The following is a 63,908-nucleotide window of genomic DNA, read 5'->3' as shown; positions in this document are numbered from 1 at the left end:
GTTCAAACACTACGCTTTCTTTTGTGTTGTACTCGTTTCCAGCACACTTTTATGTACAATCTCGAACACAATTATTCGTACAAAAAATCGCTTGAATATTCGAGCTCCATTTGTAAACACGGTTAACATAGTGTCGTGGCACTAGTTGTCTCTTTCGCTCTACCCATCATCATCAGCGTTGATTTATTTTGCTGTGCGCGCTTGGGTTCAATGTTTCAGGTGAATGTGTAGGTAGGTATATCTAATTTATTAGCAGGGTTACCATATTCACAGATTTTTTTTCACAATTTCTGATCTCAGATTTTTTTTACAGATGGGAGATTTTTGGCATTTTGATGAAAATTTTACAGAATTTTGGAAACATAGTGATTTTTCGGAAATTTATCACAGATTTTTTCCTGTTTCAATTATCACAGATGGTAAAAATATATTTTTGACCGAAACACACATTTCAATGTGGCATCCCTGTTTGTTAGCGGTTGCATGCGTAACCTGCATGATAGCAATCTGTGCTTTCGTTTTGCAAAGACGAAAACTTTCTTAGCAACAAATTTACGCGAATCGATGGAAAGCACAACGATATATGATTAAGACTGCATTCGCTACATTTGTAAGCGTACTTTAGAACAGTTACAATAACGGCAAAATATAACTAGAAAGCTTGGCCTATACATGAAATGTGTTCAGATTGTCTAAAATTGAATAGTTCTTCGCGGGTCCGGGTTTTTTACCACACACAATCGAAAAGTTTTACAATTTTCAAAAGCTGATCTTGTGCTATAAAGATTTAGATCCAGATATTAGTTCGGTCACGGTTTTCTGTCTTCTTTCTTCAGATCTTCTCAAATAAGTTTAATCGGATTCGATCACCTACTACAAATGAAATGATCTGATAACCAAGAAGGTTTGGTTCAAAATGTAACAAACCATTTTTAGTAAAACGACATTTCAAGATAATCATATTTAAAATTTCAAATTACCATTGCTCGTGGTAGACGAAGAGCGTTTGGAAGCGCTATAACTTTCAATCTATTTCTCGGATCTTTTTAAAAATTTGGCAAAACATTCTCAAGGAGTTGTACTTTCAGATAAAGTAATAAAAAATGCGATTTCATGGAAAATGAAAAAGTAGTTAACCCCTTAATAAAAATATGTTTAGTTGCTAAACTAGACAGTATCTTCTCACAAACTGAGTTTTATTGAATTCTGAGATGATTATGACTTTCTTTGATTTAGTTTTCGATAAAAATACACTAAAAAAAATCAGTTTGGACAAGGAAAAGTTTTTTTCAAATAATTGTGCCCCTACTTGAATTTTTGACGGTAGGTAGGGAATATAATTATCTATCTTGGAACAAAATTTCATCCAAATCAAAAATAAGTTTTTTTGTAAATCGAATTTAAATTTTTAAAATCGATTTTTTTCAGTGTAGGAGTCAATGAAGAATTTTTTCAATATTTTTATTAAAAATTTGACTAATTTAGTGAAAATAACTCCTACAATATTTTTTTGTAGGATTTGTTGTTTTTAGACTATAGCCATATGAAAAAAATGGTAAAAAAAGTTTTGCCGTTTTCAAATAACAGTCTAGATCATTTTTGGAAAAACAAAGTATGCAAAGTGACTTTTTGTGACAAAGTTCTTATGTACAGAAAGTTTCAATAAAATCTGAGAGGGTGCTGCCAACATTTGTTCGAGTTGGCGCGAAATTCGTCTATTATGACAAATGTCAAAGTGAACTTGGATTCCAAATTTCACATCATTTGAACAATTGTGGACCTCCGCCCACTTTGCTTAAAGTTTAGCACATTGGCACTATGGAACATATATTTAATGCCATAACATTTGAAGTAGCACTCGAAAAATTACGATTTATACTTTTTGGAAAAAATTCTTAGTATTTCAATTAAAGGATATCAAAGTTGGTATTGATCAAAGCTAGACGTGCTTTTCCATCTATCGTGTTTTTCCAGAAAAATAAAAAAATAATGCTGCAAAAAAATGACATTTAGCGGTGAAGTCAAGAAAAAATAATCGTAGTAGAGAAGTGAAACCGTCAGCCGTTGTCCTTGACTTGTTTGTAGTAGCAGGTTCTGTCTTCGCGGTAAATATCCACCAACAAACGAAGCCATCCTCTTGATTAACACATGGATATTACCGGTCGGAGAAATCGAACGAAAGCCACCGGGTGTTTCGCGAATATGTGAAGGGACATTTGGATTTGGTGAGATCGTTTTACAATATCATTGCTGCTCATATTTTGTATTTTGGTTGTACAAATACACGCCAGAATCTTCAACCCAAAACCAGATTCTTCCCTACTAACAAAATCTAACATCCATAATACCTATGGAAATTGCGTAGGTTCCCCGTAACTTCTTAAGTAGGTATTCAACTAAAATTTTCTTCCGTTCTAGCGATCGTAAGGACATGGCCAGGTGTGCAGTGAACTATGCTATAGTATAAAAGGATTTCACTGTATCAGCCACCGCTGATGAGTGCGGTCGTTTTTGCTATGCTGTGCCAATTCTTAGAATTTCAATTAAAGTATCCTTGTTCCCCAAAAATAGGTCACACTGAAGTTTTAGGGCATTTTTTGCAGTTTCTCTAATGTAAAAAAATCTCAGAAATCTAACGGTACCTTTGCGACCTTTGTAAGAATACAAGAAGCTGGGGTGCTAGGACATTTGGTCATTCATAGCAAATTCGGGGGCTCGAGATTTACAAAAAAAAAAGAATATTTGCTCTGCCCTATTGCACATTGGGTGTGGATGTGCTTCACTCAACCATCAGGTAATTAGCTCATTGTGCAATTTCTGCTTATTTGTGGCATCACTTATCATGACAGGAGTGATTGCCAATGTGCTGGTTGGTACTCTTGTCGATTAAATTTGTTGGACCAGCATCAGCCTTCAGATCTGGTTCAATCATTTGCGATTTTGCCAATGTTAAGAATGTCGAAGCAACTGAGTTGCGGCAATCGTGAAATCAAGTGATTCAAAGGAATGTACACGCTGACCATTGGTCATTCAATAATTTTGAAATGTGACATCAAACAACTGTTCGAAATGTACTTACAGGCATAATCAAAGTAAAATCATCAAAAGCACCCAGCACCAGCCTTATCCCGTGCCGCAGTCAACCCAGAGTACTAATAAATGAAAAACCGCGGAGGAATTCAATTAGGCAAAGTGTCTACTCGACCCGGACTCCTCCGGAGGTATAGCTGTTTAGCGGGACCTACCAATTTTCAATCATAGCTAGTAGCATCAACAGCGGACCATTGGCGTACGGTCGGACGTACGCGGACAATCGCTGCTTCGGGCTGATGTCGTCTGGGAGCTTACAGCTCAGTGTCTTTGGCCGCACTTCAGTGCTACCATCCCGCAGTTGCTTATCAGAGCGTGAAAACGTCGTTCGTTCTGCTAAAACAACTGATAACGAGCTTGGTGTTGACCAGGAAAGAGCAAAGATTCCCGCACCTAGCTGATAGGGCGTATATGTGCCACCTGCGCTAAGGTGGACAGTTGCCCTCGAGGTATCGCGCTGCTTAAACGTGGAAGAAGCGTCTTAAGAAACGTGCCCGGTTTGGCCGATAAAAGTGGTGATATTTTTTTCGGCATTTTTCTTCTCGAAAAGTGCCACAGTGAATAATTAATTGGGTCTGAAAGCAAGAAGAAAAATTGTTAATTACGGTCATCCGGTGTAATATAAAAACCGAAAATGTGACGGATCGGATGATATCAGTGTGCAGTTGAAAAAATATACAACGTGGGGAGGATTCACCTCCGACTGCGAAACAGAAGCCTAGCTCGTGGAGCAAACATATTAAAATTTATGAATAAACCGGCAAACTTATTCGTTGGTGAATAAATAAAACCAATCTTCTACTGAAACGCACCGGTATCGCACGGAAGCGATAGCACCTTCATTGATGGCGTGCTTCGCGAAATTTTTCTCCAGGAAACATGGTTCATTTAACCTGCCAGACGTTGGTGCGGCCGACGGTGGAATTGTGGTAAGTAGCGAATAATGAGTTTATGAGATTACTCCTTTTGTCAGTGCAAGTAGGGGTGATGATGGTCGTATGTGCTTGGAGGATTGTTGTGGAGGAGGATGTTGACTGAGTAAGTCAATTTGGCGATAACTGTGCATGACGAATCGTATTTTTCTTTAGAAGGGTAGCTATCGAAGTGCTGATTTGATGGAACGTTTTTGATTCACGTTCCGAATTCGATGGTTATAAAAGGTATCTTTGATGCTGTCACCAACATAGTTGCATTTAAAGACACTTTATACACAGAATAGCGAAGTGTCAAAAATTGCAGTCAAACGAGCATGGCGGTTTTGAGAGGGGAAGTATAGGAGGGAGCCCACACAAAGCTTATGGGATCTTCCGCGAAGCCAGTTTACATTCATGGTTGCTAGTATTGCAGTTTTTGTTTCCGCAAGTCTGTGTATAAAGTATCTGTAGTTGCATTGTTCTTGAAATATCACGTTGAAAACAAAATATTCTGTCAGGTTTTAACAGAATGTCAATAAATAAAATCTCATTTCAATTTAGTTTTAGATATACAGTTTGGAATTTTTCCTCTCATTTTTGTTGGCCGATTTAAGATATTATTGAATCTACTTTTTCACTTTTTCTTTTTCACAGCACTGCACTGTGATTTACAGGGGTGTTCTAATCAACTGAAACAAAAAAAAGGATGCATAGATTTCCCATACGAAACAATGCATGTTGTAGCTCATTCGAAAATCATTGCCGTAAGCTCAAAGGCGTACTAACTGTTTTTAAACCGGAATAACTTTCAAACCGCCTAAAATATTTGGTAAGCTTTAACCAAACGATGCTGTCCTATATAGGGCTGTGTTCTGATCTCTGATACACGACAATGTTAAAAAACAATAAATTCAAGTTAAAAAAAATTAGTAAATTAGACAACATGGTGAATTATTTTTCATTCCAATATTTTCTTGCAGTAAAATAGCTTTTCTTCGTCATATCACTCGTTCCATTGCGTGTGAGAACAATTTTGTCAACTTGTAGCCGATACGTTTCTGAACTTAGAACTTTAACGTGTTGGATAGTTGATAGTTGGCCGATGACGTACAGCATTTTGTAGTGACATAATATTCAATGCACAAATGAAAATAAATTGGTATACATATGCATTGTTTCATTCAGTTTGAATACGCGCTCGTCGAGTTTGAGGTCGTTGAACCATCGGTTGTAACTAAATATTTCAATATGAATTCAAAATGAACTGTGAATGTCATTCTAATTAAACACGATACCTGTCGATGTGGGGAAGTATATTTATATTCATTTCAAGCGAATTTTCACAAGTTTAACCCTCCGGCAGCCGCGCTAGTGTACTGAGTCCACGCCGCTCTGAAAAGCTAGCGAAATGGTCTTAGAGCATTAGCCGCTGCTCGTTTAGTGGGCCATATGCGCGACTTCCGGAGGGTTAAAATAAATATCAATAGCGATCTTTAATTTGGAAAAAAAAATGTGTCAGTTTTTCACATGTATTGATAGTGAGTGTTCTTACGACTACAATAATATTATTTTTAAACCTTAGTTATTCTTTTCTGACTTTTAAATGTAAAAAACACTAAATTAAATTCAGCCAACAAACTGACAGTTGTACTTAATGACGCATGTGCAAATACCTCGTTCGCCTTATTGTTAACCGGGACAGTACCCCACACAGCATGATCTGGTACTTTTGCAATCCGCTAGTAGCTTGCAATCCCAAGTTTTATCTGCAAACTATGGCAGATCTGATAAGACAACCTATAAAGTCGCGCAAGTCGCATAGGTTTGGATGTGTTATTGTCCCAAAAGACAACACATTAACCCTTTCATGCCCAACTTTTTTCCAGTGCATGTAGGGTTTCAAAACTATTTTTCCTTGAAAACGGTGGGGTCAGGAAACACGAAAAGCCTATTGTTTCTATGGCAGTGCTAGAAGCTATTCAATTTACCTTGCTCAATACATTTCTCCTACAATAATTACAATAGTCCAATTACGTGGAAAAAGTAGCCAACGACAGTCTAAATTGATAAGTTTTATCAGTTTTCAATAATATGGCACCACAACAAAGATATATGAAAAAAATCATTTTCCGTCGTCTACGTAAACTGTCCCTGGCAGCACTGCTCCATCGGAATCCAATCAGACTAATTTCAATAACTTCAATTCTAGAGCTGATACTTGTAACCGTTAATACTCAAATCAAAGGCAATAATCACATTAATGAGCCTTACTTGTTTTGAGATCAAATCTCGCCATAATCAAAAGTTGTCCACAAACAACATGGGCATGAATAGGTTAAAATATTTTTTCAATAGTTTCGGGCTTAGAAATAGAAAAACGACTGAGATATAAACTCGCAGTAGTACTCTGCATCAGAAAATGCCGTAACCCGCACTTCCTATTATAAATAATGGTTGGATCACACACTGCGAATTAAAATTGCACACGTTTTTTCAGCGAGGCTTAAATAAAAAGGGAACAAAGGTCAAACAAAAAATTTAACTTTGACAGAATGTTCATTTTTTATTCACAAGTGCTATATTTCATATTTTTGTTTGCACTGTGGCAGACAGAGAATGTAGATATATTTCTGTAATGCATCAATGCAGATTGGAATATTTTATTTACTAACAAAATTTCTACGATTTTATTAATAAAATAATAGGTACATTAAAACAGAAATCAGAGTTATAACCATCCTAGAAATATATTTTCACGAACACCCTGTAACTATTTGTACCATTTATACGCAATTCCCCTACAAACAAACTTATAATCTTTACAACTGACAGAATCTTATATCTGTTTAATTATCTCTAATTAATTTTTTAATCTGACGGGTTAGTATTCCAAATTTATGCCGTATTATTTTCTGATTCGCGGCTCAAGGTATATTTTGGAAAAGTAGATAAGCAGAGTAGATATATGTACCGGTGGTTTAGAAGTGTTGAAGCATGTGCCTACAATCGAAAAAAAAATATATTGATCACCGTTGCGTTCGCGATCAATTTCAAAATAATTTGTATTTAGATGATTTTGCGTGAGTTTATGTTTATGTTTATTACCTTCACCAACAAGCCCCTTGGCCCCTTGGTTGCTTAAACTAATTACGTTTTAAAATTGCCAATATTTTCGCTTTTATCGCATTCCGCGTCCGGTTGAAGTCAAAGGCCGTCGCTACACTGTGAAAAATTCGCTGGAGTCCGGTAATAGCGCTCCGGCAACCATAATTGGTTCTCCAGAACGGAGCTTGCAGAAGAGAGTTATTGCGTAGAGCTCGAACGCGGGTTTGAAGATCCAGACGTCCGAGAATTGTAGGGCAATCCACTCTGGCAGAGAGTAAGTACGAGACGAACAGGGCTCGAGCACAGTCCCTTCGAATGCTGAGTGTATCGAGGTGTATTAGCTGGCAACGGTTTCCATAGCTCGGCAGCTGAAGTCTGTTTCGCCATGGAAGATGCCGAAGGGCGAAGCGTATGAACTGGCGTTGGACAGCCTCGATTCTGTTAATCCCGTTCTGGTAGTACGGATTCCAAACAGCAGAGCAATACTTTAACGTTGAGCGGACCAACGCGCACTAAAGCGATTTAAGACAGTACACGTCCCTGAAGTTTTTCGCTATTCGGAAGATGAACCCAAGCTGTCGTGATGCCTTATCCACGATGTATGAAGTATGTGGTTTGAACGTTAGTGCCGAATCCATGATGACTCCGAGATCCTTGATGTGAGAGTGTCTTGGAATGCTTGAGCCGAAGAAATAATAGTTAAACTGAGTCGGATGGCGCTTCCGCGTGAACGAAACGATTGAGCATTTGTTCGGGTTTAAAAACATTCTGTTTAGTTCACACCACGTACTAAACCTGTCCAGTTCCTTCTGAAGAAACTCGGCATCGGTTTCATCCCGCATTTGGTCGGCGTTAAGTCAGACCGGATTAAGTCGCAAAACATCAAAAAATTAGATAATGATAGCACTGGATAAAGAATTTAGTCAGCTACATTCGCCTTTTGCCAGATTTGATTGACAATAAACAAGAATTATGGCAAAATAAATCTCCAATCATAATGTAAAGTATGCGGCGATTCAAACTTTAAACTCGTTTTTCTCGAAATCAATATTTTGTCACTTAGTCCGGTCTGACTTAAAACCAACCATTTGTCGAAAAATTTTCATGTCGTCGGCGAAAGAAAGGCAGGGTCCTTGTAATGTGTTATTGAAGTCATTAAAGTGGAGGAGGAATATTACTGGACCAAGATGCCTTCCTTGTGGGATACCGGATGTAGCGAAGAATGGTGCAGATAGACAGTCCTTAATGCTGATTTGGAGTTGCCTTCCATCGAGGTAGGAACGGAACCAGCACAGAAGTTGTCCATGAATGCCGAGTTTGTCCAGCTTCGCTACTGTGATATCATGGTTGATTTTGTCGAAGGCCGCAGATAGATCCATGTAAATAGCATCGGTTTGCAATCCGTCGGCGAATCCATTCATTACATATGTTGTGAACGAGAGCAGGTTTGTTGTCGCTCGTTTAGGCATAAAACCGTGTTGGTCGTCTATAATGTAGTGTTTGCAGTGAAAGAAAATAGGGACTAAAACAACCAGCTCGAATAGTTTCGATACGGCACTTAAACACGAGATTCCACGATAGTTATCAATGCTCGATTTGTTTCCTTTTTTATGAACTGGAAAGATGTGTGCTGCTTTCCAGCAGGAAGGGAATGTTCCAGTAGTGAGTGATTGATCGAAGGCTCGCCGAAGTGGTTCAAGAAGCCCGCTGATGACCCGGGGAACAAGATGCTTTCAGTTTGGCATTTGCTGCAAGAATGGCACCATTATCGACACAAATTCGGTTAATGATTCGTCCTAGAGAAGGAGTTAAATTGGCGGCGGCAGCGACTTGTTGTGATGGAAAGCGCTCGTTGAAAAAAAAAAACGCTTGAAAATTTGTCGGAGAACTGTTGGCAAATTTCCTTAGTGTCGGTGCCCAAAACTCCATTAAACGACATACAAGATGGCAAACCGGATTCTTTTCGCTGCTCGTTAACATACTTCCAGAACGACTTGGGCTTGGATTTCAGTTGACTATCGACGTTTCGCTGGTGTCTAAAAAAGGCGCGTCTGCTTTGCTGTTTGTATTCGTGGTTGAGTTGAAAGTAGTGATTTCGTAATGCAAGTGTCTTATGCTTCGAGAATTTTTTAAATGCAGCTCGTTTGGCAGATTTTAATTGTCTAAGGACGGTTGATTGCCAGGGAGTATGTTGATCGGTACTAATTGTTCGTTTTGGCACATGGCGGTCGATAAGGTAGTTAAGAATACTAGAAAACGTCATCGCTGCTTCGTTCGCGTCATCATTGTTAATATTTTCGTCCCAGTTTATATCCAACAGCGTGCTAACGATGCTGTCGTAGTCAGCGTTTTTAAAATCGTAGACGATAGAGCTTGAGACGTCTTCAAAGTTCACTCCTAGGTTACCAGCGAACACAAGATGTAGTGGGGGGTGATAACGCACCTGCTTGACTAAAGGAGTCGGTGCAGTGCAGCAGTACGGAACGTAGTCCCGGGCACTTACAAAGTAGAGATCCAATGTACGTCCATTCTCGTTGATGACATTATTAATTTGCCGAAGAGTTGCGCTGCTCAGTAGCGTCTGGCTCAAATGGCACGTTCCCCATGTTGATCGGAGATTTGTGCCTTTATGCGCTGCTGCGTTCGAGCAACCTGATAGCTTTGCTTCATTTTTTATGTCAACAACCTGTATCATAGCTCTACAAACCTTACTAGTGAATGACGAGCGAACAATTTGTGAAGGGATTTTTCCAATGATTACGCCGAGAGCCTCGTTCACGTGAAATTACTTCAAGTTTGGTTTCTTTGTCTTGTCATGGTTCAACACGCAGAAGACTTTCACCCTCTCTCTCTCTCTCTCTCTCTCTCTCTCTCTCTCTCTCTCTCTCTCTCTCTCTCTCTCTCTCAAAAAATCATTCGAACAAAAAATATAGCTGAAATTCCACAGAGAATCAATGGAGGATAAGGATTGGGAGTGACAAATCATTGCTTAATTTATAGCGCCTGGAAACCACAAATTGATCAATATCGACGTGGATCGGGCTCGAACGTAGGTCGTAGCAGGAAAGATAAGGAATGTTAGTCTTATGCTTGCTGTCAATACTGCGCACTTCATTAGTGTCACAGGAAGAGGAAACTTGTTAATAAATTTTGTTACGCAATTTGATTACGATGCCAGAACAATTTTCAGATTCTCTAGTGCTATTATTCTGACTACTAGGCAAAGATATACGCATCTTTATTACGAGTAAATAAGAAGAATGATAGGGAATGAATTTACTAATTGGATACAACATATTAACTGTAACGGTTGACACACGGTCTACATACTCAATTCATTTCAGCAATTTCCGAACAGCCGTGTAGTAAGCAAATTGAAAAGCTAATATCTCCGAAAGGTGATATTTGTTTACTGATTTTCAGCGAAGACTACATATTAAGAAACTGATATCTCTCACCTTCTCTTATCCAAACGAGAAGTGACATAGGTTACAGCACCTCTATTGTGTATAGGTAGGAAGCTTAATGTAAAAGTGTATATGTGTGTGTGCATCACTGTGGGAAGTATCACCTTTACCCGCAAGTGGCGTCGCTGTTACTGTCTCCAGATTCTGGACAGAGTTGCTACTTTTATTGATATTATTCGTTTTCAGGAAAATATTTTCCGAATATCAGCTATAAAACGTAATTTTTACTGTGAAACCAGCAAAACATTATTTGCTGAGATCTCAGCCGTTGAGTGCACGGCGAAAAATCTAAAATAACTGAATTTCAACAGAGAAAAATAAGTATGTGTAGGCTGGTTTATCAGCCGACAAATAACGGTGGTATCAATCTTCTATGTAGTAGACACTAGCCCCTCTAAAATATGTGTCCTATCGGTCATTTTGTAGAACTAGTCAAAATCAGTCCTGGCAAATTATAATCTGGGATGATCTTTAAACGATTGGGTCAATAATTCCGTATCATATCAGATAAGAAGTCCCAAGGCCATTTACAACCTACCAACGCCGTCAATAACCATGAGTTATCTTCGTTAGTAAAGAAATTACTCATGTCGTCAAGAAAACATTCTCTGCATTCTTTTAAAGATAATAATAATCAATCCATTTCCCAGAACACTTGAAAATATTTTGATTATGAAATATGATTCAACAATGTTGCTGTGTTAATGTGTGTATTTATTTAGTTTCGTAACTTTTTATTTCGTAGAATACAATGAAATTGTAATGTTTTCCAGTTTTGGAAGTATGTGGTACTTGAGGTTTGCTGTGAAATTTAGACTTTTCCCAAGTCAGATGCAAACAGAGTGATAACCTGTGCCGCAATTTGCTTTGATGTGCCATGGTGTTCAGCAAAACAAAAAACACGGGTTGTTATGATTATTCAACTGCACTTTGTTGGCTGTTTTTGAATTAACATAAGTGTGCCTCAATGTTCCACACATTGTGATAACGTGTGTAATGATTGTGTATTACTGTGGATCGTATTCTTATATCGTGTTCTCGTAGTTGATATAGTTGATAGCATGGCACATTGTTCTAAGCGATCCTTGGCTTTTCCTATAAAGTTTCAGGCGATGGATCATGAAATTTCTTCTTAAGCGGTAACATGTTTACTGGTTGCATTCCAATTTTCATGTGGCGTGAGATGCTATGTTTACTTATGACCTGTGGAAAAATTATCGAGCATTCGACGGTGTCAAGATATTCAAAAATTCAGCAGAAGCAACTAGGAAGAACTAAGAAAATCTTACTTCACCACAAAACGCCAAAAATCTTTGGATAAGATCTATTTACAGCCACGAAAAATGGTCATTTTCGGAAAAAATGCGACAGTAAAGCGGTCATTTGTGTTTATTAAGGTACATATCTAAACTTTACTTCTTGATTTAGAACACGAAAGGTGCGACGAAGGGCACCGACGCACCGCACGAGAGGCGCGACTCCTTACGGGTACTCCGAAATCATTCTCAGTGCGACTAGGATAGTATACCTGTTGATTAAAGAAAGTTAAGAAAAATTGATTTTTTGAAAGTAGTTTATAGAATGCGATCCCCTTAAATTCCTGATTTGGCGTACATTCAATATTGTATTTTGTATCGAGGGGATTTGAATTTTTGAAATTTTATATATCTATTGCAGATCTTTTTCTTGAGTGAGTATTTTTTGAATATTTTCATGACATTTTCATGCTAGATTTCCAAACAATTTTACTTTTTAAAGGAACCATGTAGGTGCCAATTTTTTTAAAATATTCATCTATAAGCAAGACTACCATAAAAAACAATTTAAAAGCAGGGATCTTTGAAAAAAAAATGTATAAAGTAATATTGGATGCGTTCTTACAGAGGAAAATCATAAAAATTTCAAAAATTAAGGCAGTTTTGTTTGATGTAAACTACGATTATTATTATAAATTATAAATCGATAAAAATATCAATAATAATTAAATTATCGTACCAGATAAGACATTCCCGATTACCTAACCTCTTTGTACACACGAGTTATCCGTTTACCAATATTAGTCATAGGGTCGACAAAACATTTTATAGATTCTTTTCAATAGATAATAGTCTAGACATATAAATGTACTCGCATGGGCAGTGCAAAGCGAAATAATAGACATTTGTTGTTTTTTTTTATCCTGCTTGTTTCGCAATCAAAATTGATTAACAATGTTTTGTGTAACTTACGCGCCCCTGTTATTGCCGTGGTGTTTTGCTTGTCGTCTCGATTGAATGTCACTGTATCCTTGTACGTTGGCAGCCCGGATCGTTTTGGTCTCTTTGTACTGTCACCCTTCTTCCGGTTACAGAAGAATTTAGATTTCGGTGTTCTCCTGCTCCTGAATTGCTAGCAGTCGTCAGTCGTTCCAGCTTAATTTGAACTTCTTTTCTTGTGGGACAACACGCAGGACTAGAAGTTTACTCAGAAACACGAATAATGTTTTCGTTTTTTGGAGCTAGTGCAAATCAAGCGCTAGCTTAGTTTTGTCACTAAGTTAGAGTCGGATTGTGATGATACAAAGTCGAAACGCAACATCCAAAACTAAATTAGCAACTTCACTAGAAGTCGGGTCAAAAATTTCGAATCGCTTATCAACGATGTTTTCGTCAACGTTACATACGCGCTTGTCTTGCCGAACTTAGTTAGCTTTACATCGTTTTGCATAGAACAAAATATCCGAAAAACTCCATCTATTCACGAGATACTGCTAGCAAAACTAGAAAAACTAGGCTATACCACGAGATTTTGCCACTGATTTCGATCTTATCTTATACACCGCGAGATTGTGCAAATTGGTGACAAAGTGTATGAATCCTTTTGTAATGATTCCGGAGTTCCTCAAGGTAGTATACCAGATCCGCGACTATTTTCATTGTTCGTGAATGATGCGGTCTTTTTCAAAGGAATATGTTTATTAGACTGGTTGAATTTTGACTTGTTTTCAAACCAACACCACCAATAAGGAATCAAATATCGCTGAAGAAGGATTAACAATAGCGACCCGTAAGCACAAACAACAAATAAGAACATCCTACCGTGAGAAACATGAATGCAGTACCGATGACGACATGGACATAAACGAAAACACGAGAGAAGACGGACCGAATGACCCTCAAAGTGCGGCAGACAACGCACCTAATATTTCACCACCAAGGAAGAGGATCTCAACACGCAGCAGTAAGATGCGTCAACAAGACCCGACGAACAGGCTCTAACGATATTTTTTTCTATTTTTACATATTGTAAAAACACGGAAGATCCACGGCTCAGTTGTGCTAACGCATTGAACCGTGTCAAATATATTCGAAATAAAAAAAATTGTGCCATTCCCATTTACACCTTAAATTATGATTCGATAGTCGAACTGAAAAGGAGCCAAAGGGACGCAAAACTGAGACTCTGCCAAGAGCGCTCGAAGATCACGCTACGCGCCCATCGTGCAGTTTTGCACGGCCAAATCAATCAACAAAAACGAATAACGAATCTCTTTCTTAAATACCAAATGTATCAATATATCAAACTTTTTTTCTTGCCCTGTATTCCGAACACACGGGACATAAATCAAATACAAAACGCATAACACAAAACAATGACTGACGTAAGCCGAGTGCGGCACTACGTTGTAATCCATCAAAGTAAACGGAAAAAAACACGCATAATCCGATAAAAACCGCATCGTCGAAGAGACAACTAGGAAGCACGCGCACTTTGAAATTTATTTATCCATCATTATCAATTGATAATCGCTCGTTTTGTTACGTCGACAAGCGCACGCTCTACTATGCGTATGTATCTCTTTACCGCCGCTAACTGGCTGTGGTTGTGATACACACCCGTACCGATAGGCTCACGTTGTTCTATTCTACACGGTTCGCAGAATGTGGGTGCCCAATTTTGGTGTCTTTTTTTGCCGGTTGGGGGCGCCACTGACTGCAGGTAGGCTGTGTGATTTTGTGTGTTCCACCCAGTGAGTGGTACATGCATACGGCAGTTCATTATCGAATGTTTTGGGTGTACCTATCAGCCTGGTCTTATCAGCGATGATGTGGTCTTTCAGATAGTGCCCCGTTGTTCGACGCTTATTAGCAGGGTTTGATTTGTTTACCTAACACTTTGGAGCCTTGGCCGATTGTGATTGAATTCCATTGGTGCGGTTTTGTAATGCTTTAGTACCTATCTGGGTCAGAATGGATATTGGAAGATGTGTTTGAATGACTGAATCTGACAGCAAATTTATAACGTTGCATGTTCGAGTATTTTTTAAATGATGCCAAGGTGAAGTCGCATTATAAGCAGTGACATTGTCTTATCATTTGTGTTTAGTGTGGGGGATTTAGTATAGAAAACTGTAATGTTGAGCTCATGGATGCAAAAGCAGAAGCAAAAGAGCTGTGAATATTCGAGTTTATTCTGAATTTGCCACATTTATTAATCATTTAAAAAATTTTTAAATTTCCCGACCAAGCTGTCGCAAAATTCACAAATCGATTTACTCAATTTATCTCCTTTGTTTACGAGAAAGATTCATCCGAAAATCTTTTAAATTGTGGTCGACCACTAAACTTTACACGTTTGACAGTCGTAGACTAAACATTTTCCGGTCAATTAAATTATTTCACCTGAAGATAAATTTTTTGAAGGGCGTAAAAGTTTTTACATTCAGCTTTTTCTAAAAAAAATCTGTTTTAATCCACCCCGTGGTGCAATTGTGTTGAAAATTTCTCACTTATAGGGGGATTAATATATGAACACACAATATCAAAAGAAAGAACATATAACATCCAATAAATTCTCCGAAGGTGCTATTGACTGAGCCCAAAACGGCTTAATAGTCAATTGCATGTTTTTGGTCTTATTTCTAGATATTGGAAAACGTTTATAATTCGACGTCCGTATTCAATGTTAAATATATCTTTTGATAACAGTTCGATTTCAACAAACTATAACTCGCTCGAAAGGTATTCTTATAAGGTGTCGGAAGCAGAGCTGCAATTTTTCAACAGGTTGATTTGAACATGAAGGAGGAACAAATCTCAAATCATGCCCTACTATGTTCAATTTGTATTTTTTTGTTTGCATCATTCATTCAAACAGGCGAGCTGCTCAATAATTCATTCTCAATTTCATTGACCCTGTGAATATCTCGCCACTGGGGTATTGACTAGGATTTTCAAGCAAAACTACTCTGACCTTAATTATTACTGTTAGTTTAAGCTTGAAAACGCAAAACATAGGGTGATGAGCCTATTAGCACCATGTTTCTATTATCACCCTACCCATTTGAAGCCGTTGGTTAGAGCAGTGTCTGCCATCTTTGTTCAACGCATTGAGTCAAATGGTAGCGCAACAATAGGGGCACTCGATTCAAGTTTTCATTGTGCCCAAACACGAGAATTTTACTGTTTTCAACGCATTTGTGTTATTATATTGGTTCTTAACAACGAAGCAAAGCGGTTCATGGTAATTTTTACGCATTCCATTGATTGTATGGCAAGAAATTACCGAATTAGTGAGGCACCTTGCTTAGTATGGTGAAAATAGGCTCATCACCCTATCAATATTTAATCTAAACTGGCCTCTACAGAGTAGATGACAACTTTGGTTGGTGAATGAAAAAGCATCAATTTGAAATGAAGACGCACAGTTTAGCCATGAACATCCCGCCAACTTGAAAGTGGATGATTAAGGGAGGCTTTGAATTTGAATCAGGGTTGGGGTGAATTGAACTGATTGAAAATGAAATTTTTCAAATTTTTCCAAAGTAAGAAAAACAAGATGAAGCCTTCGGAAATGCTAAAGAATTTGTTTTCGCGAACATCTTTACTGAAGACCAAATGACCTCTTAAAAACTTTTTTAGCATTGCCTTTTAAATATCATAGATATATTTTCAGCATATTTCAAGAAATTATTTGTCTTGTCAAGATACGCATCTTTCCAGAGAAGACCATTGGTGTATCTCTAGCGAGTTTAAAGATATTGGGTAGTTTTTTTTCAAATTACACATTTTGATCAAATTGTTCACAACTCCCTACCGTCTCCTATTTGCAAGTAGGTTGATAAATATATCTCAATTTCAGGGGGATTAATCATGTAAATCAATTTTACCATTAACATGGCAATAATATATACCTACTGTTGTGTAATCAAATACGGTTTACTTTCAAAACTACTATAATCATGTTAATATTATTTAACCGTGAATGTGCATTATAAATGTACGCCATGTCGTGAAAATATAATTCTTTTAGCATACATCCAAATAAATACAAGTTTTGTTGGATGTTCTAAACGGTTTTCTCATTTTGCGTTTATTAATAGTTTCATTTGACATTAAAGGGAATAAGGATTTCTGTTTCTGCAATTTACCATCGTTAAGTGTGATAATAATAAATTATGACTAAGATTACGCCTCTAAAGTAGAATTCTCATTTTTTATTATTTTCTTCTTCATCCTCTACGAAAATGTTAATGCTTATCTATATTACATTATCTATATCTGCAATCTGCACCAGAACCAGCAACGTTTATATTTATCTGTGTATTACAGATTTTGATTTCAGGCGGTTCCATATCTGACAGAAGCTATTGGATGAAAACACATTTAATTATATTTTTTCGATGGCTAAGTAGACGGGCACAACTAGAATTAAATGGCTTCCCTAAGTATAGTGCAAAAGACGAATTTCGCGCCAAATCCTATTCAGAGTTGGCAGCACCCTCTCAGATTCTAATGAAACTTTCTGTACTTTGTCACAAAAAGCCACTTTGCAAATTTTGTTTTTCCAAAAATGATCTAGACTGTCTTTTGAAAAGGGCTAAACTTTTTTAACCATTTTTTTTCAATGCTATAGTCTAAAAATGACATATCCTACAAAAAATGTTGTAGGAGTGGTTTTCACAAAATTAGTCAAATTTTCGAAAAAAAATATTGAAAAAAATCTTCATTTACTCCTACACTGAAAAAAATCGATTTAAAAAAATTAAATTTGCCATTTAGATTTACAAAAAAAACATTTTTGATTTGGATGAAATTTTGTTCCAAGATAGATAATTATGTTCCCTACCTACCATCGCAAATTCAAGTTGGGCACTTTTAAGAAAACAAAGTTATTTAAAAAACTTTTCCTTATCCAAACTGATTTTTTTTCTTCAGTGTATTTTTATCGAAAACTAAACCAATGAAAGTCATAATTATCTGAAAATCCAATAAAACTCAGTTTGTGAGAAGATATTCTCTAATTTAGCAACTAAGCATATTTTATTAAGTGGTTAACTACTTTTTCATTTTTCATGAAATCGAAATTTTTTTTATTACTTTATCTGAAAGTACAACTGATTGAGAATATTTTCCCAAATTTTTATAAAGATCCGAGAAATAGATCGAAAGTTACAGCGCTTCCAAGCGCACTTCGTCTACCAAGAGCAGTGGTAATTTGAAATTTTAAACTCGATTATCTCGAAATGTCGTTTTACTAAAAATGGTTTTTACGTGATCACGATTGCCGAAAAACTACCCAATCAATTTTCTTAACTGTTTTTTTTTCAATTGATAGTAATTAATTTTTCTCATACTTTAACGATTCCTATTTTATTCATAAATTTTTGTTTCATGGATAAGAATTTTTTAAATAAAATTTTTAGAACTCAAAACAGCGATTTTTTTTACTAAAAACGTTCTTGAATGCAGGAAAAATTTATTATTTATTCAACTAATCGTTAAGGCACGAGGAATACTCATAAACTAATGGAATTTTTTGAGTTTTGGGATTTTAGATGATCTATTGGTCTCCAATCGATCACCGCAAACCTCTTAAATAAAAAAGGGCTTCGGGGAAAAAGCCATAACTCCGCCAATTATGTATTTATTTTTTTTTATAAACTTATGCTTGTTTATTTTACTGAAAAATGTGCTACCAAAATATTATAAGTTTGATGTAATGAAAACATTGCTTTATTCCTGTACGTAAATTCAAACTTTTTTGACATCCAAAAAAATCAGTTTAGACAAGGAAAAGTTTTTTCAAATAACTTTTTTCCTTGAAAATGCCCAACTTGAATTTTTGACGGTAGGTAGGGAACATAATTACCTATCTTCCAACAAATCCAAATCAAAAATGGTTTTTTTAATTATAAAATCAATTTTTTTTTTATAAAATCAATTTTTTTTTTCAGTGTGGGAGTCAATGAAGAATTTTTTCAATATTTTTATTTAAAAATTTGACAAATCTTGCGAAAATCACTCCTACAACATTTTTTTGTAGGATTTGTCATTTTTAGACTAAGTTCTCATGTACAGAAAGTTTCACTAAAATCTGAGAGGGTGCTGCCAACATTTGTTCGAGTTGGCGCGAAATTCATCAAACGACAAAAATTATATAAAGATGAACAGATATTTCACGGAAATGTTAGCTAAATAGCTAAATAATATTAAATAATAAACAAAATTGAAAAAAATGTTTAAAATTTTCTATAGTTACTATGCATTATATTCTAATTACTATAAAATGGTAAACACTAATGTTAATTTTAACTAGAAAGCAATTTTTAAATCGACCATGTATATGGTTATTCTGATCATTTGGAATATCTCATTACTGTTCTGTTCCGCTCACATTTAGCTATAAAGTTGATTTTTTCACATTATCTTGAGCGACTGTGTGTAATCTATTAATTCTAAGTTATTCTCACCCACTCACACGAGAAGCAGACTATCCGATGTCCAACTTTTCCTTAATAAGATGAGTTGCAAAATTCTCTGTCTCCACAAATACCGTGGGAAGGAAAATATCCGATAAAATTTTTCAGATTTTTTCCTTCTCACCGGAGAAAGTGATATTTTATTTTCGTGGAAATCAATAAAAGTGCCAAAATATACACTTCATTTCAAAGAAAACCGACAGAGAAGTGAAAAGCTAAACTTGTTTTGTCGTGTTTTGGAATAGAGCCAGCAACGCAGCGAGCGCAAAAAGGATACCATGAATCATGGTGTCCTTTTTGCGCTCGCTGCGTTGTTGGCTCTATTCCAAAACTAATTCTAAAACCGCCGGAGAATGAGCAAATGAGTTTATCATGGTCCATCATGGTTTCTCTTTCTCATTCAATGAGTTTCAACGTCGCAAATGCTTAGTGTGGAAGTTTACCGTGACTTATCTTTTTGTCGGTTCCGACAGCATGAAGTAACAAGTTACTTTACGCTTGTCCGGACATGCCGTAGACTCAGGTGATTCGCATTTCTAATGCCAAAAGACCCTGACTCCTACGGTAGCAGACAAAGGGTTAAGTCGCCGGTGAGCTCTAAGCTTGCATATATGATCCTTCCACGCTTTTCTAAACTTTCTCCCTTCAACACCTTGCTCTCCATTGAGTACTATGGCTCTAAATATTGAAAAATATACTTCACCTTCCAGTCCCTTGCTAATTAAATGTCGTAAAAACTGTTGACAAATTGACTCAATAGGTCGTTAACAAAATGGTTAACAAAAAATGGTAAAAATAGAACTAATAACAGGTGTTCAATTAAAATGAGAGTTTTTCAGTCATGTAGTTGAAAAACAAAAAAAAAATTCTTCATGCAATTTTTCATTAAAAACATTATGTTTATTCTGTATCGATTTTGTTGGCTATTTTCGGCAAATTTGAGACTAAGAGAAACGAAAGCAATGAAATTGAAAGACGGATAGGTATTCTAGAGCGAATCAGTTATAAACTTAGAACGGAAAACTAGGACTAGGCAGGCTCATATGGACATGATCGAAAGGAAATGTCCTAGTTTTCCGTTCTAAGTTTATAACTGATTCGCTCTAGAATACCTATCCGTCTTTCAATTTCATTGCTTTCCTTTCTCTTAGTCTCAAATTTGCCGAAAATAGCCAACAAAATCGATACAGTATAACCTTGCAGCAATTAAAACATAGTAACATATAATGTTTATTCTTCAAAATAACGTCAATGAATATTGGAGAAGGGGCCCTGGTCAGCCGTACGACGCAACTTAGTCGCGATGCTCTCACAAGAGCACTAGACGGCATTGACGTCCTTCTTCCGGATACAATTCCGGATCCTGGTGGTAAACCACTTAGTATCCTTGACTCGCCAACGGCAGAAGAATTTTTTCAAGACATTCTTCCTGGTACACTTGTTGATTGATGGCCAGACCGCTCGGCTTGAACCACGGTTTTGAAATCCCTCTGTCCGACATGGCGAAGTACATCATAACATTTCTTTTAAATTTATGCTTAAACTTATATTTTACTTAGGGGTGTGTGACCGACTTGTCGCTGAAATAGTAGCTGTCATTTCCTAGAATGTGGGTGTTCGAGAGCAGCACGAACGACGTCTCGCGGTAGTTGTTCGTCATCCACCGGCACTGCGATTTCACGATCGCTATCTGCTCGTCCGTGTCATCGGGGGACCGAGTCTTCTTCCGACAGATGATGTCCTCCATCTTGAGGGCTCGGTGAATCAAGGCCGGCATCACGCAAACTCGTTTCGTCCTTGTTGTCGAACAGCTTTTTCAACGCTTCCTTCTTCTTCTTCGTCATTACCTTTGCCGGCGGCCGCTACCGGCCTTCCGCTCCACGCTCAGGGATGCCAGGATCTGGTAAACTGTACTCACGGGCACGTTTTCGTCTCGAAAGTGGTCTACCGTAAACTTTTTTCCTCGATGGCCAAGTGTTTCGTAAAACCGCACAACACGCTCGCGGAGTACTTGCTGTTTTGACGCCATCTTCGATTGAACTGACAGCACCCGAGCCAAAAGAAACATGTCTCCCATTTATAGGGAGCCCAGAGAGCAATTCTCTTGGAGAGAAAAGAATTTACGCTCTTTTCTTTAATTACAGAAAGGTATGATTTCACATTGTCATTTTTTATTGAACACCCGTTATATTTCTAATTATTGATTTTTCGCTTTATTCATTCTGCTCCATAGTACGACAAACAAAACTTAATACACTCGAATCTCTCAATTGTACCATCCGATGTATTTTTTAATCTCTCGATAGTACGTTCCATGTACGATAGTACATGGAAATTGAAAAGAGAAAGAGGCGTTCGTATGTACGTACTATATGAATGAGCTGTAGTCTGTTTGCAACAACATTTGGCAATCGAACAAACCGAACCGATTCCAGTTGTGGACCAAACTCTGGCCGCTATCAATGTCGATGAAATAATGATTCCGGGATCCGAAAAAATTCCTTTAGTAACTACCTTTAAGAAGACAGATCGAAGTTTTGGCGATTCTGCTTGTTCTAGAGTTCTCTTGCAAGTGGCAGTTTTTCGTTTTACTGCAAATCCATTTCATAAAAAGGAAAATGGCAAAACAATAACTGTCGTGGAAAAACCTTATTGAGAGCTCTCTCGAGCTGGTAATTATGGAACCCCTTTAGGATCAACACCAGTTCCTAATCAGTCTACTTTTTCATCTCAATCGGATCGGAAGCTATAATCGCGCTGCTTGTTAACAGTGCAGTGAATCAAACGAACGTTTCTACATACAGTCTGCTATCTATATGTACCGCGCCAGCAAAGCAATCAAAAAATAACAGTTGTCCCAAGCAAGTGTGGAAAATAATGCACCGTTACTTTCATTGATGCGGTATCGATCGTTTATGATTGAAACTCAGCAGCAAAATTTGAACAATCTTCGATACAATACAGTGGTCGTTTGTCCAATCCGCCCTTGTGTTCGCCAAGTGGAACAATTTATAAAGGCGCATACTCGTAATGCGGTACTGATAGCATTTAAAACTTTGGCCATGGCGAAAAGTTTGGCTATGAGAAACAGCATGCAACACGTCGTTGCACATGACAATGTTAGAATCAAGATACCCGTTTAGATTGACGATGATAAGACTGGTGTGGGTCTGCACGATCTATCCCCGCGTACAAGCAATAAATTCACCATCGATGTCGAAGTACGAAACGCTGTAAGTTTGAAACCTGGAGAAACTTTTTTCCAGGTATATCCAATGCTGTTCGTATCGCGAGAATGCAAGTTACGTAACCTATTCCTTCATACCTGAACATTCAATACGAAATAGAAGGTGTAAGCAAATCTCAAATCATGCTGTGCACATATAAAGGACAGATCCCTACGTACCAAGCCATTTGCGAAAGCCTTTAATGAAACACCATCAACTGCGAGCAAACCCAACAACATTAACTAAATCATCAACAATCGGAGTTGCAATTCAGCCACCAACGAATGCTGGAACAACAGAATCTACACACAGTGTGTCCGGTCATTGTGATGCTACTTACCAATCAACTGCCAGCACCCCCGACAATAAAGTAAATGACAAAAAATACGGATACGCGATCGTGACCCGTTGGTCCTACAAACGATTCAAACCATGTAATCGTAAAAACCAATACAACATCAAGAGGACAGCATGGACGAAAACTGAGTGAAAGCGGACTAGGGTGGGTGCTCCTATAGTTGAGGTGTACCAATAGTGGCAGTAGTGGGTTATACGCCTAACTAAGGTACCAACCATCAACAAATATTTTTTTTATCGATTCATCGCACTAAAATTATGCGACAATAAAACTGTTATCCTTGAAATTTGCTCAAATAACTATTGAAAAAAATGATTTTCTTAGAATTTTGAGCTCCCTTGCACCTATAGTTGATGTAGTGTACCTATAGTTGCAAGTCCCATAAGAAAGCAATGGGATTTGCAACAATAGGAACCGAAATTAGCGATTGCACCACTATTGGTACATGTGTTCCTATAGTGGTACAAGCGGTTTTGAATACATAAATTGGTTATTAAGCCATCTTTATATTTTTCCTATGAAGTAGGGACTGAAAGCTTTCGTTTAATGTATTAACATTGCCCATAGGTCTATTAATCGATTTTTTATCAAAAGTTTTCCTTAAGCATGCGACTATTGGTACATCCACCCTAAGTGGTTTACATGGCTTCGCGCATGGGCATGGCTACTTGGGACCGTTGATGTTTCTGCTTTGTTTCAATGGCGTGTATTTAGTGCTGAAAACTCCTCGCCTGTTCCTACACAGACGATCTCATAATAATTCGTCTAATTTGCTCAATTCAGGATTTCCGATTTCTCTAACAACAGCATGAAACTTTCGCTGGTGGTGGTGTAACAAGAACTCCATGTGTGTGTGTAAATCCTAAAAAAGCAGGGTGATCGAATTCCCATGAAAAATTTTCTGGTGGAGCTCTTCCTCCCAGACCCACAAAACTTTTTTACGAAGACCCGGAGATCACCCTCAAAAATCGGAGTCTCCGGGACAACCCCGTCAATTTTATTTAAAGATTGGTTTTTTTGCGATTTTATTTCTCAACTGCGGTGGATAAGTGATTATCTAAAAACCTAAAAAAATGTTCCTGTGTTATTTTTCGTTTCAGGCAGTACAAAGCTAGAAAGAGAAATATTTTTTAGAGCTTTAATAAGTAGTGGTCATATAGAAAGGAAGGCGGATTAATAATAAGATGCTTTTACAATCTAGAAGAAAATTTCTTAAAACATTTTTTTCAACAGCTTTTGAGAAGTTTTCGATATTTTATGATTTTTTTAACTATAGAAAATAGCAGGGAATTCTGGGAATAATTCATCAAAGCGGAAGAACTGCATGCATATCCACAAATCCCTTTATTGAGAAACATCGCCACGTCGATGTGGGTGGGGGTTTAACCCCCAACCATTTCATCGTGACGCGCCACTGGCAATGAGTTGCCTGTAATCGAAATGTTCAGCTGTGCTGTGCTAGCTGGAAAGTTAATCCCCTTTGTCGGAGAGGATTTACTCTTCGTTATTTTTATCCAGGAACGTACGTCACTAATCACGTTCAAGAAGAGATAGCTAAATACATCTAGCTGGTAGAGGCACTTTAATTAATTTCCGATCAACGCAAACGTCCCCCTCTCGGTTTTTACTTGATGACCTCTCCTGTGAACCACCGTGACTCAAAACGAAAGGTTGATGCAACTAGATAATATTTCAATCAAAAATTGATACCGATCCTGTGCAGTGTCTACACAGTGTCCGATGTAATCTAAACATACGTTGTTTGGACCTGATTTACAGCATAAAGCTCTCAGAAGCTTCGTTTAATTTGGCACGATAACGGTTTTCTCTGCATTATGACGCTACGTTTCTGATAAATATTTGCTTGTTTGTACACTTCATTCTTTCGTCTTGACAATTAATATAATTGACAATTAATATCATTTTTTTCTTCTTTCATTTTCATCTCACCAGCCTGTACGATTGAGCACACGAATTTATGACCAAGAGTTCAACCCCTCCCGATATGTATCGACAACGAAATCGACTGGCAAATTGTCGCCAAAGGGAACGGAACGTGAGTCTGGGCTGGGTAGTCTGGACGAACGATTAAATGTTTCCAACGGTGTCGCCTGGGACACCAGGCCGGCACAAGCTCCCCAAACACAGCAGGTACGAAAAACACCAGTCGCAACTGTTGATGATCGAATCAGCGCCAGCTCACAGGAAAACGATCGAAACAGCAGCTACGAACAGTTGAAAGAGATTCAACAGACCAAAATACTCCTCCAACTAGCACTGGAATCGAAGCTGAGGGAGCAACCAAACACAGTGGACAGGTCACAACTGGTTAAACTCGACAAGGAAATTAGCGAGCTTCAGAATGAACTCAATCGTCAGAAAATTTTACCAGTCACAGAGAAGATTATCTTGAAGGAAACTGCACCGGCAGCGATGGAAGCACCCGTCCCCAAAATCCACACTACAACAATCCAAACGAATCTCCCATCTCCGAAGCCTGCCCTTCGGAAGCAAGTTACCAAGTCACCCAAGACCAAACTTGCATCGGAAGCATCGGAAACCTCGGATGACTATGACACCATCCCGTTGTCGAAGTTTGCAACCGAATCCGTCCCAGAAGTATTCAGTTCAGAGGAGGATGAACCCGTACCGCCTCAGTTACCACCTCGACAGAATCACGAAGATGAACAAGGAGACACCTCTCAGGACGAAGAACCTACACCTCCCCAGCTGCCATCACCGAGAACACCTCCCGAGTTACACGATATGATCAGCCGGACTGATCACGCTCAATTGAAGATGACCGAAGTTGCATCTTCGGTGGTAAAGTCTTATGATACTTTAGCACATGTGAACCTATTATAAATATATTTATTTCAGATCAATCTAGCACCAACAACTGCACCACCAACCCGAATCCCTCCACCAACCCCCGTTGAAGATGAGCCCACCCAATCGGAATCACGGAAATCTACGCCCCCTCCAAAAATCGAAGAACTAAACAACAGTAGAACAGGCATTCTGAAGAAAGCCCGTAAAGAGGGCGTTTTATCGGACAGACCAGAAGGCAAAAGCTCCCGGGAAATTGTGATCCCAAACCACCCGAAAGCACGAGACGCTGAAGTGCTGATCAAGAAAGCAATCTCGGCAAACGAGTTTCTGAACAATCTGATGGACGAGGAACGACTGAAGGCCGTCACCGATGCAATGTGTTCGATGACGTTTCCACCCAACAGCTACATCATCAAGGAGGGTGACATCGGTGCGCACTTCTTCGTATCGGCCACCGGAACGTACGAGGTGGTCGTCGACAACAAGGTCATTAAATCGTTCGGCAAGGGGGTCGTCTTCGGGGAGCTGGCTATCCTGTATAAGGCGAAACGGTTCGCGTCGATTCGGGTGACGACCGAGGCGAAAGTTTGGATGCTGGAGCGGAAGGTGTTCCAGAAGATTATGATGAAGAGTGGCCGGAAGGAGCGGGAGGAGAACGTAAAGTTTCTGAGCACGGTGTCCATTTTGAAGGATCTGGAAATCGATAAGTTGCTTAAGATTTCTGATTTGTTGAAACGGGTAAGAAGGCGGTTGATCAGAGTCGAAGACTGTGGAGTGTTGATGATTTTTCTTAATCTGTAGGAGTTCTACGCAACTGGGTCTACGATTATACAGCAAGGTGACCCCGGCGACAAATTCTATATCATTCGGGGTGGCAGCGTGAGTGTGATCAAAACGGATCGCAATGTTGTTGACAGACTGGTGGGGACACTTCAGCGAGGTGCATATTTTGGAGAGCAGGCTCTGTTGCATGAAGATCGTCGGATGGCTAGTATTATTGCCAATCCACCGGGGACCGAGTGTTTGACGTTGAATCGAATGTGAGTATGATTTACATTTGTTTGGACAGGTAAATTTCGCCCTACATAGTGAGGAAAATTTATCCGTGATTAATGTTTTACTCATAATACTGTCATTAACACACACCTTCAGCCGCTTAGGGAAGTTGTTAAAGATGAGCGACCAAATCGGCCGTCTAGAGTCTCGATTTATCTTTCTATGATGTATTATTCGGTTTCGCTATTCTTTTCGTGAACAGTTTGAGTTGGCATTTCCAATTTTGTCACGACATATAGGCAGCTTTTGGTTTTGAACCAAGCATATGGGATAATGACAATATCTAATTGACTAAAACAGGTGTGCAAAAATGAGTTCTAGTTATATACGTTATTTGCTGTGTACATGTTTATTTAGAGCTATCCTCCAAATCCCACTGTTAATTAAAATAAAATTCGTTTTTGAAATATTTGATACTTCGCTTCATTCCGATAGTAAACCGAAACAGGACGGCACGGCGCTTAGCAAAAATATGCGCTATGAACCGACAATTACCGCCTCGTATCTCGTTATTCAGCAGCAACCATATAAAACATACTTTTCTTTTAGCTGGAAATTTATTTATGATTAATCCACTTTAAAAGCCCTCGTTAAATGCTCGGATTAGCCTAGTGTTGTAATACGTGATTCAGAAAGACGGATACACTACCATAATTAAAACAACCTTTTCGCATCCAGCACACAGGACAGAATCAGTACTGCGGCCTAACCAAAACGTAAACTTGAAAACATATTGTAATGCAATTTCAGGTATAAATAATCAATTATTTATTGTACTGATTGCACAAAATTTATTTTTATCTGGGAATTAAGCTCGGTTCGGGACAATGCAATGTTTGATGTGAAACAAGTCATTAGTTGTTAGCCTTGTCATGATTATTTTCTGCAAGTGCAATACTGGCCGCTCTTCTTCTAACTTCTGGTGAGGTCCTTTCATGTGCGTGATCCTCACGTTTGTTTTAATCGGCTGAAAAAGTAGAATGATTCATTTGGTAACTCATCAGTTGGAGATTTTTTTTAGATGAGGTGAAATTTGCTACGCCCAGGAGGCAACCATTGGATCGTTGAGGTGAGAATACATGCACAGAATAGAACATTTGGCTAGAAACTGCAGTGGATCTGACAGGAGACGAATTTCGCACCAACTCGTACAAATGTTGGCAGCACCGTCTCAGATTTTAATGAAACTTTCTGTACACGAGAACTGTCACAAAAAACCACTTTGCATACTTTGTTTTTCCAAAAATGATCTAGACTGTCTTTTGAAAAGGGTCAAACTTTTTTTTCCAATTTTTTTCACATGACTGTAATAAAAAAAATGTCAAATCCTGCAAAAAATGTTGTAGGAGTGATTTTTACAAAATTCGTCAAATTTTTGAATAAAAATATTGAAAAAATTCTGCATAGACTCCTACACTGATAAACTCGATTTTAAAAAATATAAACTCGATTTTCAAAAAAACATCCCATCTTCGATTTGGATGAAATTTTGTTCCAAGATAAGTAATTATGTTCCCTACCAGGCATGGAAAAAATCATTTCACGAAACGATCAATTTCAAATCATCCACTAATATGCTCCTACTGTGAAACCCGAGCTCGGCAACCCTTCTTGTGTAGAGTTACGTGTTCATGCGAAAGCGAGAAACCAAACAAAACACTGAAAAAAGTGACAGCGCACGGCAATGTTAGTGTTCACCCAATGATTCATTCTCCATCACATATGTAGTGTTTTGAATGAAAGTAGAAAGGATCGCAAATGAATGCATTCATTCATTCACAAAGATTCATTTCAATACAATCACCAGATTGTTCTAATAAAAAAAACTTGTCGTTCTTGTTTATAGACCTGTGAAATTTTGACTTGGTGATTTCTAATTGTCAAGTAAGTAGCTTGCAATGTGCTGGTGAATAAAAAACAATTTTTAGAATGAAACCACGCTGTACCCCAAAAAGATTCTGTTGCAAATTATCCAGGAGGAGAGCAGAAAATTCCACTGCAAAGCAAATGAGAATTGCGAATGTAAGCAAGCACCGCTGATACTCGAAAATTTCAAAAGGATCATTTTTAAAATGCACCCTGCTGTCTATGCAGTAATGAATTTACCAGCACCGCCGTACGAGAAAACTGAACCGCGCAGCCGTAACATGGATTGTTTGAAAAATACAAAATTGTTAATTATACAATTTTCAATTATACAATTTTCATGTATGTCAACTAAGAAATAACTTCATAAAACGATTCCCTGCATATAACTACATTAATTTCAAGTGGATTCTAGTGTAATATACTCCCCAATAATGAATCGAATACACAACGTAGACCTTAGCCACCAGACGAAACATTGTTTCTCTGATGATCTGTCCGTTAATCCGTCGACGGACCGGTGCCAATAATCGCGTTTTTCAGCTTTCATCAAGTTTTTCATTTGCATTTGTAGCATCGTGTATATTGGGAAAAATTTGGGCGATCCGACGTTCAAAAGTCCCTTTCGCGTAAAATTCTAAGCAGCCCACCACGAAGTAGGAGACTGTTCACTAGGGCATTGCAAAAAAAACTTTTTTTTGAATTCTCAAAGGCCCCCCCTCTCATATTGTGACAAATGTCAAAGTAAGCTCAGATGCCAAATTTCACATCATTTGGACAATTTTAGACCCCCGCCCACTTCGCTTGAAATTTTTTGAAATTGGTACTATGGGAAAATATGGAGGAAAAATACATTAAATGCTATAACTTTTGAAGCAGCAATCAGAAAATTACAATTTATACCTCTTTTGAAAGGAAATTATCTAAGTATTTGAATGAAGATATATTTGTTTCTTGAAAAATACGGGAAAGTGGGGTACTGGGTCATTTTGGCCCCAAAATCCCCTATTTTTAATGATTTTTCTGCTCCGTGATGCAAATCATACATATTTTGTAGTTTTTCTAATGTAAAAAAATTTCAGAAATCGAACGGAACCCTTTTGACCTTAGTTCGAATACGAGAAGTTGGGGTTATAGGGCTTTTTGTCAGTCATATTATATTTTATCATTTTCTCATGCATATATCTCTATTATTCTTCAATCAATTTTCATAAAATGTAACTTATTGAACGTGTAAAATTCTGAGGAATAAAATAAAAATAAAAACGTTAAAGGTAATATTCAGAAACATCAAACTTTTTGATATTTACTCTACAAATCTCATTTTTTTCATTTTTTGTCCTAATACCTCAACTTCCCCTATTTTTCCAGGAATGAAACTTTTCTCATGTGATCCCTAAGCATATTTTACACTAAAAGTAGTAAATTAAACAAGAATTTTGTTGTTAAATGGAGTTAATATGTGCGATTTTATGATAAAAATGTGAAATCGACACTGTATGTCAGGTAATTTGATGTTCCTGAATTTTACCGGTAACGAATTTATTTTTGTTATAATCCTAAGGATTTTGCACGTTCAACAAGGTATAGTTTATGAAAATTGAGTGAAGAATAATAGAGATATATTCACGAGAAAATGATGAAGTTTAATATGAATGTCAAAAGGCCATTTAACCCCAACTTCTCGTATTCGGACTAAGGTCAAAAGGGTTCCGTTCGATTTTTGATATTTTTTTACATTAGAAAAACTACAAAATATCACGGAGCAGAAAAATCATTAAAAATAGGGGATTTTGGGGCCAAAATGACCCAGTACCCCACTTTCCCGTATTTTTTAAGAAACAAATATATCTTCATTCAAATACTTAGATTATTTCCTTTTAAAAGAGGTATAAATTGTAATTTTCTGATTGCTACTTCAAAAGTTATAGCATTTGATGTATTTTTCCTCCATATTTTCCCATAGTACCAATTTCAAAAAATTTCAAGCGAAGTGGGTGGGGGTCTAAAATTGTCCAAATGATGTGAAATTTGGCATCTGAGCTTACTTTGACATTTGTCACAATATGAGAGGGGGGGGCCTTTGAGAATTAAAAAAAAAAATTTTTTTGCAATGCCCTACTGTTCACGGTTGTTCGCGTCGGGTACTCGGTTTGTCTGACCTTTAATCGTAGTGCAAATGCATTGTGTACAACATGGGGAAAAATGTTAGGACTGAAATATATGATCACTTGGGATTTTTGTTGTCCCATGTGGAAATTTCTGCTAGTTTATAAGATTCCCGAGACCAGGAACCACTTACTTCGGTTTTGTAACAGCAACCTTCAAGGGGCACTCTCAGGCTTTTCCGAGGAAACTTAGGAGAGAAAACTGATTTTCCTCTTTCGGAAATTTATAGGCACATTAGAAAATGTTTCCACCATGGGATGGTCAGACTCTCGCTCTTTAGTGTACAAGAAAACGTTGAAAAAGTCGTGGCGTAGCGCTCTTGTTGTTAAGAGATCATGCGGAGTCTCCCCACAGTAGGAAAACTTTACATGATTCTCTCCGCATTTTCCACAGCGGAGCGGAGTGTACTTCTTCGTACACGGCCAAGTAGTATTTACGTTACTATGTTTCATTTGCCGCAAGGTTCTTCTGTATCGATTTTGTTGGCTATTTTCGGCAAATTTGAGACTAAGAGAAAAGAAAGCAATGAAATTGTACGACGGATAGGTATTCTAGAGCGAATCAGTTATAAAATTAGAACGGAAAACTAGGACTAGGCAGGCTCATATGGACATGATCGAAAGGAAATGTGAAGAGTCCTTTGCCTTCTACTAAGTAGGAGTTGGGCGTTGCATCAAAGTCTACTGCATGGTCTTGGTACATTTCTCTTAGTCTTAAATTTGCCGAAAATAGCCAACAAAATCGCTACACAGGTGGTATTTAGTTAAATCTCGCATATATGCACACTAATTCAAGTTTGTTATGAATATATACCAAATTCGTTACTGATACTTCTTGCATGTATCAGGCAACTATAGCAGTTGGGAAATTGGATTCTGAGATAATTATGACTTTCATTGGTTTAGTTTTCGATAAAAATACACTGAAAACACTCAGTTTGGACAAGGAAAAGTTTTTTTTTCAAATAACTTTTTTTCCTTGAAAGTGTCCAACTTGAATTTTTGACGGTAGGTAGGGAACATAATTACTTATTTTGCAACAAAATTTCATGCAAATCAAAGATTGTTTTTTGAATAAAGACTTAAAATTTTTAAAATCGATTTTTTCAGTGTAGGAGTCGATGCAGAATTTTTTGAATTTTTTCTCATTCAAAAATTAAACTAATTTTGTGAAAATCACTCCTACAACATTTTTCGTAGGATTTGTCATTTTTAGACTATAGCCATTTGAAAAAATTGGTAAAAATGTTTGACCCTTTTCAAAAGAAACTCTAGATCATTTTTGGAAAAACAAAGTATGCAAAGTGGCTTTTTGTGGCAAGGTCTTCATGTACAGAAAGTTTCCGTAAAATCTGAGAGGGTGCTGCCAACTCTGAATACGATTTAGTACGAAATTCGTCATTTATAATATTCCAAAAACTAACCAATTACTGAGTGGATTAGTGTTTAAGAAATTGGCGATTTGACTTAGGACGTTTAACAGAAATTATCGTAACAAATCCAACTGCCAGAGGGACTATAAAGTGGGCCATACAAATTGGCGCTGATAATAAATTCGCGATTCGTAGGTTCAGCGATATGGAAAGTATCAATTTCATTAAACATATAGAATCCATAGAAGAATCTTAATATCTAAATAAACAATTAATTATTATTTTTTCTCACTTGACTGACAACATTGCCGACAATATCGTGTAAAAGTGCACAGAAGGCTTGAATGTACTATGAGCGATACTACGTTTCATAGCGGAACGTCTGATTCGCCAGACTTCGCAACCGATTCTCCATCTACGGGAAAACTGCAGAGCTAGTGCTATGATCCTAATGATCGCTAGGAATTCTTCCTGGCTGGAGCCCAAACACATGAAGAGTGACTTATGAAGAAGCCTTGCCCTCTGGTTAACCAGGCCCGGGGCCAATTTTGAATAACGTTTCATTTAAACTAATAATATCATAGAATTGAGCAAATTCGCGTGATGATGCAGAACTGGTTCCAATTGCAAGAGGCCAGATCGAGCAAATAGAAGATTAACTGGTTTAACCGCATTTTCAAATTGCATGCCAGATCAGAAAATTAAATTTCGACACACTTTTCGTTCGAACATTTTCAGGATATTTTCTGCTCATTTCGATTTAGCGTCTTTTATATTTTGCAAACGTGTAGTCTAGTCGTAGTCGATTAGCCCCTAAATAGTTTCTCTTGAATATTCATTGCTGTAACTTGTAAATAAATACTAAAAATCAAATTTAAAATCAATAATTCGTTGATGTACTATTGCTTTTCTTGTAGTGAACATATATTTAAGATTTATAGTTTGTATTTTAGTTGTTCAAAATTGTTTTTACTTTAACTTTCCAAAATTTCATAGAGTGTCTAATGATTGTATCAAGTCATCATAAGTGATACATTTATGCAATAATTGTTAAGTCACTCCCGAAACAAAATCCTGGTTACGGGCCTGTTTAAGTTCTATGCATTTTCACTTTTTCGCCTTTTGTCATTTTGCCTTTTTTCATTGTTACAATTTTTGTACTTCCTTTTTTGTTCGTTTGCCTTTTCGTATCTTTTTGCCTTTTTTTATTTATCTATTTTTTTATTATTTTGATTATAGAGGTTTTAACCTTAAGGTCATTCGCCTCTTCGGGTTAGAAAAATCTCTTATGAAAAATTTCTAACCCTATGTGCGGGGTCGGGACTCGAACCCAGGTGCGCTGCGTACAAGGCAATCGATTTACCAATACGCTACGCCCACCCCCTTTTTTATTTATTTGTCTTTTGCATATTTTTGCAATTTTTGTCTTTTTTAACTATTTTCATCTTGTTTTGCAATTCTGATCTATTTCCTCCCATTCTGCATTTGCTCCGTTTTAGACTTTTTAGAGAACAGACATAAATTATCAAACGCGAAAATTGCCCAATATTATCTACCCGCTTCCCAAATATAATAATTGTTTTTATCCCCTATTCCCCTGGTACCTAGAGTTCTTTAAAAGAATTTTTTCTTCAGTAAACACATATTACTTAACGTTCTACCCTTCCTTCATATGTCACAACATGTTACATTTGATCATACCCTGCCTTAAAAGTGTTAGGTAATTTATATTATATTCCTTACCCTTTTAGCGGTTTTGTCAATTTTGGCCTTTTGGCATTTTTTTCCACTTTTGCAAAAATATGCTAGGTACCGTAAACCGGGATGACTTTGATCATCGGGGTGACTTTGATCACTCGAAACTTTTTTCGTAGATCGCTTATTAACCCAGAATAGTCTACCGAATCATTTTAATTTGAAATGATTTTTACTCTAAACTTATAAAATACTGATTTGTTATACTTTTTGAGTATATTGTTCGGTTTTTGGGTACAAAAACTAGAAATAAAACTGAAATTTGACATTACCTGTTTTTACGAAGCTTCGTTAAGCGTCTATTTTTTATAAAACAAATAAATCTCATATTTGAGCAAGAGTAATAAATTACAAGCGTGTTTTTATTTTCCTTTAGACTGGGGTATGCTAAATTTAGTTTTAAGAGTTTGTTTATTTTTAATACAGTTTTTGTGAAACTAGTTGGCAATTATTTCAAATTATTTTAAGCTAAAATTCGTAACATTTTTTTATTGTTCAATATTCCAACGTGTTAAATAGATGAAGCTTTTTGTACATTGATAAAATACTGAAAAAAAATTTTTGGCAGTTTTAAAGTTTTTCAGGATCTTTTATTCTAGTTGGACACAAATTATACGAATTTTGGTTACTGAAATTTTACAGTACATTGAAATACTTTGTATAATACCAAATAACATCAATTTAACAACGAGTATCTTTCCAGAGTTAGTTTAAACAAACATTTGAATGAAAAACATTGACATCATCAACTTAATGTGGGTAAACATGCATGTTATCAAAGACACTCCGGAACACGAAAACGGACTTCAACTTGAAATCATTTTTAAGAAAGTAGCTGTAAGCGGACAATTTTAGGTAAAACCATCCAATGGTTTAAAAATATTAAACTTGAAAAAAAATGTGTTGCATCTAAAAATAAGGAATGATTACTTCGAAAAGTGATCAATGTCACCCCGGTTTACGGTACTTGCTTTCATTGTTTTTTTTGTTTTGCAATTTCCGACAATTTTGTCCTTCTTAATATTATCATTTATCTTTCTACTATTTCTGTCTAATTTTCTATGTTCGTTGTTGTATCGTCCTTTTCTGCGTTTTGGATATTTTCATCGTTTCACTTGTCTTTTTTTTATTTTTTCTGTTAAACTATGTTTATTTTTTCATTTAAATATTTCTTCAATTATGGCCTCGTTTAACTTTTGAATTGTTTACGATATGTTTACTTTTTAACCTTTTCTGCATTAGATTTTGTTTATAATTTTTGGCATTTGAATTAAACGGGGCTCAGATATTTGTGGCGCTAAAGTTCTAAGGGAAGGGGTTTGAAATTATGTGACGCCACAGAGATAATATTTCAGAATGAAATAGTTAGTTTTAACTTTATCTGAACTTTCATTTTACTGCCAAAAACTTTTTGTTATTTTTTTATTTCGATTATAGAGGTTTTAACCTTAAGATCATTCGCCTCTTCGGGTTAGAAAAATCTATTATGAAAAATTTCTATCCCTATGTGTGGGGTCGGGACTCGAACCCAGGTGCGCTGCGTACAAGGCTGCCAAATACTATAGTGGCCACTAGGGTGTCCCAAAATGACATCATGTTAAAAAAAAGTCATCGGGTTCACTTCTTAAATGAAAGGTTAGGGTGTTAGCATCACTTTCTTCTTCGGAGTGAATTTGCTAAAACGCTTCCTACTGGTGGCGAATTTTGATTTTTTGAAAAATGGGCCGATTTTGCATAATATTTCAAATTTATGCCTGTTAAAGTTGTCCTGAAGTGTCTAAAACATTTTTTTTAGCATTTTTTGTTTTTCTGAAGATCAAATGGAGAAGTTGGTTTGTACAAATTTTGAATTATAAGAGCGGCAGAGCCATTAAAACATAGTAAAAAGTGAAATTTTTGGTGTTTTTCAGTATTTTTTCTTCAAAACTGGGTATCTACAAAATTTTGAAAGTATAGAAAACACTTTACATAGTTGAGCCGAATACAGGGGCGAAGAAAGTGTATAGCTACTGCTAATGGGGTATGAGTTATTTAAGTTTTTGTTAGATAACCTTTGACATTTTTAGCAATTCATCAAAAATAATGCTGTTCCAAAAAGTAAATCAGTTCAAATGTGCTTTGACCACACATTGTGTTGGCGGATATCCTTCCGCCTAGTGAAATGTATTAACTGTCGTGAGAAAATAATTTTCGCTCCTTTTATTAGCAGCGGTTGCTATGATAATTTCGTTAGAGTTGGCAACCCAGGCAACCCACTGAAAGAGTCATGGCACAGTTGACAACGAAAGGGGATGAATGTACAGAAAGTGCGCGAATGGATTGGCTTGCACACGATTGATGAGCTGGCTTAAGATCAGTTAGATTCGAACCTTTGTATAATTAACATCAAAATTTAATGTGAATTACAAAAACGAAATGTTACTGGAAGTAAAGAAATTGAAGTGCAAATAAGTGTTTCTATCTTACTAAACTAACATACAGTCCAGAATTTTCCACTATTAGGCTTAAATTGAGCCGAGCACATTGTTTTTCGGAAAATAGAAGGATAATGATGAAAAATGACGTTTTCTGTACGTCTTTAGGATGCCAAAACGAGGTTTAATCTGATGATTTTTTTGTAACTTAAATTATAAAAATAATGATAACTTTGCTGATGACGCCAAGTCTTAGTCCAAGAGTTAATTCTCCATAATTACTTCTAGGAGGCATCTTCAACAAACGAATTGTGTCAGAAGATGTGCTGTATCCTGTTGTAAAACTTTTTCGAGGATATTTGCCCCAAATTTGACTATTTCGGAACTATGTGATCTAAACAGTAAATATCAGTTTTCAACACTCACCTCACTCTATTGCATTTTTATCCACTTTAAAATTCCTAACATGGAAATAACACCTTATTTACAAAACGTGAATACGACAATCAACTTAGCCTTCAAAAAATTAAAGGGTTGTGTACAAGACACGACCGCAGTTACATTGAAAATGCAGCATTATTAACCCTTAAAGGCGCAAATGAATTTTTTTCCATTATCTATTCGTCCTAATGAGGACAGTTTGCTAATAACTATGTTTTGGGATACGGAACGCGAATCCTTTGAAACAATTCGAACTTTGCCGGCGATTCGTTTCTGCTGCATACACACAGACGAACATTCTTCTTTCGCAACTCATGTCAAATGAGCACAAGGCGATCTCTTTTATTAACTGTTTGGTGCAGATGGAAGACCATCCTTTTGGGCAGAATTTTCTAATTGATGTTTTTCATTATATACTCGTCCTAATAAGGACGGTTTGCTAACAACTATGTTTTGAGATACGCAACTATAATCCTGTGGAACGATTTGAGCCTTGCCTACACGGCTGATACGCACGGAATAAACCAGCAATTTGCCGTCACGCTTCTGTTTCGCCATCGTCGTTTAAAGCTGCGAATAAAATCCTTCCAGCGCACACAGACAATCGTTCCCTTTCCGTAGCTCGTGATCAAATGAAATACCCCTAACAGCTATCCTACAAGCAACAATAGTAATAATCCAACTGGTTCTGCCAGCAGGACAGGCATGGCAATGAAGAAATTCGGTCAAAATTTATATCCAGCGATGAAATGTGTAGGACGTTTATGAATGTCGAGATGAGGTCTGTGTTAGGGAAAGTCTTCCGCAAATTTGTGAAAATTGTATATGTTTTCCCTATTAATTGCATATTTACGTATTTGTCAATAGTGTGCTAATATTAATTTGCTAACAATTTTTTACTGGTAATTTTCGGAATCGATTGGTGTTCGAATCATGAAAATCCGTCAATAATTAACAAAAAGTAAACAAAACTTTGTTTTCTTACATTTTCCCAATGTTTTTTCAATAATACGGATTTTTCAATAGTGTTCAATTGAAATACCAATTTATAGTTGCAATAAATTTTAAGTTGGATATCTCTGAATCTATTAGTATTTAAATGACGCAAATCCATCAACAATTAACAGCGCTACAGTCATTTAAAATTATGCAACATTTTCGTGACACAGTTCGAAATCAGATTTTAGTTTTACACCTAGCCCCAGCCCCATATAGTAGGGTAAAGCATTTTCAATACTAATATACGCCATAACTTGCCATTAACTCGACATATTTGTTTAATTTTAGTGATTTTCAAACCTGCTAGGTGGCTATTAGTATACAAAATAATTAAAAAAATAATCGTCAAATGCTCATAAAAACCGTTTCTGATGTAATAGATACAAGCGAAAAACGCCATTTTTCCTTCCATTTTCCGAAAAATAATATGCGAACTAAGCACACTTAAGTTGTTTTATTTTGTAGAACAGTGTTATTTTTGATGAATATCATAAAATGTCAAAAGGTTATTTTACAAAAACTTAAAGAACTCATTTATTTATTTATTTATTTATTCTCATTTTTCATCTGACCTGTGTTGGTCTACATGAAATGTTTCTAGAAAGGAAAAGCCCATTTCAGGATATACTTCAGAAGCAAGCCTCAAATGGGCGTAAAAACCCATCATCTTTTCACATTTTTCGCAGTTGATTACAATGATTTTACACTACAATTAAACATAATCACATATTTTTTCCCTTTTTTATTTCGACTATGTTAGTCACATTTTCTTTTTTACGTACACAGTATTGCAAGAACAAAAATTACAAATATTACAAAAATGGAATCTTAAAATCTAAGTCAACCTTCTTAGTCTATTTTTGAAAACAGCACAAGATACAGAAAAGTCAAAATGGTCATAAACCCTATTAAAACACATCGCCCTAATGGGTTCGTTCTGACCATACTCTGTGCGCTCAAATTCCAGTCTTAAGAAGTTATGCGATCTGAGATTTCTAGGGGGCACATAGATATTTATTTGTGAGAGAATATCTGGAGCATCTATTTGACCAGTTAATATCTTCCCAACACATACTGCTCTAAATGTGTTCCGCCTTTTCGCTAGGGTTTCCATATCGAGCAGACGACAGCGATCGATGTACGGTGGTAGCTCTGCTGGGTTACGCCATGGGAGAGTTCTAAGAGCAAAACGGAGGAATCTTGCCTGCACTGCTTCTATTCGGTTGATCCAAATGTTCGTATAAGGACACCAAATGGGTACTAAAGCTTCCAGGACAGATCGAACTAGCGAGAAATAGAGTGCCCGTAAACAATATGGATCAGTGAATTCTTTGGCGATTCTTGTAATGAAGCCGAGATTTCTATTTGCCTGTGCTATAACATGAGAGTAATGATTTCTGAATGTCAGTTGTGAGTCCAGGAGTACTCCGAGGTCTCTGATAACTGTCATTCTCTCTAGCGATTCCCTGAGATGGTGTAGCTCCAGAGTATTGGGTTTTTTTTTCTGCGAGTAAAAGATATTATGGAACATTTGGCCACGCTGAGAGCCAGCAAGTTGCGACTACACCAATTACAAAAAGCATCTAAGTGTCGCTGTAGTGCCACGCAATCTTCTATTGACCGCACAATGAGAAATAGTTTGAGATCATCAGCGTATATAAGTTTACACCCTGGAGGTATAACATAGCAAACGTCATTGAAGAACAACGAAAGAAGCAACGGTCCTAGATTGCTCCCTTGAGGCACTCCCGACAAGTTAATGAAGCTGTATGACTCGCTATTTCCTAATTTTACAGATAGAGAACGATTTACGAGATATGATTTAAGCCACCCTGTGAAATTTCACGAAGCGCCCAGCCGCTTTATCTTTGCCAGTAGAAGAGAGTGGTCTACACGATCGAATGCAGCCTTGAGATCCGTGTATACAGTATCGACCTGAGATCGAACTTCAATATTTTTAATACAAAGCGAAGTGAATTGGGCTAGATTAGTAGTTGTTGTTTTCAGGCAGAAAAAAGCCATGTTGATCCTTCGATATGTATGCTTTGGTCTCACGAAACAGCACGTTTCCTACACTCAGCCAAAAAATACAGTGAACTGCATAAGTACATCGTATATTTTTTAGCCAGAAGCAGGACGTATGTAAATCATAAGACTATCTTATGAAGCGGCATTTATTTCGTCAAATCGGTTTACTATGATTTAATTTTCCATAACGCATCTTTGAATTATCATAAGACAATATTATACATTTCTCTTATGTTTATGAGAAACATAAGATGCTCGTATGAAACTCGAACGACTGGCATATGCAATAACTTATAAAATGTTAAGGTAATTATACAAGTCGTATGTTTTTCATATTAATCTTATGAAAACATAGTTTTGTTATTTTTCTTGTCATCATAAGATGAATCTTATGAAATTCGCTATGCATTTTGCCTTAGTGTACTAATGTCTCAAATAACTTTGATCCAGCGCAGAGTGAGGTTATGCCATACCCTATTGGCCGTAGCTATAAACTTTCTTCTGCAAAATTAGGCCCCTGTATTCGGCTCAAGTGCTTTCTATACTTTTAAAATTTTGTAGATACCCAATTTTGAAGAAAAACTACTAAAAAACATCAAAAATTACTTTTTACTATGTTTTAATGGCTCTGCCGCTCTTACAATTCAAAATTTTTACAAACCAACTATCCAAACTTCTCCATTAGGACCTTCAGAAAATAAAAAAATGCTGAAAAAATCTAAGGTCGTTCAGGAGCACTTCAAGAGGCATGCATTTGAAATTTTACCCAAAATCGGCCCATTTTTCAAAAAATCAAAACTCGCCACCAGTAGGGAGCTTTTTACCAAATTCACTCCGAAGAAGAAAGTGCTCTAAATACTCTAACCTTTCATTTAAGAAGTGAGCCCGATGACTTTTTTTTAACATGGTGTCATTTTGGGACACCCTAGTGGCCACACATATACTAAAATAGTGAACTACTCTATTATTGGTTCAGGATCATCTCTCTAGGTTGCTTGTTCAAAAATAAAATGTATCCACTCTCCACGCGCTAGAGAATTTTTTATATTTCTACATTTTTCTGCGATTCTAATTTTACCCCTTATATCTTTCAAAGGACTGATATTTTCTCCAGTTCTACCTTATTTAGTTCAAGAATTTTTTCTAATTTTATAATTTTCTTTAGCTTAAGAAGTATCTCGTGCACTTACATCTTTTCCTGTTCAAGGACCTTCACAAACTGCAGTTTTAGTTTAATCTTCCGATCTTTCTCGAGCCCTAGTTAAATATTTCATTAAAGTGTAATACAGAAGACAATAGAAAAATACTAACAATTGGTTTCTTTCAGTGCCTTCAACGAGTTCCTTGGAGGTTTGGAGAAATTACGCGAAATAAAACTGTTCGATGATATGCCTCGAACTTCCGACAATCGAAAAACAATTTCCGGTAAGTTTAACGTCAATCATTCATAGTTTACATCCGCAACAAAACGGAGCTTCTCCCGCAGAAGCTGGAAATGCTAATGTGGATCCCGAAATTCCCCATTCCCTGTCATCGTCACTTAGCCGTTTGACAGTGAATGGCATTATATTCATATTATTTACCCTCGCTAACTCCTGTGTGACCTCCCGCCGCACAGAGTACGCCCACATCCAGCTGCACGACCTGACCTACATCGGAACGCTCGGAATCGGTGGTTTCGGACGCGTCGAGCTGGTACAGTACCGCGACAGGCAAACGTTTGCCCTCAAATATCTCAAGAAAATCGAAATGGTTCGACAGCAGCAGCAGGAGCACGCTTACAGCGAGAAGGACATCATGCTGAGCTGCAACAGTTCGTTTATTGTGAGGTAGGTGGTGCGTCCTTGAGTTGGGTGGTGGGGGTGGCAGCCGGTTGGGTTACATCCGTTTCGAGTGTTTCCTCTGGAATGTTTCCTACATTATTTTGTAAAAGGTTCCGCGGTCGGATTGCATTAACGGTTGAATGGATTCAGACGATGGAATGTCATTGTCGGAACGCTCGTGGTAATTATTTTAAATACCAAGCTTTTTGTTTCCTTTTCCGCCACGATGTGTTTTCCGTGTAATGGAGGTCGGCAGGTTGTTTGGTTGAACTCATTTGTGTAGCACTATGCTTACTAATTTATCTAATTAGTAGTTTATCAACTAACTGCATCCGAAACTGCACTCATCAAAATGCACAAACCGAATTTTGATTGAAAATTATAACCGCATGTAGCAGCAGCCACCCAACTCTGGCGGCTTTGTTGTTGTGACATGTGCTAGCCACGTACGTTAAAAACAAACAGTTTTTAGTTTGCATGCCTCGCAGCTGATGTGCAATTGGCGGTTACATTATGGTGAAAATTCCTTCTGCTGTTATTGCTCCCTGTTTGAGGCGTTCATAGATGGAACACAACATCATTTACATAATTATACAATATAAAGCAACAAGGAATGAATGACATGGTGTTTGATGAAAAGAGAATTTTTAATCGAGATTTACGGTATTGATGAACTGCTAGATTAGAAAAAAAATAAGAATTCAATTTAAAACTGACACTCTCCTTCATTCTAGACTGTACAAAACGTATCGCGACAAAAAATACCTCTACTTCCTGATGGAGGCCTGCCTCGGGGGCGATGTGTGGACCATCTTGCAGAAGAGCAAATATTTCGACGAACGGACGGCACGTTTCATGACCGGCTGCGTGGTGGAAGCGTTCGAGTATCTACACAGCCGCAACATGATCTACCGGGATTTGAAGCCGGAGAATCTAATGCTGGACGAAAAGGGTTACATAAAGCTGGTAGGCATAGTGAAATCGGTTCTTAAAAACTGGCCCATGCTCCGGTTATTTAGCAATTCCCTTCCGTAGGTTGACTTTGGCTTCGCCAAACGGATCGGAGCGAATCAGAAAACGTGGACCTTTGCCGGGACACCGGAGTACGTTTCGCCGGAAATCATTCTCAACAAGGGGCACGACCGAGCCGTCGACTATTGGGCCTTGGGGGTGTTCATCCATGAGCTGCTGGTCGGAAAACCGCCCTTCCGGGGTAAAAACCACATGAAAACATACAATGCCATTCTGCGGGGAATCGATATTATTGAGCTGCCGTCGAGAATTCCGAAAAAGGCGCAGGTGCTGATTAAGCGACTGTGCCGACAAACCCCAGCCGAGCGGCTCGGTTACGGCAAAAATGGAATTGCTGATATTAAAAACCACCCGTAAGTAATCCCGACTCGGTTGTACAGTGTCGGTTTCACTGTCAGATTAACATAAACATTTATTTCGGAATCGTACCTATTTTTCCAGCTGGTTCGCTGGCTTCGAATGGCAGCGGCTTAAGGATCGCACCCTACCCGCTCCCCTGGTGCGACCGATACTGTCGGACACCGATCTGTCCAATTTCGATGAGTACCCGAAGGATCAGGACGAACCCCCAGATGAGACATCCGGGTGGGACATTAATTTTTAATTCCACTTAAATCGATACAGACTAATTGAAATTAATAAATAACCTCGTGCGAGTGTGCTTAATCCAGTGGGCTTTTTTCGTGTAAGCTGAGAGTGAAATTATTGGCTTTCCGCATGGGTGCACTTCTTTAACAAGAACGCATTGAAAAAGTTCCAGGTAGGTAACGATGGTTCATCCTGCAAACAGAAATTCATTCGAAGCGTGAAGGCAGTTGAATCTATCTAATTAAAATTATGGTACATGTCTGTGCGATGTGCGCTCTGTTTGTTTGTTCTCGGGCGGAAAACAAGTAAATATGATCCAATAAGAATCAGAAAGCATAATGGTCATTCCAGGAGTTTTCTGACAGCACACACATGAGTAATTGTGGTCGAATTACGGCAAACATTATTTATTGCTGCTGTTGGTGTGACTATGCTCTCACATCGGATGAGTTTGAATAGGATGACCGTATCAGGTGAGTTAAAATCCAGGACAGTCGAAAAGCACTCCCGTTACTTCATTCGAACGTGTCCGACAAAATTCTTTCCAGGTTTTCGGCAGACCTTAAATATTGTTAGTAGGCTGTCCCAAAAAAAAATCGATGTTCGAAAAGTCATGGTGCTCAACCCTATAATGAAAGATAAGCATATTTTAAGCACTTTTGTAGAACAAATCAAGTTTCTAAAAAATCATCTAGAGGCTCCGCAAATGCGATTTATGAAAAATGGTCATTTTTGAGCAAAATTGTCGTATATAAGTGGTTTTCGCTACTTTTTCAAAGCCCAATTATTTTTAAAATATTTTTTTATTTTTCTCTGGACCTTAGAGAATAAATTCCATTTAAAAGTTTTTTTTTACAAAAAGTCTTTATATTAATTATAGAACCTCCTAATCATGGCAAAAAAAAATTTTTTTGTTTCATTTGGAAGAAAATCCACACAAAACGAATGTCAATAATTTTTTTTTTCAATTAACCAAAGGCATGTTTTGGAAAGTACTATTCATTGCAAAAATTTTCGTGAATAAATGTTGTGAAAATTCGGTCGAGGGGCTGAGATATAGCATTTTTAGTAAATGCTTTCAAACCGTGAAACTTTGCTACATTTTTTTTAATTGTTCAATATCTCAACCGTAACTTGACCAGTGTAAGCATATTGGGTGTCAAATAAAAAGGATTTCTCACAATCTTACAAAACATTTTCATGTGTGGAATCTACCATCTTATTCTAAGGTAGTTATTGAGAGATTTATGGGATTGTGCATGATCAACAACTTTTTGATAACACCAATGATGCTATAACCTATGTAACATTCACGATTGATTAGATTTATTTATTAATGCGAATGTTTCATAAGTCTTGTAATAAAACACTTAAATTGAAACCATTTCATATGTTATCGAATAAATATGTCATGATTCAAGTTTTAGAAGTTATTTTGACTCTGCGTATTTTGGGTGATAGTCAGTAATAATTCGTTTTTATCAGTGTCATTTTTAGTGACATCTCGTAGAATTCTCCACATAAAGCTACTGTTCTTTCAGTACGATCATTACTGTCATTTAAGTTTGAACGGGAAAATACAGGAAAACGAAAATAGCAGTTTATTTCCTCACCGATTTTGGCCAAGAAAATTACTGATTGAATTTAGTGAAGATTTAGCAAACGCAGTAGAGAAAATCTAAAAAAAAAATTCAATGAATAGTACTTTCCAAAACATGCCTTTGGTTAATTGAAAAAAAACCTGTTTTAATCCACCTAGCGGTGCAATTGTGCCTTTCTCATTTCTCTAAACTATGGCACGGAGACTTTTTATGTTCAACATAATCGTGGAAATGTCCATTACATTCTTAGTACAGTTTGCACTTATACACAATGGCATGCCAGCCACGAACTTGATGAGCTACGTGTCGACGGTGAAACACTTGAAACAAAAAAATATCATACTCCATTAGCCTAATCAGCATTAGATCAATGTTATCTGCTTGCTAACTCATTTTGTCATGCGGGGGTGGGTATGTGAAGAGGGCGAAAGTCCCATGAACGAACGATTCCCCAGCTTAAATTGGTATGCTTTGTGATATAGTGGTGGTTTCAAGATGATGGGGTTGAAAGGGAGGGGTATGAGGGCTGGATGGGGTGGTGGTCTGAGGGGTGATTTAAGGAGATTTTTAAAGGAGGGGAGCGAACAGTAGAGGGGGGTGTAACCCCTCTCCGTAAACCATCTACTACGCCCCTGTTAAAATCCAGAAACCCTATGCGAGTCGAAAAAAAAATTTGGCCGGGATTAGGTTGACGTTTTTCAGAGTGATTGCATAACCTTTCTATATGAGAAAGGCAAAAATGTGCCAAAATCCAAAAAAGTGAATCGCCGTCAAATTTTTTTTTCGAGTTTGCATCAAATCTTGACGTTTCATGCACCTTGAACACATTTAGCATCAAAAATAAAAATTCTATTTTTAATTTTTCCTATAGTTTATATGAGAAATTTCTGTGTGGCCGCACTCTGAAACCCGTAATTCCGGAACCAGAATTCCGATCGATCCAAAATTCAATAGCAGCCGATGGAAAGGTTGCACCTTTCATTTGAGACTAAGTTTGGGCAAATCGGTCCAGCCATCTCTGAGAAAAATGAGTGACATTATTTGACACATGCGCACATACATACACACACACATACACACACATACACACACACATACACACACATACACACACATACATACACACATACACGCACACATACAGACTTTTTCCGATCTCGACGAACTGAGTCGAATGGGATATGACACTCGGCCCTCCGGGCCGGGATTAGGTTGACGTTTTTCAGAGTGATTGCATAACCTTTCTATATGAGAAAGGCAAAAATGTGCAAAATCCAAAAAAGTGATTCTTCGTCAAATTTTTTTCGTTTTTGCATCAAATCTCGACGTTTTATGCACCTTGAATACATTTAGCATCAAAAATAAAAATTCTATTTTTAATTTTTCCTATAGTTTTTATGAGAAATTTCTGTGTGGCCGCACTCTGAAACCCGTAATTCCGGAACCAGAATTCCGATCGATCCAAAATTCAATAGCAGCTGATGGGAAGGTTGCACCTTTCATTTGAGACTAAGTTTGGGCAAATCGGTCCAGCCATCTCTGAGAAAAATGAGTGACATTATTTGACACATACGCACATACATACACACACACATACACACACATACACACACATACACACACATACATACACACATACACACATACACACACACATACAGACTTTTTCCGATCTCGACGAACTGAGTCGAATGGGATATGACACTCGGCCCTCCGGGCCGGGATTAGGTTGACGTTTTTCAGAGTGATTGCATAACCTTTCTATATGAGAAAGGCAATTATTGACATTCGTTTTGTGTGGATTTTCTTCCGAATTAACCAAAAAAAAAATATTTTTTTTGCTATGATTAAGAGGTTCTATAATTAATATAAGAACTTTTTGTAAAAAACTTTTAAATGAGATTTATTCTCTAAGGTTCATTATTCTAATTTGGCTTTGAAAAAGTTGCGAAAACCACTTATATACGACAATTTTGCTCAAAAATGACCATTTTTCATAAATCGCATTTGCGGAACCTCTGGGTGATTTTTTAGAAACTGATTTGTTCTACAAAAGTGCTTAAAATATGCTTATCTTTCATTATAGGGTTGAGCACCATGACTTTTCGAACATCGATTTTTTTGGGACAGCCTAATGGTTAGTTGCTGTTTAGTGTCCAGACGTGAAGCCATGCTGATCGTCGAATAAGTACTGCTTGCATTGGGCCTGAAGTGGGTCTATATTTTTCCTTTTTGTGGACTGGAAATGTGCACGAATTTCCAGCAACGAACGATGTCAGGAAGCGAAATCATCAAAATGTACCTTTTTAGAAGTACCGATGGTATTCGATAGCGCCCACAGTTAGTCTAAAACTGGAATTTAAAGCATATGTTTACGCGGTGGTGTATCATTGCGTCGTTTCTTCCCTCCATAGCTCGCATAATTATAGACACATTCCAGCGTTAGGGGGACAACGTTTGCACGCGTTATGCAACTGTTAACAGCTTGTCGTTTGAAAAATCCTACGATGTACGCCAAAACACTTAATAGAATACTTTAAAAGTCCTAACACAACGTTAATGTTATGGGTTCGATGTTTTTCAGGTTGTCATGTCATTCTGAGAGGTGAAAATGTCGCGTTAGGGGTCAACAGAGCAAAATATTGATTTTCCAACCTACACTTGTATTTATCAAAAAACCTATCTCTATCTATCTCAAACTTTAGAGCATTCATTTGTTCTAGGAATTTGATCATCGATAGTCACATAACAATATTGTATACTTAGATTTTCGCGCTTTCACGCAATTTTTTTCACGACCGTTGCAAACGCTGCGTTAGGGACAACACCAAAATGAACACAAACGGTCGCATATGAAGTGTTATCCCCTAACGCCACCGAAGTGTTTGTTGAAGCTCAAAGAAAGCGAAGTATATTACAACCAGGGGTGCCACATGTTTTTGTGAAATGTCTGTAGAAGAATAATTAAAATGTCTGTAAAAGTCTGTAGATGGTTGTTTAAACTTTATTTACACTGCGTTATTACTTTAAAAGTAGCTTGAAATTTGTAAACTATTGTGAAGGAATCACTCGTATTCGGATAAAATTATTCAAGTGCAATTTTGTTAAACACTATTACTCTTTTAAAAGTCTGTAGATTTCTGATTACATCTGTAGGAGACCATCAAAAGTCTGTAAAATACAGACATGTCTGTAAATCTGGCATCGCTGATTACAACTAGGCATGTAAATAACTCAAAACAAAGATTTGAAATGCCAAACTAGATGTATTTCTAGTTTCACCTTCATGTGTATTTGACAAATGATATTTAGAAATCAAATTAATATGGATTGAGAACAGGCCACACCGCATACCACAGTGTGGTCCGGTATAGAAAAGATTGTAGACCACAATCGCCACTTTCTAATGGTTCGAAAAAGGTGGTTTCAAGTAGTTTTGGTAAGTTGAATACATTATTGAGATCGGAAAATATATTAAATAAAATTAACTGTTTATTAGGGTGACTCAACAAATTTTTATTTTGTTGACCAAATATGTTTTTTCAAGCAATTTTAATGCGCTGACTTTGTTTTTTGACATTATGAAATCTTGAAAATAACATTGACTGTTGATTAGGGCAGATCAAGAAACGGCATTAGGGTGGTTCAATATTTATTTTCTTGTTGAGTTAAAAATAAACAAATGTGACACTGAAGCAACCCAGCAAAGGTAAGACTGTCAAACGATTATACTCAGTCAAGCAGTTATGATATTTAAATATTGTTTATAATGTCGCGAAAAACCTGTAATACGGTTGAATATCGCCCTTCCAGTTCAACCTCTGGCGTTTGTTCAATCGTTTCTACTCATAGTCTGCAAGAAGACACTTAATAGTTATGATAATCAAAATGCATCCGCTTTACGCAATTTTTGGAAAAGAAGGGAAAGACGCAGTTTTTTCAAAATTTAGATATATTACAGTATAAAAAAATTGTTAAAAATCCGCACACAATTGCGGTCTTATGGGTCAGCTGGCCGGCTTGTCACTGAATTATCTAAATGATATAAAACTGGAGAATTTCGTGAAATTGTATCTTTTATTTGCGAATTCTGAGAAATGCGTATCCTCGATAAAATTTTGACTTTAACGTGCTACAAAAACATTAACAAACTGTGTTAAACTACGATGTTTGGTTCATGTAGAAGAAAATCAATTCCGAAAAGACAAACCGTGGTTTGTTCCAAGTGGTCAATAATTATAAACGGTGAAGTCCCGTTCCATTTTTTTTCAAAAATTCCTTCACGGTGATTTAGTTGGAACCCCAAATCGCTGCCATCTTTTTATTTGTGATGCTACCAAGCCCAGTTCGATGGTATTTTTTTTTCGATCGCAGGACAGTAAAATTTTTAATTTTCGAATCATTTTTTAAAAAATTTCCAAGTCCTTGGATCTAAAAAAATTATAATTTGTTTTCAGCGGTTTTCGTTTGTTTTGAGACTAGATGCTGATGTTTCATGCTATTTTTAGACATATTTCGACAAGCTTTCTTTCGATTTTCAACATTTCATGTACTCCCTCCTTTGGATTTTTTCTTATATTTTGAAAACAATATTCAAACGCCGCACCCCCTTAATGATGTCCGATTGAGCTAACAACTTGCATATGTAAGACTTTATGCGAAAATTTAAGATAACCATTTTCATTAATATCTTGTCTCTTGAACATCCCTAGTTCTCCATGCAAACTTTGGTTTTAAACTGTGAAGCCCGGTTCCTTTTTTTTTTAAAAATTTCTGCACCAGAGGTTTCCTGGGACCCAAAACTTTCGTTATTTTTTTTCGTTCTGCTCCCCGATCGTGTATTGAGCAGTGTTATCCCGTCAATTTGAAAGAATATTTAAGGAGGACAAGTGAGTGTTATTCCCTATGACCAAATTCTTCCCTGCGCTCTCATACTTGTTTGACATATTGCGTTCCATTTCATATCTTTGTTCTGTTGTTGATTTAACCTTATCCTGTTCTGATTCTGTTGTTGATTTATCCTTAGATAGTTTATCCATAGATAGATGTAATAAAAACCTGATTATTTTGCGACATTATAACGTAGGCTTTCCCCTTATTGGCATAACCCCCCCCCCCCCTCTCTCTCTTTCCACCCCTTAGGCCACTCATACCACTGCATGGCTGCGCTATTTCTGAAAGAGGTTGCTTATATCTTTTATGTCTATATCCTGTTCTGTAGGGTCCATAAGTATCTCTGCGGAAGGATTTACCGCACTGTAACGGAAAGCGTCAGGGGACAACACTTCAGTGCACCCATGTGAAAGAACGATTTCAAAGTTTGTTATATACAAATAGCACATTTTTAGAAAGGTATTGATGCGTACTAAAAATATCTGAAAATATTTCATAGATATTGTGCATTGTTTTCGCGAAAAATTGAAAAAAAAAAACGATTTATGCGTTAGAGGACAACGCAAAAATGGTCAATTTTTGCCCTTCTTTTATCCGGCAATCCATTCACTCAAAAAATCTGCGTCCGAAGATGAAATCTTTGTACAATTTGTATACAATAAAATGGCATTTAAGATTACTCCAAATTAATTTTATTACGAACATACCGGTGTGGTACGGGAAAATCTATTCAATTATTAGAAACGAGTTTTAAATGTATTACTGGTTTTTATTGACGAGCGTCATAAAATTCTTTTAAAAAATTTCTATATATCTATGATTTGGGAGCCTTAAACCTATATCAACATATTTCAGAACAACTTTTACTTATATTAGCAGATTTATTTTCATGAGGTAAGCGATACAAGTGCGTGGAATGTGTCTATAGCAGAATTTTAACAGCGCCATTTTGAAAAAATTCACGGCTGCCGAAATCTTGATAGGTATCTGTTGGCTGCCCGATTTTCTTCCAAGCGAACAATAGCTTATTCTTATGTCAGGTTCACATGAATGACTCGTTGTATTTCTTTTCAATTTCCATGTAAGAAACGGAAGAAATAACAGGGCACTAGGGTGGGTGAGCCAGTTATGGCACTAGTTAAGCATAACGAAGAAATTTGGTCCTTAATATTTGTCAATATTCCACACTAAATTACAATCTATATCTTTTTAGGGAGATCTGAGAGTTCTTAACAAGAAGCTTGAATTCAACCTAGTTTTCGGCGAAAAAAGTTTTTAATGTGAAATCAAAACTTTTTCTCTTGCTCCAGTTATGGCACCAAGTGCTACTTAGTTGGCCCTAGTAGTGCTCCATTTATTGACACTCCGAGCCGTAGCGTGACCTTCTGGCGCCCTTGGCGAAGTCATATCGTTTGATTTAACAGTGTTCCGAAAAAAAAGTCAAAATTGTTGCCGGTCTAATATACATGGAAATGGCTCTGCTCTCCTAAGGCGGTGTCAACAAAGCCATTTTCAGTATTGTCAGCGAATATGCCGCGGTGAACACGAATCCTTCCGAAGAAAAACTTCAGATGAATGGTTTCAATAATTTCACATGGACATGTGAATACAACATACGTTGTATAAAATTCTACTGACACAAACTCGAGGAGCAGGTGTTTCAGTTCGATAACACAAAGCTCATTCATGAATTGGGAAAGTAATGATAAAATGCAGTTGGATGTTTCCTCATTTATAGGTAATTATGTAAAAAGTTTTGCTGACTTGACAAAACAGTGTTGGTTATAAACGGTTGGGAATGTCATCCCTTGCGGACCTCCAGACTTACCACATGTTTTAATTACTATCCTATGGCTTGTCTTTAAATTTATTATATCTCCCGTAATTTCTGTCTCTGCCTTTGCATTCTTTAAGTTTACACTTTGTGCCGGGCTTTAGGATGGGACATAAATAAACTTTCCTGAAAAAACCCAGATTCCGACTTCCCGTTTAAAAACATTAATTGAAGTCGGTTGGACCATATTTGAGTTTCTTTCGGACCAAAGGTAATCCGCTAAGTTTTTGAAAGAACTAACGCAGATATATTCAACAGTGACAGATATCCCGGAAGGTCGTCCAGATATGTTCAGAATTGCAATATTCTGTCTAAAGCAAGCAAATGACATTAGTGGCGACAAGGCTTGTATGAAGGACTACCGCGTCTAAATGTCCGCTTACAAGGTTGAGATCGACGGTGGGGTCACCGATGCGAAATTGTACCTGGATCTACTGAAGCAAGGGGTTTGGCAGTTTCAAGGTCCCTGTGCTTCATTGAGCAGAGAGATTGAATAGAAATCGCACTGGATGGGACAAAATTGTGTGTCCCTTCAAATTCGTACCGGGTGAACGTTGGTGTTTACTTACGTTTTCTTCGACAAGAATCGTCTGCCTGTTCGGCTGTTGTACCGAGAATCGTGAGGATGACTTTTTCGCAGAGAATCTAAAGAAGATCCAAAGCGTTCCCTTAAAGACGATCTAAGCACTCTTGCAGAAAAACTAAAAAGACCTATGTCAATCACCACGACAAATTATTTTGCTTTTTTGGTAGAGTATCACTCTGATGATCTCCATGTGGGTATCAGCCAGTTGAAACAGCAGTTGGAGTTAGAAGCTGACTCAGTTTATCTTAGAGCAAAAACTGCATTAGTTTTGCAAACCTTTGGTGTTTACATTCTCTTCTATTTCAGTGTTCAGTTCATATGGAACTGGCACATTACTTTGACTTATTTCATGATTTATCCTGACACAAATTAAAAAGCCGGTTATGAATTCAGCGCCCCTTTGAGGCTGTCGCTCTTGGCGGGGGCCAACCGCACGCTACGGCTCTGTTGACACTATTATTATTTCGGAGATGTCTTAGCCAGTTTTGTACGGATCTGTGTTCAGGTTTTGTGAGATACAGGTTGATAAGTGCGCACACTAAACTAGTACATACTATAATAACAAAATAATTGTTCAAACTCTATTGACATGGGCTTCAAAATACCAGGATTTACCTGTCTACTTAATTGGTGGACAAAATAGACCACTAGGTTATATTGACTACTTCAGACTTCGAACGATTTCATGCACAACAACACACTTTCCGATATAATTAGTTCATATCATTTGCATGTTTTATTGTGTAACTAATTACATTGCTTATTTATGCAATGCTTTTTATGCCTTCTCTCTTTCGTTTGCTTGTTTCTGTTTTAATCTTTTTTCCCATTTTCAAATTTTGGCATTGAGCGGCCTGCATTTTCTTTGCTCCTGCTGTTTCAATTTTGTTTCTTCTTTAAATTGTATTTCATCCAGCCGCTCCTTAGGGACGAGGACGATTCATGAATTACGTAACACTTGTAGGGTGAGGGGTATGACAAAATGTGACATGTTGTGAAATATGAAGGAGGGGGAGTAAACTAGAAAGTTGCATAACATGATTTTACTGAAGAAATATCTTGTAAGGTATTTGTTACGTACTATTTGAGGAGGGGGGGGGGATAAAGAAAATTGTAAAATTGTGACAATTTGTTACATGTGGGAGGGGGAGCATATTTTGGAATATTTTTGCGTATCATAATTTAGCTTTAGAACGGCAATGGTGGCAACCTCAGAAAATCTGAAAAACTTTTGTACTTTAGATATTTCTCGGAGGGCGTTCAGCATAGCATTCAGCGTTGTGTTTTTCAGCAAAGGTACATTTATAAGACGATGTTGGTTCAGATGCAATGCTGACATGATTAACCTGACCCGTTCAGTGGAAGCCACTATAGCCTCCAGAGTACGTAGGAAAAATCTTGAATTTCTGTACATAAATGATTCAAACCATTTCCCTCCTAAAAATTAATACTGTATCGATTTTGTTGGCTATTTTCGGCAAATTTGAGACTAAGAGAAACGAAAGCAATGAAATTGAAAGACGGATAGGTATTCTAGAGCGAATCAGTTATAAACTTAGAACGGAAAACTAGAACTAGGCAGGCTCATATGGGCATGATCGAAAGGAAATGTGAAGAATTTTTTGCCTTCTGCAGAGTAGGAGTTGGGCGTTTCACCCAAGTCTACCGCATGGTCTATGGTAGAACATAACTCATCATCATGTTTTACCGCCACAAACTAGTGAGATAAGCACAGTTTCGAATCCTACACGAATAACACTTTGAAAAAACTGAATAAATTAAAGAAAAATAATAAAACGCATAAAAGTTTAAATTAATTATGAAGCAATAAAAAAAATAAACATCAAACGAAAATTAGACAATATTAAAAAAGTTATGAAATTAAGAAAGTAAATTAAATTGTTTCATGCCTGCAAACTGACATTCAATAATAAAAAGAACTGACTAAACCGAATGAATAAAATGAAGAAAATGAATAAAACAGTGGCGTAGCCAGAAATTTGGTTTGGAGGGGGGGGGGGTTTGACGAAAATCGAATTTTTTTCGAAAAATGCTAAACTTTAATATGAGTTTGATAAATTATTGAAAACTCAAAAACATAAGTAGTCTAGCAGATGTCATTCCAGTTTACAAACAAAGAGAATCAACATGGAACAGTTTTCAAACCTCTATAGATTATTTTCTTGTATTATATGTCAATGAAATCATAAATTGCGATATTTTAAAGTGGGATAAATGATCGAAAAAAATTTCAACGTTCAAGATCACCTAATTTAATAATCCTTGACTTTGAAGGTTTGACAACTTCCGGAAGTTATCAAAATAAAACAGCATTGGAATGAAATAGACACGAACATAAACCTAGATCTTTTTCTGGAGATAATTGAGTTCTGTATGGCATCCAGCTATTTTCAGTACAAACAAAAGTTCTACGTACAAACTTTCGGTACAGCGATGGGAAGTCCTTTATCCCCAATCTTAGCGGAAATAGTTATCGACTCAGTAATAGACTACGCCATCAGAGCATTGCCCTTCAAACCACCTATCATCAAAAAGTACGTAGATGACTTGTTCATGGCTATTCCAAAAAATGCTACCTTGAACACCCTCAATATATTCAACGAGCAAGAGGACAGTCTACAGTTCACCATTGAAGTAGAAAACAACCGAACGCTGCCTTTTTTGGATATGTTGATCATTCGACTACAGGACCAATGCTTAACCACCGACTGGTACTCAAAACCAATTGCTTCTGGAAGGATGCTGAACTATTTCTCATTCCACGAATTGAAACACAAACTGAATGTTGCAAATAACTTTATTCACCGTGTAAAAACTCTTTCTAAAAACGCCAAGAGCAAAGAACAAGAGCTAATAATTCGTAAACACTTAGTAAACAACAGTTACCTAAAAACACTAATAAACCGGCTCATGCAAAAATACAAGAGCAAAGCCCAGGAAAAAATAACACCACCGCTACCTTCAATGCCAAAACCATCACCACAACTGCTGCCATCGCCAACACCTCAGTCCCCGCCACAGTCATCACCACTATCACCAACCCAGCCACAACCACCCCAGCCGCTGTTTCAAGCACCATCGTCAGACCCAGCAACGGACGAAGCATTCCATGCCGCACCATCGTCATCGGAACAAACCAATCAGCACACGATCAATAACCACGACACAACACAATCGCAGGTATTTACCTACCGTTCAATCCCGTATGTTCCAAAGCTGACTGAAAGAATTACAAAAATTTTCAATACTGACTATCCTCACCTTAGAATCTGTAGCAGGCAACATAACACAGTACAATAGTTCCATAGCATGGTTAAAGATCCTAAAAATAAGAATGAATTAAACAATGTTATTTATAAAATACCTTGTGGCTCCTGTAGCAGCTGCTACATAGGAATGACCCAGAACAAGCTCAGCAGCCGACTGGCTGGACATAAATCAAATGTAAACAAATGGCACCGTCTAACAAACTCAAACCAAAGTACCGAAATCGAACTGAGTGAGTTGAGAGAGAAAACAGCTCTCATCGACCACTGTATCAAACACGATCACCACTTTGATTTCGATAACACTACTATCATCGATCGCACCATTCATACACACACTCTACCATTCCTAGAAATGTGTCACATAAACAACACTTCCAATACCGTAAATAAGAGAGTAGATCTCGACGGGCTCAATACAGCCTATGCAGCAGTTCTTCACAATCTTTTACCCACAAACCATAGCCAAAGACAATAATACACAAAAAGACAAATAGCAAAAAAAAAAAAACTTTTCAAAGCCATTTTACCCGACAGATTGTTTTCAAAAGAACCGCAGGAGAGATATAATTTATTTTGTAAGCTAGTGATTTTTATACAACAATTCAATTTAAAATTTACTATAACTATTTTAGGATGAAAAACTACTCGCAAAATTCCTATGACAAGCTAGTGTCAAAAAATTTTAAAAATTGTATACGAACTATATTATTGTAAGTAACCCTTTGTGTTCGATGTTTAAAGTTAAGTTAATGCATGTTACAATGTTACCCATAGTTTCCCCTGAAGATGGCGCTATACAGTGCCGAAACGTCGGATAAATAAATAAGAAGTTCTAAAATAGTGAATGACTGCTTATCCGAAATAAATCCAACAAGAATATATTACAAAACAGTCGAGCTCTTACCAAGAAGACAATTTTAAACAATTTTGTTGAAAATATGAAGGCTACATGAGTGCAGTATATAGGGATTTAAATGGACTGGGCATGCAATATTTCTCCTTAGTGAAGAAAAATTTAGGTGGAAACTATTTTCTCTGCCGTACGGAGAAAATTGTTTGAAACAAGCATTGTGAGTTCAGAACACAAAACCTATAACTAAATTATGGATGGATGGAGCTGGAACTTGCGTTTTGACCGCCGAATTGATGCTAGGTCCTAAAAATGGAATCACTCTTTGTGTTTTTGGGCAAACCGCTGGTCCTTTTAATATCTGAGAATAATTCGTTTTAAATCCAGTTCCCTTAATTTTTTTTTGTAAGCTTCAGAGGCACCTTGAACTCAATTTGAATATATTGTTTAATTTCCGCAGAAGAGATTTATCAAATACAGTGATTTCAGAAGAGCTTGTTGTAAAGGTTTTCTACTACTATATTTCGATACTCTGAATATGTGGGATATTAAATTTATAAATTTTATGTCTTTGATAAAGTTGTTTGAAATAGCACTTTCGAAAACTTTGCTGGAGACATTAAGTCTCGACCCAATTTTGCTAGAAGAGTAAATTCTCTATTATTACTTCTAGGAGGATTAACCTCCAAAATTATTTTATCAGCAGATGACCAGTTTTGCGTTTTGAAATTCTTCAATGCTACTTAACATCGAAATTTGACAGTTTCGAATGAATGTGATCGTGACCGTTAAAAATTTATCGAGCATTAATTTTACTTTTCTTCATTAGTCAACCTCACAACTTGCAAACGAGTACTAGTACCTAGCACACAAAATTTTAGTACGCCATTCATTGCATCCTGCTTAGAAGCTATTCATATAGTTGATAATACAACAAAAATCAAATGCTCATAGAACCGATCCTGACGTGCTAGAGACAAACTGTAAACGTCATTTATCATCAACTTTCAACTAGTTTCTGAAATGTTATTCTTGTTGTTAACCATATTGAATTTTTTTTCTAAACTGTACACAATTTAAAAAAATACATTTTCAGCAAATGTTGAAATGTATGCAAGTTTTCGGTAAACAAGCTTATGTTTTATATGCAATCAACCTATTCAAATTTAGATTCCCATTCGAAAAATTTTCTCTAATCCATATTTTGAAGCATCTTTCCAAAAATGAGCTCATAATAATTCAGACAGTTATTTTATTTTACATTGAAGTAATTTGGCAACTATGGGATTTCGGAGATAAGTTAAAATATCTCCTTCACACAATTTTCCAAAAGTTCTCATGACGCTTTAAACACGGTTCTCAATGTTGTGATCAGGGAATATTATTCTAAAAATATTTTGTGGAATATTAAATTAAATTCGTCAGTATCAATTAATTTTTTTTCAATTCAATTAATTTTGGTTTGGGGGGGGTTTAACCCCCAAATGAAATAAATAATATGAATAATATGGATAAAATTAGCCATTTCATACCTAATTTTTTTCTAGCACATATATGATTCCGAAACTGTTTCTCTTAAAAGTGTCTGCTCAATTTTTACATACCGATCCTTAATACACATCTCCTTCAAAGTTTTCAATAGATCGATTGGGCAGAAAAGATAGCCGAAAGCAGTCTACATTGAATAATAAAATTGACAGCTTTCAACAATATTTGAAGCCAACGAAGATATATCAAAATATAATTATTCACCGATAACTGAAAATGTCTCTGGCAGCACTGCCCCAGTGAAATCCAATCAGAACAATAGCAATAACTTCAGTTCTACGAATATTTTCTGTAACTATAAGCGCTCAAATAAACGGTGATAGCCACAGTTATTAGTTTTTCTTTTTTTGAGAGGAAATCTCGTCTAACCCCAAAGTTATAACTGTTTGAAAACGTGGTTGTTCATAAATAAAAGGGTATGCAGAGGGTAAATAAAATCAATAAAATAAATAAAATAAACAAAATGAAGAAAGTGATAAAATGAATAAAAATATTTTCTTTCTATATATTTTATAGTTTTGTTTGCTTTTAAACAATAAAATGATTGAAATGGAAAAAAAATCAGCGATATTGAAAAGCAACAGAATTAATGGAATAAATTAAATTGTGTCTAATTAATATTCTAGATGAAATGAATAAAATGAATTACTGGACAAAATTAGTCAGATTATTAAAATAAATACAATACGTGAACCCGAAAAATAATATAAAATTGCATAACACAAACCAGTGAATAAAATAAATTAAATTAATGATACGAATAAGATGCATGAGATAATAAACTGATCGGAATGCATATAAAGAATAAAATGAATACAATAGATAAAATGAGGTCAAATAAACAAATTGAATCAAAAGAATTCTAAATGAAAAAATAGTTAAAATGAAATAATAATATATTTAAAATAGGTCAAATATTTAAAATGAAAAAAATAAACACAACGAATATAATCAAAGAAAAATGAGTGGTCTGAAAAAAATGAGCATGTAGAATAAAATTTAAATAAAACTAGTTAAATGAAGTAAATGAATAAAGCGAATTGCACGAATTCCAGAACCATTATTTCAGAATATTCTAAAATGTTTGTGAAAATCCCATAATTCTTTTATGTTTTCGTTCTCCTTTTATTGACAGCATTTTAAGATTATCTGGTGTTTCTACTTTATTGATGGGCCTTAATTATTCATCAGGAAATCTAGAAATCACGAATTTGTCTTGGAATTAAAAGATGTCTTTTTGGTCACAGATATCACACCTATTTAAATTCATTTTTTTTGCTACGTTATTTTTAGTTTTCACAAATTTGCAACACCAACTTATAGGGTTTAGAGCATTTTTTCAAATCGGTCTAATTTTATTGTTTAATTAAAAGTATCAACATTTTTTTTAAAACTCTTTACCAATCCGAAAATTTTCACTGTATTTCAATAAAAAGCAATAAAAAGAGTTGCCGCATTCCTAACCAATAAATCTTATAAGATTAGAACACTTATCGCGTCATATTTCTGCGTTGAGACCGAAACGAAAAAATGGCAATATACATAGTTGCCATTGCCTTATAAAGGGTTAAACTTCTATAAATTGATTTACTAGTCGTTATAAGTACTCTTAGTGCTACACTGCAAATTTTTTGAAATGTTTCGAAAAGAACTCATAGAATCTAGATCGCCATTTCAAGCCATATCTACACTATAAATTGTTGAAAGAATATCAAGCAAAACATCAACGTAGTATCACTTCGCGACAGTCTAACAAATAACAGCACTGTCAAGTGAAGAATGTATGTTCTTACTTCGTTCCGGACTTGGATTTATGCAGCACGGTACCCCATTGGTACAATGTACCGGGGCGTGACATAGGTAATGGTTCCGCTGGCTTCAGATGGCACGTGGCTACGAAGTATGTAGCAGAAACGAATCAAAGAGACAGAGAGTGGAAGAAAATTGGATGTTTACCAGATTGCAACTCTCAGCCAGCCAGTTGACTATGTTTTAACCTGAGCAGCATCCTGGCGGCTAACATGTGCACACATGTGGGGGAAGATCCGGTAGCGAGCGGTGCTTAAAACAAATAGTCCAATAAACTACCGTGGCATGCCCGGAACGCCGAAAATGGTATCCGGAACGCTGTTTACAGGAATAGTTCCGTAGCCAGACGTCGACTCTGTATGAGAGGTGGGATCCAGAATGCGGTGGATAAATTCTCCTGGGGTTTCCTTATAGGTTTCGTGCCGTGGGTGATAATAATGAGTAAATTTCCGAGTTGAACTTGTAGATTTCGAAAGATGTACTGACTGGCTATATTGGTTTGAAATGATAGAAGCATATGCTGAACAGTCGTTAGAGGAAGGACGCATGCGTTGTCAGGGAGAGCGGTAAACTTCGAACCGAAGTGTTCTCCACTGCATAAACGGTAGCGGCGACCGGCGGACTCCCGGGCTGGCTGCAGTTGATTGCGGTTGGTGCTAGCGGGCCCCATTGCGATGAGTAAAGAGCGCGCTGATAACAGGTCTAGAGCGATTGCGATATATTTCTACCGGCGGCGGTGACATTCTCCGAAGAGAACGAAATAGACTTTTAGTAGTTCTCGTGTCAGTGGGAGAGCTAGCAGCTGGCTGTACTGCTGCGAATATGCTGTACGCAAGAAAGTTGGAGCAGGTAAATCAGCTGTGCTATGCTGTGGGGATGGGAGATGGTCTTATACTTCTATGATAGCGACTTCGGATGCATGTAGACGCTTATGAATGAAATGCTGTTTCTTTAACCCTTTTATGCCTGTCATTTTTACAATAAAATGAAAATTTTAAATGTTTAATCTTTTTCCAGTTGAATATCGTCTAAACTAGTCCCCTAACTAAGGTGGTTGGGAAGTCTGTTAAAATAAATGGAGAACAACTTTCACAAAATTCTAGGGCACTTTGCAAATGTGCTGAAATCAGCTATGACAGTAAGCCTAGGCACTTTATTCCGGACGAAGTTAAAATCATATGAGTATACTTGACTCAGCATGAGCATTGCTGAGAAACCTTGGAAGCACAATTTCTTCATCATTATCATCGATTTTGTTAGCTCAAAATACGCAATGTGGCTGAAAATAAGTACATTACTGGATCACCGCATTTTAAATTCGCAAAATAAAGGTCAATGAACTTTTGAAGGCTATAAACTTCTCGTTATCAATCTTGATGAACTTTTTTTTCGGTAAAGCTTATCTGGACCGACACCAAACGATTTCGTCTCCATCCACCTGGGGGGTTTGTAAATTGTGATGCGTGAAATGAGTATCACGTATGACGCTTGTCGGTATTGAGGTACCATAGCACGCACTTATCGCAAAAATATCCCGTAGTTATCTGTAGCTAAGTCATTTTCTGAATATTGAGTGAACGAATTCTTATCATTATCCAGTGTACTGTATTTACACACATGGTAAACTTATTTGTTGACATTTTTGTCGTGTACGGACGTGTTCTTTTTACGGGAAGTTCATACTTTTGGTAAATGTAAATGCTATTTTTGTAACCTTGTTAACTATTACTGCTGAAGTGATCCACGCAATTTAAGCTGAACGATAAAATAACTTCAAACGAATATATGTACAGTTAGCATTTTTCAAATGACACAGTTTCGTGTCCGTTCACATTAAAGAACGTAAATAGAAATCTGAGCGGTACCGTGTGCACGGGTAAGTACAAAAGAATAATGATTATTTTTGTTTTAAATGATCGTAGTTGTAGTCAACGGCATGTGACTTAGGAACGCAGAACGTGATTGTCTGGAATCCGCCTATGCTAACATGTATTGGATCGTGAAGTAATTAGCTATGCTATATTTCTTCCCAAGGAGACCACGTTAAGCAAAGACCAATTTTTTCCACTAAGGAGCAAATTGAGTAATACCTATAACTAAATTTGCGTTCCGGCTTCATCTAGACATTTTATTGCCGGACATCACGCGTGACTAGAAGTTTGCTCACCAACACAAGACGTGTTTCCGTTGTTGCAGCTAGCGTCAATCTGGCTGTAGCTTAGTCCGGACGGTAAGTTATTGTGGGATTCTGATGAGACTAAGTCGAAATGCAAACTCCATAATAATTTAGTTAGCATGGATTTATCCACGATCGCAAGAATGAAATTATGTAGGCGAGTTGTAAAATTAATCCGTTTAAAAAAATAGGATAGTTTATCTGTACTGTAGTTCCAATAGGATCATATTAGTTATCGAGAGTGCAAGAGGGTACGTAAATAATGTCTCTATTTTAAATTTCACTTCAAAATATCGACCAGCAGGTTAGCGTTACAAGTTTAACGATTAAGCAAAACTCCCAATGTATTAAACGAAAATTACAACGGTTATGACATTGAGGAAGTTTTTGAATACCATAAAGCCACATATGACAAAATAAGACGGAAACAGTCAAAATACTCTGACAAAATACATTTAAAAATTAAGAGGAATTCCACGAAGGTCCGTCCGAAAATAATTAAAATCCTGATCGACCATCTTGGACTCCTGTGAAACTTTACGCATTTCATCGTCTTGAAAGACTAAGCATTTTCCATAATCAGTAAGATTATTTTGCCTCAAGAGCAATTTTTTAAAAGGGCGTAAACATTTCTACGTGCATCAATTTCAATTTTTTTGGTCGATTACTGTATTTTATACAGCAAAACTTTCTGAGGGCGAGTTTTAAAGCATGAATTGCAAAAAAAATATACACTGAAAAAAATTTGGAGTCATTTTTCACAAAAACAAAAATTTTGTTGAAAATTTAAATTGTCAGAAACCCATTTTTTCTAATTTTTTTATATTTTATCAATAAAAACCTCAAGAGAAATAAAATTAAATCAAAATGCATTTAACAAAAAATTTCCAAAATGCGATATTTTTCGAGATGTTTGGAATTTTGTTCCAACAAAAACAGTTTATTCGTGTGATCTTCTGTGATCTTTTTAAAAGTTATTCGCGTTACCAAATTATAAAATGTCGAAAATCTAATGATCATCGATTTAAATACGTAAAATAAACTCTTTCAGTGTATTTGGATCATGGCGAAGCTTGCAATAAAAAAATCCTAACTACTTTTGACATATTTTTATAATTCTTACTATTTGCAATCAAAAATACAATTTTCTTTTTTATATGATTCTAAACGCTATTTTAAATCAAAATGTTAACAACATTTCTGAAAAGTAGTAGTTCTCGAGATATTTCAAATTTCGTTTTTACAACATAATTCTTTTGTTTTATAACGACTTTTTCAGAAGTTATTCGCGTTTCTCCATCAACAATAATAACTTTTTCAAAAGGCCCATACCATTTCCTGTAAATTTCTCTTTGACATCAAGGTGATATTGTAAACTATTTGAAAGCTATACGAAAACAACCAAAATATGATCGAACTATTTAGTTGTTGTTAGGAAAACATTTTTATTGAAAGCTTCCCCATGATTCAAATACACTGAAAAAGTTTCTTTTACGTCTTTAAGACGATAAATATTATTTTTTTTGTCATTTTATGATGGGGTAACGCGAATAACTTTTAAAAAGGGCATAATCACACGAATTAACTGTTTTTGTTGGAACAAAATTCCAAATGTCTCCAAAACTATCGCATTTTGGAAGATTTTTGTTAAATACATTTTGATTTAAAATAAAAGTAAGAATTATATTCTGTAATAAAATCACAGTTTTGTATGTCAATTGGTATGAAATTTAAAAACATTTTTTTTTTGTTTATTTTTGACACTTTACCACTGTAGCGGCATTCGTGTCATGCATTTTAAAAACATGTATAAAGTTATTGTTAGAAAAACTGTTTTTACCGATAAGTTCTCCATCATACAATCACATTCAAAATATTTATTATCTCTTTAGGTTTTTGTTTCTAAAATATAAAAAAATTAGAAAAAATGTTTTTTTGCAATTTATATTTTAACACAAATTTTTGTTTTTATAAAAATGACACAACATTTTTTCAGTGCATATTTTTTTCGCACATGAATATTCATTCCCTGAATCAGGAATCCG

The 63,908-nt window shown here is 36.6% G+C and overlaps 1 protein-coding gene across 1 annotated transcript; it reads left to right on the top strand.

Annotated features, from left to right (window-relative positions):
* The first annotated feature begins 3,463 nt into the window (after positions 1–3,463).
* Positions 3,464–43,358, top strand: LOC131696227 (cGMP-dependent protein kinase 1-like). The gene is made up of 9 exons (XM_058984776.1): positions 3,464–4,019; positions 24,855–25,724; positions 25,782–26,471; positions 26,535–26,773; positions 41,161–41,258; positions 41,452–41,662; positions 42,391–42,622; positions 42,692–43,041; positions 43,130–43,358. The coding sequence occupies exons 1-9, from the start codon at positions 3,936–3,938 to the stop codon at positions 43,290–43,292; spliced, it is 2,937 nt and encodes a 978-aa protein (XP_058840759.1). The 5' UTR covers positions 3,464–3,935; the 3' UTR covers positions 43,293–43,358.
* Positions 43,359–63,908: the final 20,550 nt, after the last annotated feature.

This window comes from Topomyia yanbarensis, unplaced genomic scaffold (genome assembly GCF_030247195.1).
Source record: "Topomyia yanbarensis strain Yona2022 unplaced genomic scaffold, ASM3024719v1 HiC_scaffold_96, whole genome shotgun sequence".
NCBI classification, from domain to species: Eukaryota; Metazoa; Arthropoda; class Insecta; order Diptera; family Culicidae; genus Topomyia; species Topomyia yanbarensis.
The sequence above is the reverse complement of the archived record's forward strand: the minus strand, read 5'-3'. Positions and strand labels throughout refer to the sequence as shown.

Bases quoted from the DNA above. Each gene is read 5' to 3' on its own strand.
- LOC131696227 (XM_058984776.1), top strand. From the start codon at position 3,936: ATGGCGTGCTTCGCGAAATTTTTCTCCAGGAAACATGGTTCATTTAAC. The intron at 25,725-25,781 runs GTAAAGTCTTAT...TATTTATTTCAG, and splicing joins CCGAAGTTGCATCTTCGGTG to ATCAATCTAGCACCAACAAC. The intron at 26,774-41,160 runs GTGAGTATGATT...GGTTTCTTTCAG, and splicing joins TGTTTGACGTTGAATCGAAT to TGCCTTCAACGAGTTCCTTG.